The 71,597-nt window shown below is 47.7% G+C and overlaps 1 protein-coding gene across 2 annotated transcripts; it reads right to left on the reverse strand.

Moving 5' to 3' along the window:
• Positions 1 to 32,351: 32,351 nt before the first annotated feature.
• On the reverse strand, positions 32,352 to 55,116 carry TGFBI (transforming growth factor beta induced). 2 transcript variants are annotated; one of them, XM_080398469.1, is made up of 17 exons: positions 54,933 to 55,116; positions 50,413 to 50,511; positions 43,599 to 43,663; positions 42,568 to 42,725; positions 41,312 to 41,476; positions 40,673 to 40,819; positions 39,834 to 39,975; positions 39,016 to 39,228; positions 38,743 to 38,880; positions 38,350 to 38,495; positions 38,045 to 38,181; positions 37,402 to 37,532; positions 35,356 to 35,480; positions 34,302 to 34,404; positions 34,025 to 34,104; positions 33,625 to 33,649; positions 32,352 to 33,458 (listed from the first exon to the last, which is right to left on the reverse strand). In XM_080398469.1, the coding sequence occupies exons 1-17, from the start codon at positions 55,058 to 55,060 to the stop codon at positions 33,400 to 33,402; spliced, it is 2,061 nt and encodes a 686-aa protein (XP_080254595.1). In that variant the 5' UTR covers positions 55,061 to 55,116; the 3' UTR covers positions 32,352 to 33,399. The 2 variants fall into 2 exon arrangements, with proteins under 2 accessions (XP_080254595.1, XP_080254596.1); XM_080398470.1 differs by having other exon boundaries at positions 32,352 to 33,455; positions 54,933 to 55,115.
• Between the last annotated feature and the right edge of the window lie 16,481 nt (positions 55,117 to 71,597).

The following is a 71,597-nucleotide window of genomic DNA, read 5'->3' on the forward strand; positions in this document are numbered from 1 at the left end:
GTACAAACCTGTGCAAGTTGCATGGAAGTTACTGGCATTGTTTCTAAGGACTGATACATCTTAATTCTTTCAGTTATTCCCAGTTCACAGTAACAGGCATGGAGAATTTTCACTATGTTTATGGCTGATTTAGAACTGACTCAACTTCCGGCTCAGCCATGAAAAAGTGGCAGATAAATGTCATTAAATGGACAAATATTGATGGTGTTTGAGTGGACTGGGTATCTCCAGAGGAATGCTCTCCTTGAGTAGTCCTGGAAGCGGGTGTGGGGCTTCCCCTGCGTGCATGGTTGGGCATTCCCTGTTTTCCACACACACAGCTCACAGACCGGAGGGAAAGAAACCCCCGTACACAGCTACAGCTGCCTGTGTGAATAGGAAAGGTCTGTTCCCCACATTTCAGGTCCTCTGTTCTCTTTCTACACCAGAGTTTTGTCATCAAATCTTGATGTGCTAAGGCAGCAGAAAAGACCAAAGCTTTCCTCCTCTGTCATTATAGAGCATGAATAGGTGATGCTCAGCATCCCAGCAAGGAGGTGGAGGTGTTGCTGCATCCATGATTCTCACCACTGCCTTGCTCCCAACCCCCATGGATCTCCTGTGGGATCTTGCAGAGGAGCTGCAGTGCCATGGGAACAGGGTCAGGTGAACGGCAAAGTTCAGGCCAAAAGTGACATGGGAAACAGCTGGGTCCTGCGAAAGGGAGGTGGCTGCAGCGCTGGTATTGCTGTTGGCCGCCTGCCCTGCCCGGCCCCGGGGCGGCCGCGGTGCCGAGCGGGGAGCACAGAGGCTGCAGCCGATGTGCAGAATGGAGCCAGCTGCAGCTGCCCCGTGTTTAGGATGTAAACCAAGCCTGTCAGGATGAAGGAAAAGCAGCTTGTGTCCTGAGGGTGTTCTTCCTCTTCCTTTCTAAAAAACAACTTACCCCAAAAGCCGAAAGATTATTAAGGGCATGGGGCTGACACCTGGGTTTTTTAAAACTTTTTAGAGTGTTACCTTCGGGAGAGTTATCCCATCAGCATCACGTGAGGCTGAAACTCCCCTCCTCATCAGGAGCGACAAACGTTGCTTGCTCAGTGAATGCGGCTCTGGCACTGGTGTGCAAGCTGCCAGCCAGAGAAACATGCAAAGCAGCCACTTGAAAAACAAAATTCCCCACTTTCTCGTACATGTGGAATGAGCATGATTTATCTGGGAAGGAATTTGCCCTCAGTGTTGATCTCCTTAAAAGAAATGCTAACTAAAATAGCTACAGGCTGCTCGAAAATTAACCAGTTGTCATGTGCAGTGACTTCCTGATCTTTTCCCCTCATCCTAAACCCAGGCTGTTATCCCAGCATCCGTGTCAGTACTTTGTTAGCCCCTGTCCCACAGCAGGTCATGGCAACGTCTCTGCACGGGGCAGAGGTTGGCATCACTGCTGGGTGATTGCTAACGCAGCCCCGGCACGGGCTGCTGGGGCAGGAGAGCCGTTCCCGGCATGGCCCAGGCAGGGAGCTTCCCAAGAGTGGGAAAGAAGAGTTATTTGGTAGGCAGGGGAGAAGCCAGCTGACACAAATTGCTCACCCAGCCAAACAACCAGGATTGCAAATATCAGGAAGCAGGATTAGAATCACAATTTGTTGGCACAGATGTTATTGGCTTAATATTGTTTGTGAAACCTGAAGTGAATTGGTTGGGGGGAGGGAGGGGAACCAACCAACCACCAAAAACCCTCCCAAACAAAACAGTCTGTCTTTTGTAGGGTCGTGTACAAACTCTCCCACACAGCCTGGACCAAGTTTTGGATCAAGGCCTCAGCTTGGCTTTCATTTACCAGCCAAAAACAACGGGGCGGATTTACGGAGGGGGCAGGGCTGGACAATGCGAGGGAGGTTGTCATCTCCTTGGGTTGCCTAGGCTGGTTTATGTTTCCCTGTCTGCATCCCAGTAGTAGCTGCCTTTGCATCCCCGTGCAAGGAGGAGGGAGATGAATCCTACTCGCTTTGAAGAGCTCCTCACCCCTGATGGGTGCCCAGGGCTGGGCAGGATCTCACCCGACACCTACAGCTGTCTGTCACCAAGAAGTGAAATAAAATCTGAAACACCCAAGGTGGAAGGGGCACAGCTTGGGCAGGAGAGCTGCTGAAGGCAGCATATTCGTGGGGAAGCTCCACACCATTAGATGCTGCCCCACATCGAGACATCATAAGGATGTTCGTACTGTCATCATAAGGATGAGGAGGTACCACACGATGTAACAGAGTTTTTATCAAGTCTTTTTACTCGGATTATTATTCACAAAAATATTTGGTTTAGTCTTTTGCTTAGAAAAAACAAGAGTTCATTGAAGGGTTTAATGAACCTTTAAAGACATTACTGCAAGGACTGCTAAATTAACCTGCCAAAACAGCATTATTGAGCTCCTGGAAATTCACGACAAGGAAATATGTGTTTAATGTACCTCATTTAATTCCTATTATTCAGAGGAATCAGCAGGTGTGTTTCTCTGAAGCACACGAGATACTAATGGAGACAGCGAGCAGTCATTCAGCCCGTGCCTTCCTAGAACTGAAGAAAAACAGTCAGAAAGAAAAATATTCTTTCTCCTCTCCCCAGAGCCCTCCAGAGGCAAAGGGTGGTGGGTTTTTTTCCCAGTCTCTCTTGAAAGATCCAGCATTTTATTCTTTTCCAGTGCTTCAACCAGCTTTTATCCCCATTTTCTGTGTGCATCACCGCAGTTCAAATGCCCCGTTCCAGCAAACTGCCCTTCATGCACCAATGCCTAAATCTGAAGGCACTGAGCTCTGTACTGCCCTTGCAGTGTCAAAGTAAATACTGAGTTCCTGGAGCACAGCTCAAATATCTGCCCAAACCAGCTGATTAGTGCTGTTGTGGCCTCTTGTAGCAAAGCAGCACAGACTGGCTCGATTGAAAGGATGTCCCCAGAAACCAGGGCAATGTCACAGGTGGGACAGAGCAGGTCCACGTTTGAAGCATGGGGCAGGAGACCTGGCCGAGTCTCCCAACATGCCAGAGGCATCCCCAGATCCATCTGACCTGTACTCTGCTCTCCTTTTGTGCGCTTCAGACCAGCCTGCGACCCTGCAAACCCTTACTGCCCCTCTCAATGCCTCACCTAAAATATCACCCAGCACTTCATGTCTGCACGTGCCCCAGACATTTGCAGTTCCCGTGGCCCCAGCACGGCCCCCCCTCAGTTTCCCTTCTGCAGACCCAGCGTCTCGCAGGTGCAGTCACATCCAGCCCCACAGCCGTCAGCGCTCCAGGCTCAATTCCTATTTTTAGTGGGAAGAAACAGAAAGCTGCGTCTTACGATTCCCAGGAGAGTGCCAGGGCTACTAAACTATTCGCAGAGTTATTTGTGAACGTGTTATTTTACCAGGCAGATAAAGACGCACAGGCAAATGATTGAAGAGTCACTGTTGTCGAGAGCAGGGAGCTATAGCACGCTGCCCAGATCCTGAGCTCGGGCAAGGTGGAAGGGGAACAATTCTGGTCTTTGCTTCCAAAACTGCTCCATCTGATGGCGAATTAATGTAAAACATATCCGTAACCCTGGGAGTGAGAACCCGGGTCCGGCCCAGCAGCTGGCCCTTTGCTCCCAGCTTCCACCTCGAGCACCAGCTCCTTTGGTAGCATTGCAGCGGGGTGCGAGCCCTCACACCCAGAAATAACCCCACCAAGATGCTCTTATCACAGCGGCTCAAGTGCTTAGGAAGGGGATTGTGTAAAACTGCCCATCACAGCTTCATCTGGAAAGGGCCTCCCAGTCCGACATTCCCAGAGCAGCAGCCCAGAACCTGTGCAAGACATTCAAAGCTGGGGTCTCTCTGTGCCCCCCACCCCAAGCCTGGCAGCACTCCCGGGTGCAGCTCATCCTCCCCTCAGAAATGCTGCTGGTGAGTCTGCAAATAACAGTACTATCCCCGGGCTTTGCCAAAGGGACATCCTCAGCGTCTGGGCGCGTAACAGCAAAGGAGAGATGACAGGAGAGTAAGACACAGATCTTTATGGCTCGGCTTCATGCTCCCTATGGAAAACAGCACTGGGGAGCTCTCCCAGCTGGCCAGTGCTCACTCTCCCACTCACTGCTGGTGCCAAGTGTGTGGCAGCAAAGGTCAGGAATGCAAACAGAGCCTGGCTATTGGGCTGGGTGCATCCTGACATAAGACAACAGAGACAGAAGAGAAAAAAGGAGGTTATTTCCCATAATGTGGCTCTAGATTGTGCTAATGAGAGACAAGGACACCTTCTGTAAATAGAGCAGTTTGAAGCAATAATGCCATTTCCCTTGTTTCATTAGACCTTGCTGTTTGACACTGAAGAGGACGATCCTTCCTGATACTCTCTATCTGCATTGCTCAGTGTCCATGTCCCTTTTCCCCCCACTTATCGCCATTTCCATGCAGGTATTTGCAGAGCGGTGCAACCAGCAGCAGAGGGGTGCAAGCTGCCCACTGTGCCCTCCATGTCCCTCAGTGCCATGGGTTTCTGGAAACAATGTTGGATTGCTCCGGCTTACTAAATCAGTCCTGGTTTTTACAGCACCATTTAAACTACTTCCTCAGGAAATTTCACAGGCATACTGGCAGGCATTGATTTCAAGCAGAAAATATCCCAGCAGGAAACTTAAAAAGGAAAGATGTGCTGTAATTATCTGTAATATGCTGTAATCTCTCCTGGGCTTGCAAGACGGAGGAAGACAAGATATAAACTAACACATGCACTGAAGCTATAATGTGCAGTAGTGCTGTAATTAATACAATCAAAGCACTTCAGAGCACAATTCAGAGCACTTTTCTTGAAATCAGGTTCGAAGCCTAAGTGCACAGCTTTCCATTCAGTCACACACATGACCACAACAGTGTCATCGTTAAATGGTACGGACCATCTCATCTCATCTCTCCACAATCCAGTTAAACAAGCACAAGCAATTAAATACCTGTGATAGCTCCTGGTTCACAAAGAGGGCCTGAGATGCAAGTCCAGGTTTTTGGCTGATTTCTAAAAATAATAAATCTTTAATAGAAGAAAAACAACACCACAATGAATGTGGATAAAGGCTCTGAGAAGGTCTAAAACTACTTTACACTGTCACAACAATAGACATGAATTTTATGCAGCTTCTCTAAACTGGCTGAGAAAAGGTAGTTTCAGGATCTGCACATACATTCTGCCCTTTTTCCTAAATGAAAATTAATCTGTGGTGTCTTTTTGCTTCAAAGCATACACGATTTACAAATGCGGTTGGGTTTTAGGGTGGTAATTATTTTCAAGTGAAATTCCCAGGTGAAGAAGTGAGGGCTGGAGCAGGGCGGATTAAATTCACAAATTTTTTTTGTTTGTTTCAGTGACATTAATTTCAGGATGTGTGTGCCAACGAGACCAAGCGTAAGTCCCACGATAAACCTGCAAATGAACCCAGGTTTCTCATAGTCCAGACAGCATCCTACCTGTTGGATCGTGCCTACTCTCTATAGCACTGCTAAAAGGCTGATGTCCTCTGGCTGCAAAGCAGACATAACACAGATTGAAAGTTGCTCGGTATTAGCTTACTACCTGCCCCTCTTTGAAAGGGGAACCCTACTAATAAAAAGAATTATCCTGCTCCTCCGGTGTCCCCAAGCCACCCCATCACATCAGGCAGCAATGTGGGAATTCCTGAGTCAGACAATATCATGCAACGATTTAGCAAGGGATTAACCTTTTTAGGCAGGATCAGTCAGAATGAGATCGCAACCACAGCCCACATTGAACCGCTGCACGTCAGCACCAGGAGCCGCTGCACAAGAACTGTTTTCACTTTTAGTGTCCTTGAACTTGCACTGCAAAAGTCAGTCACCCTGCAGAGCACTCCCAGCCCTGACACCGCCAGTCCCCCTCTGAAGCGACAAAACCACTATTTCCACCCAAGGGATGAATATGACGAGGATTTGGGTTTTGCTAGGTTTTGGCTGTGTTATTGAAAAAACCCACAAACTTTAAAAAATCACTACCCAGTTCTTGCTCCTGAAGAGCTGTCAAGATGAAACTTGATTTATTTTTCTGAACCTGATTTTGCAGGAGCATTTCATGACAAGTAGTTTTGCATCTCCCACTTCTATAATTTAAAGCCTATTTTGACTGCGCCACATCTACTCAGGTACAAATGTCACATTTGTTTACAACAGAGGAAAACATGCTTGTTATTTTACATGTCTCCTCAGAGCAGATTTACCTGTTATCATTTGGGGGGGGGGGGGGGGGGGGAAATAATCTCATTATTGGCACAAGCAGGAAATTCAGGCATAACTTTATAACCATGTTTTATAGATCTGATCTGTGGGTGGGGCGTTCCTGGAGACACTCCTTTCTTGCCCTGCTGCTGCCTTGTAACTTGTTCCACTTTCCTCACCTCAGAGCTAAAGAAGAAACGAAGCTTTTATTTCAAGGCTCAGTTTTGCGTTATTACCAGCGCAGCTATTTATAATCCCTGGAACAATAGCTGACCTTGGCCCAGCCGAGCACTTGCATACCCTGTGCCTGCATTGTCCCGCAGCATTCCCACCCCGCTGCCTTCGGCTGCCTTCCCTCTCCAAGGCTGCCAAGCCCTTGGACGCAGGGTGGGGACATCACAGAAATCATAAACAAAGCCAGGCAAGCCACGACACTCCAGGCTCCACCGACAACGCATCTGAAGCCGGGAAGAGGCGATTTCTCCCTCCTGCAGCAAGCGCAAAGAAAACTTTCCCCGCTGACCTCTGTAATGAGATAGAAGCGAGTGCTGATACCACAGCAAACTTCCAAGCATAAAGCAAACTCATCTCCCTGGCAGTTTTCTTCCTGGAAAATAAGCCAGGTGTCCTGGTTTTGCTCTGGGGTTATTTTTGCAGTAAGGAAACTGCAATTAGAGAGGAGCAGGGCATGCATTGCTGCCTTGACCCGCAGCCTTGCACAGCCTGGCTGCCAGCCCGATCCTGGGGCAGCCCTGGTACGGGTCAGTGGGGCGAGCCTGCCAAGCTGCCAGGGAGGGAGATGCTACCAGACCCTCCGCCCTCCTACACACGAGCAAAGCCTGGGTCCTCTCGCTTGGTGCTGAGCTGTCAGCCCTGCCTAGGCAGCCCTGGGCAAGTTGCACACTGGGTGAATCCCCCGTCATCGTGCTTGCAAAGCAGAGCGATACGGTGTGATAAAGCCAGGGCTGCCGGGCAGCGTGCAGCGAAAGGGCCTGGCAAGGAAGGGGTAGTGAGGAGGGGCAGCGAGGGCAGCGTCAGGACTCAGTCCCAGAGCAGGGGCATCCCCTGCTTGCTATGGGGGCAGGTGGACAAACCTGGTGGTTTCCAACACTGCCCACGAGGAGCAGGACCAGGGGTTCCAGGAGCTGCTGGTCAGACCGGCCAGAAGTCCAGGTGCTGCTGTGGCCTTGCTTTTCAGCAGAGATCCCCACCAGAGGGACCTCTCGCTCAGAGCTGGGGAAGCCGGGCTCCAGCCATCCTCCTGGGCAGGCTGCATTGCCCATCTGCTTCTCCCTGGGTCAAGCCTGGCATTAGCGCTTTGAACAGAATTGGGCTGGATTTGCTGGGGAGGGGGCAGGAGGCGTACGCGGACAGCACCCCATCTCCCACCAGCACGGGGGGAGGAACGAGGGCAACCCCACGCTTGGCTGTGCCCCCTCGGCACAGGGCCACCACGGCCGGCCAGGAGCAGCAGCCTTGCTGCGAGCGCAGGATGAGGATCTCGGGATACAACTACACTGCCAGGAGAGCGAAGCCCCGTTCTCAAGGGACCGAGAACCCTGTTCTCCTTTTCAAGGAAGCAGCGCATCCCCCGTGTTCCAGCAGCAGCTGCCGCCGGTGCCTGTGAGGAAGGAGATGCAGTAATGACGAGGGGGTTTTGGCCTCACTGCCCAGGGGAGCTGCCAAGGGGCCACCAGGTACCCACCACTGCAGCACAGGGACTTCAGCGTGTCAACAATTTCTGCCTTTCTCCACCCATCCCAAATCAAACCTCAGCTGACAAGAGCACACATGGGCAGTCCTTGTGCCACACCATCAGATGGCCCGAGATCCGATAACCATTTACTGGGATTCACGTTCCTTTTCTACCTGATTTAAACCAGCCACTTGAATTTGCAGCTTAAATCCAAAGATGGAGGGAACCTTTCATCCCCCATGCTAATGTTTGTCTAGGAATTTCATTTAATTCCTTCTGATTTGGGGATTTCCCAATCAGAGTGAAATAATATCGGTACATTTGCATAAAAGCATTTGAGAAATCAGATTCCCTGCCTCCTATCCAAAACCACTTCACTGTGGGACCTCCCCACCCACACCTGGGAGGAGAGGCTGAGCACCCCTCCGCACCCAGAGCCAAGGAGCCACGCACCATTAACCCCTTCGAGGTAGGTGTGAGGCTGCACAGACCAAGTGGACATTATCAGAGCAGCTATTTAAGGCTGAACGATTTCCTCCTCCCTCTCCTAATAGCATCCTCAGCTGGCACGGGGCCCGTGGGCAGGAGGAACCTGCCAAGGAAGCAGTTCTGAGCCCCGGCTGCTCTGCTGGGAGATTTTTATTTCTCTCTAGCATGACTCTGAGTATAATTAAGCTCGCCCAACGATTGGACTAGAGGTTAGATTTCCTCCCCAGATCCCCAGGAGAGCAGCAAAAACAACGAGGGGATACGGAGCTGCCTGCGAGGCCGTTTGTGCCAGCACCGCACCTGCAGCGAGCCCAACCAGCCTCACAAACACCCCCAGCAGGTCACGTAACGCTGGCAGGACGGGTGGCCCGGCAGTGCCCGCAGCCGCCACTGGCACCCGTTGCTATTGCATTGCTCTGCCACCTCTGCCAGGGCTAGCCAGAGCAGCTTGGGAGCAGAAGTGCTGGGATGGAGTTTTAACTGGTGATACTATTTGGAGAAAGAGGTTTAGGGGCAAGTAAACCAGCAGCAGCCTGCCATTAACCCCAGGTTCCAGGTGGCTTCCTTGGAAGTGCTCTGGAACCACTGCTCTATGGCAGCGTGGGCGATGCTGTCAGGCACACCAGAGTTGAGTAGAACCTTGAGCCCTTTCGTCTGGAGCCATCAAAGCGCAGCGGTGTCCTCCCAGCCCCGCTTCCCCAGCACCACCCCGTGCCTCCATCCAGGCTGCACCTCCAACCTGCACCACCCGTTTTAAACCAAATTCAGGAGAGGGCTTTTTTCCATTTGGATTTTGGGTTGTTCTGGCAGGAGTTTTTGGGTTTGGTTTTTTTAGACCAAATTTCAGCATCTCTGGGTGCTGCCAGGCCAGGCTGTTGGCACTTTACCTGTGGGCTGGCAGAAGCACCTCTGCTGCAGCCCAGGGACAACGGCCTCCCAGGCCAGAGCACCACGGCTGCTCAGTTATCTCCCATCTAGCCACCTGGCTCTGCACCGATTCAGAGCAACTATCCTTATTAAGTATAATCTGGGATAAATACCCTTATAAAAAAGGCCTGAAGGTTTTATGCCCATTAGCTATATTCTATGGCAGCATCAGATGTTTTATTGTCATTGCAGGGAGCATCCTTTTCCCTGCTGCCACCAAGACTGCCCACAGGCAGCAAGCCAAGGGCTGCTCCTTCCCCTTTCCAAAAATTTCTTTTTCCTGGGAGAGGAGTACAAAAAAGAACCCCCCCCAAAAAAAGAAACAACCCCCCCCCAAAAAAAAAACCCAGGCTATTTCTCGGGTCATCTTCCAAGAGCAATGCTGGGTGTAAGGGAAATGGGGAACTTTCCCACCTATAGGAAAACCTCCGAGATCGCAGCATCACTGCCGGACAGGGATGCTGCTCTCCAGCCTCTCCCAAGGCACATCAGGTGCAAACACCTGGCCTGCTTAGCCAACAGCTTGCTGGGCAGAGAGAGCTTAAGCCCTGAGCACAATACTCATTTATAGTTTAATAATAAAAGTGTGGGCATAATTTATTTTTTTAAATATTTTTGGGCTTTGTGGTTTATGCTTTCATATCAAAGAAACTAAAACCTTGGGAATAAAAACACATGAAGAGCAAGAACTTTCCTGTTGCCCAGGTACTGGAAGCAGATGGACTCTGCTCTTGACGTGGGTTTTGAGGGTTCTTTTTGAACCACAAAGCCATAGTTATGTCTGTGAGAATTTTGGACACTAAGATACTGCTTGTTTAAAGAATTTTAAGGATGGTCAGTGCAGTTTGGCTGTCTCAAAGTTTCATTCTGTTGTTAAAGCAATTTCATCCCTCGTGCCCACTGGCCCCTGTTCTGTAGCCATGCCCCGCCACATCTCCAGGCATGCTTGGGGAGGGGAAGACTCCTACTGCACGTGGCTCCATATCAACCTCTTCGCTTCCCACCTTTTTTCTATTCCTGTTTTAAATTTTAATTCTTCTCCGTAACGTGGAGTCGGATCTCTGTGCCTCCAGAGGTGCCCCCTGCCACCCCACCCCCTGCTACTCCTTTCCTCTGCTCACCTCACTGCATGCCGCAGCACGGGCTGTTGTGGGCCAGCACTGTCTGGACCCCCCCGCCGCCCCCCCCCCCCCCCCAGCTGACCCTGACAGCTACATTTTCCTTCTCATCCTTCATCGCATGAGCACCATCCTGCCCTGACAGCTCCGCTGGAGAACCCAACCAAAATGCAGTTCACAACTCACCAGGTGGCACATCCATATATTGTTATTTACTTTGGTGGGGAAAGATATTCCTGAGAACAAAACCAAACATCCAGAGCCACCATAAATACTTCGCCCCATCACCATGCAGGCACACTGAGCTACTCTGCTGTTGTATTCACATTCTCTCCTACTTGCTGTGTCTTCAGTGCCCGCTCCTCTCCTAAGCCTCCAGCGTAGGTGGCTTGCTTGTACTTGGGAAATTATTCCCATCTGTTTTATACTAGATCCCATCAGTTGTTGGGTTTTTTTGCCCACACCTGATTGCACCACACTTCAAACATGCTCCAAATGCACCACAAATCAGCTAGCAATTCTTTTTCTAAAAAAAATTAAGTTTTGCTGCAGAGCAATTTTTCAGTGACAATAAATACAGTAGTCTTAAATGGTACCTCAAAAAAATGGTAGTCACCCACATGCACGACTCCACCTAGTTATTAATAAAATTTGTGCTGACAACTGAAGCGCTTAATAATTATATGGTAAAATTCCAACCTCAGAATTGTCCCACAGCCTTTGCACACAGTTTGTGCTTCCTTACATAAGCGGCAAGGTCCAAAGCGCACAGCCTTTCCACAGGTGAGAAACAATGTCTGCAAGCAGTGAGCCTCAAGTGCCCTGAATTATGTGCAGATTAATTCTCCTGATGTTAAGGGGGTTTCCTCTCTCGGTAGGATCATGTCCTGTATCGGCCAGCGTGGGAAGGGAGCCGTCCCGGTGCCACTGCTGGCGCTTCTGCTCCCGGGGAGCTGCCCTGCCCCCAGGTTTCATGGCATGGTGGTGGCATGGGGACTTGTTCTGCAAACCTCAGCAGCGAGGTGGCCCTGACAGAGGAGGAGAGTCCCCGAGGTCCCCTTTGTTTTTGCTGCTCACACAGATGTGACACCCTTGCCAACTCCCTGCCCTTCCATTAGGAAACCCAAGTCTCATGCTGTTTAGTCTTAGTTTTCTCCTTTCGGAGAAAGGGCAGCTCCTCCCTACCACTGCCTGGTGTCCTTGAAACACCCCATCCTTTCCTGACCCATCACTTGTTGCCTGTTCCAGCCTTCTACCCCTCCTCCCCGGCACCATCAGGTCTCTCTCCAGCCCCACAGCTTTTGCTCTGCAGCACACGTGTGCAGATGCTGTTTTGACACGTGATTAAGTAACATCTCCCTGCAGGACCTCCGGGCAGTGCTGCACCAACATCTGCTTCAAACCCTGTTTTCCCAGTGCCCCAGACATGACTTCAGCACAAAGTGGTGTTTCATCATTAGCAGAAGCAGCGATGCTTTAGGAATTACATCCCTGCCTCATCACACTGCTGCCGATTAGCGCTCCGCAGTCTTGGAAGAAACAATTAAAAAAAACCACCAAAGGGCTACAAAGGGAAAAATATTCCCTACAGCCAAGCTGAACTCCCACTGCAATCCCCGTAAGTGTTTCCACTGACTCCACAGGGAATTGGACCAGTCACTACCCAGGAGACAACCTATAAATGGATGATATTTCTGTGTGAGTCATCTATACATGCAGCCAAATTTGGCTCCTTCCTCCAGTGGGTCTTCTGTCTTGTCAGTGGTGTTTATGTGAGGAGCTCTGTCCGTCTGTCACCTCAATACATTAACGGCCAGACACCTGGCATCGCGCACAGGGTGGTGACTGCAGGCTGCAGAGCCTGAGGCATCACCTCCTGACTTTCTGCTTCAATGCAAATTCGTTTATTCCTTCACGTCAGCATTTGCTTATGAGCATCGCCTTCCACAATAAAAATCTGGTCCCTCCATTTTGCAATAGCACGTTGCCATGAAAAAGGAGGACTTGGCAACGCTAGCTTAACAGTTGGACTCTATGGTCTTAAAGGTCTTTTCCAACCTAAATGATTCTGTGCTTCTAAGACTATGTTAGTTTTTAAAGGCTTTTGCTTTTTTTTTCCAAGATAGCAATAAAATACAAATCTACCCAGACTCACTGCCCAGGGAGCTCACCCAGGAGGAATACTGCTCCCCTGGGATCTCTGCGCAATAGCTATCAGTGAGGAAGGATAGCAAAGGCTGGCTGACAACTTTGTCTAACCATCAGCAGAAGAGCATGGAGTCTGGAAAAAGATGTCTGGAATAATACTGGAAATGGCTTTCAAAGCTGTAACACAGCACCCAGTCATTCCCTGACATCTGAACGAGCAGCAACAGAACAGGAGCTGCACCACCACCTTTGTAGATCCAGACACCTGAAAGTCATTAACCAGTAAATTCTATAGCTGGAGATCTTCAAAGTGCTTAAAAAAAAAAAAAACCACCCCAAAAACAAACGAGCAGCTTTATCTGTCAAAAAGGTTTAAGCAAATTGAGGCCAGGACAGCTCTTCAAGAACACCCATAAAAACAAGCCAACACGGGAAGTGAGTCTTCCAGATCCAAACCCATCCTTATCTGCTCCACCAAACTACCACTCAAGTCAATTTAAGGGGATTGAGGAGCACCTGATGTGTTTTAAGAGGTGATTGCTGAAGCCTCTGGCAGGGAGAAGTGGTGCAGTAATGAGAGAGAAACTCTTAAGAAGCAATGAAGCCTCCCTCGCACCATGTGTCTGAGACAGGGGAACAAACAAAAGCTGTAATTACTAGAAGGAAATGTTTCCAGAGTCAACAATTATCCAATTAAAATAAAGACAGATATATACAGGACAGGCCTGAGGACAAGCAGCAAGTCCATGTCCCCAGACTGGCCCTCTAAAAACATTTTCTGCCAGAACCTGGGCTTTCTGGTGAGACGCAGCCAGTCCCCACCCTGAGGGATTCTCCTGGGCAGACAATTTGTGTTTGTAGTTGTCACTGAAATACCGTCATCTCATTTGCCTACCCCTGAACTGCCCACCTCTACCCCAAACACATCACATCAAAGCCGGGCTTTTACCAGCCACATCTCTTCTCTCTTCAGGGCTCCAGAAGGACCTGCAACCTCAAAGACTCACAGATCCAAGGCAAAATGGGATGCTATCAGGTAGTGACCAGTGATACCTTTAGACAGTGTAACATTCAGAAGATGAAAGAAAAAAATATCTTCATCTGCTTAGTGGATGTTTTTCCTTTAGAAGACAGGAGGGAGGGGTTTGGTTGGCTGCCTCCCATGCTTGAAATACACACACTGTCCGTTTGGACCTGTCCAGACTTCATTGACTTCATTACACTCCCACATTACTTGACATGATTGACCAAGTGTGGTCCTGGAAGGTGTTTAATAACTCTCACTTTTTCACAGGCTGCAGCCAGAGGCTCAGCATTAACATCAGAGGTGGTCACAGAGCCATTGCTTCACACTGTGGAGGCTGGGTGGGTAATGGCTCACTGTCACCTGCTGGGATCATCTTCCCAGACATCCCAGTGCCTTTGCTCTGCCTCTCTTTTCTTGGTAATAGAAATTAAGTTGTCCTTACTCTGAAAGATGAGACAGCATATTTTATGGTCTCTGCAGTTAGGAGGAAAACATACTAAAATACAAACATTAATGCTTTTTTCCTCTAAGTGTAATTTTCTACTTTTCAAAATTCCATTTAATTAAATTCATTTGTAGCAACAAAATTAGACTCTAGATAACTAGGGAAATTTCCTTTCATTTACAAATTTTCCACTTTTTTAATTGCTTGGCTCAAAAGCAAGCAGGGCTTTTATCAGTCTTCAATGCTCATTGTTAATTTTCTTCTATAAACTAAACTCCAGACGTCTTCCCTGTAAAAGCATGCCAGAAATTACAGTGGCACCAAACTAAAGCAGTAATTCCTGCAGAAACTAAGCAGATTTCATTACTGTCAGCATGTTTTTCACATCAAAGGAAAAGGTTGGACAATTCAAATGTCACATAAAAGGTGGAATCGTTTTACTGGGAGTGAGGGCTGGAGGATCTCAGTCCCCTTGGTATTCTAGCAGCTATAATTCCTCCTAAAAGGCAGAGGACTAAACTGCAGAAATCTAGAGACAAAATACCGAAACAAAAGATTTTTCTTAATTTCAGCAGTATTTGGACCGGCACAGGTATGCAGAAATAAGCTTGTTTTGCATCTCCTTCAGCTCTTATAGAAGGTTTTGGCATCACTTCTAGCTAAAGCAGACTATTGCTGTGTAAGACAGGTCTGCAGGGAGGTTTGCCAAACTGAGAAGTGCTAGTAGACCTTCAAAAGAGAAATCTGTCCCGGAGGCCATCATCTAATTTCTTTGTTAATTCCCTAGTCACCTTGTGTAGCCCCCCAGAATTCATCCAAGAGCTCTGGGGCAATGGGCATTTCTCTAAGTCCTCTCAGCACCCCATTCATTCCAAGTTAATTTTTAAGGAAGGTTCCTTTGTCTCTCTCTCTCCTCACTTTCTCCTCCTATAAACTCCCTTGAATGTCTGGGAAGAACAAGACCAGGTCCTGCTAATGGGCAGTGTCTCGGCCTGTGTGGAAGATTACAGTAAAGGAATAGCAGATGTCAGGAGTCCTTTCTTTAGCCTTGAAATACATTATGATTTGGAGGAGCTGCAGGAAAAAAAACAAGAGGATACAGGAGAAACCCAGCACAGAGAGGAACGCAGAAATAAGTCTTTTATCCTCACACAGGATTAGAGACACTTTCGATCTGCAGTCATTCATGTGGACAGGCAAATTCAAGAAGACCCCTTAAAGCTATTGTTAAAAAGGTGGAAGGATTTCTTGCCTCAGGTAAGACCCAGAGAAAAGGCAGGAAAACCACACAAAAAGTGACACATTGATCCTCTGGAAAAGACTTGAGGAGCTTCATACCTTGGGGCTGTTTTCCTGCAAGAACAGCCAGAGAGTGATGCCCAGAGACCTACATCTGTCCACGCTGCAGCTGGATTTGTTCCCTACAGTTTATGTACGTGGTGCTGCTGAACTAGTGGTGGAGGAAGGACTTGAGAAGATTTTGTTCCATTTACCAGCCCACACCCACGTTCTTCCACTTTCCAACAGAGTAACATGAAGCCTACCAAGCCCTGACACTTATATAAATGAAATCTTAATTACATGGCAACGGACACATATTTATGTTGATGTTTAACAGCTGATGGAGAAATAATTGAAACTTGAGATTAATAGTTGATTTTTGAAGGAATTCATGACTAGATCATCAATGCTGACCCCAGAGGAGGTTGCGTCCCGGAAAAACTAAGGCTCCAGCGCGCCTTAACATCACTACCAGCGATTGTTAGAAATGTTAAATTAGGAGCCAACTGGTGCATGCGCAGCCCATGCCTGGCTCTTGGTCTGCATAGCGTTCCAGATTGCACAACCGATGGTGGAATAACAAAACCACACAGAGAGCCACAGCCTTTGGAAACCACAGGACCCAACCAGAGGCCTGGGCTTTTTGGTTGCAATAGAAACAGCATATTTTCCTGAGTAAAAGCAGAGACAAATGCTTTCTTCAAGATCTTAGGGTCACACTTTGAGTTTATGTTGACTACAACTAAGAAAAAAAAAAAAAAGGCACACGGTAGGGCAACAGACAAGAATCCTAATGATGGTACTACACTGGTTTTGACCATGATATCATTCCTTATCACAACATAAAGTAGTTCTCTGTCTTTTTTTTTTTTTTTTAAATTTAGAATTAGCTGGAAAAATGTCAAGTTAATATGCAAACCATCAGCCACATCTCCCCCCCCTCCCCCAGTAACACCACATCCAAAAGCTTTTGTCTGACATCACTCCAATGACCTCATTGTTTCACCATCTATTTCTGTTCAGCATCCAGATGCATTAGACTCCAATCCCTCCAGCTTTTAACAGCCAGCAAGAAATAGAGGGGCTGTTGCTAGAAGAGGGGAATCTAGGACTCTTTCCAGGAGGCTGGGGAATGCTGTGCCAGTGCGGAGATCCATAGGGAGCCAAGGGAATGGGAGCAGGAAGAAAGACAGTGCTGACAGACCCATGCTTGCAAGGTGCAGTGCTCCATTTAGAACCTTCCCGAAAGGACGTGGGAAAGGGAACCTCCAGCCATCGTCTGCCCTCTGAGCCAGCCCTGCAGCCACCATCTCTGCAAGGCCAGGTGAGAGGCTCTGGATGTCACCTCACAGCCCAAACCTGGCCCAGGCTGGTCTCTTCCCTTCTGAAAGGTGATCCTGTTCGGGTCACCAGCACCTCTGCAGAAAGGTGTCCTGGGACTGACAGGTCTTGGGTTGTGGCTCACTGAAAACCAGTCCTGGTTCTGCAGGGCAAAGTGAAGGCACTTTGTAGGAAAACATCGGTTATTGAGGAACCAGATCAAGATACAGTAGCACATTCAAAATAACTTTGCAGATGGTGAGTAGGCTGCAAAGGAAAACCCAGAACGCACAGTATTATAGACACAACAAAAGCCTGAAATGGCAATAAATTTAAGGAAATGATTTCTGAAATCCCTAGACCGCCTGCATACAGTCTGACCATATTAAAACGACTGCTCTTTCCACAACTAAAATAGTTGACATGCCTGAACAAACCTTATGTAAACAGGCAAATAAACGTGCTTCCACTTCATTTAGCAAAACCGCCATTTCTTGTGGCACTGTGCTGTGAGCTTTGGGCCATGTTCATTTTCAAAATGGAACAGGAAAGAGGAACAGGTAGTGGGAGAGGTAGTCCCAGGAAAACCACACAAAAACGTGGAAAATACCCTGACAAGCAGTGCTCTGCAACACCTGCCTTCCCTGCTCTGCTTCTACAGGAGAAACCTTGATGCCTGGAAAGACCAGCCGGTGCAAAGCCATAGGCATCCAAAGAAGAATTCTAGTTTCTTTATCTGTGATTAAAACTTGTAGTTGTGTGTGAAGCACCCTCATAAACTCTCTTTCCAAGTGATTCAAACTGATACTTTTTCCATTAGCTGCTTACCATTTGCAGGAGACAGTCACTTTGGAGAAACTAGCAGTATGTCAGAAGCTTATCCAAAAGGCTACAGTTTGGACATGAATGCAAGAACAAAATAGCTTCCAGTATTAAAAAGACATTTTCCATTAATATTTGGACGTCAAGTAAGTAATTGCAGCATGTGGAAGCTACTGCTGGGAAGGGATGTTCATGTGTTAGCTAATGAGCAAAGCTTGTCTAGCCCATGCAGCCTCTCTGGGACGGATTGCCTGCTGGAGATAGGACAAGTGGAGCTCGACTCAAAATAACATGGCCCCAGCCCAGCCTCTGCTGATGAGTCATTTTGATCTGGGAACATTTCTTCAGTACAGCTGCCTTCAGATCTGGTTGTTGACATGCATGATTGAAGACTTCAGAGATGTAGAAGAGTCAGATGCTCTTTCCTACACCCCCTTCAAGAACAGGGAGTTCAACTGCTCCAGCACCAGGCTCCATGTGCAGAGCCTTCTTACCCAAGTGGCACGAGTGCTGGCAACAGCCAAGTCTTCTCTACAGTTTTTTTTCTCCTCAAAAATACCCACATCCAAGGATGTTTCCCACACAGAAGTTAGAAGAAAGTGACTGTGAACATCCAGTGACTTAGATAACTTGACTCTGTGAAGCTGAGGATTTAGCCACCTATCTGCAGGCAGAGGAGAGGTGTTCAAACAGTGGCAGCTCAGCTACACTCCGCACTTCCCTGCTGGCCCCTGGCTGTGTTGGACAAAAGCAGTGCTCAGGCAGCGACCGCGTTGGAACTGCACCTCAGCTGGAGATGTTTGACACCATCCTCCGAGGAAGGAGACCTCCTACAAACTGGGAAGCCACCTTCAGTGTGAAGCCTCTGCTTCCTGGCTTTGCTCATAACCCGAGTGGTGTCTCCAGAGAGCTGGGGTTCCGCTGGTACGGAGCCACTCCCTGGAGAAGGAGCTTTGCTTGGAAAGGCTGATGGAAGAGCACAGAAGCTGGATGTTTTCCAGAACCTATACGCAACAAGAAGGATATTGGTATGATCACAAGTGAAAGAGGGAGGGACTGGAACAGAGAAGTATGAAAAATATGGAAGGAGGGACAACAAGTTGTGCCAAGAGGAAAAAAAATGGAGGCTTTCGAGGTGAACAGAAGAGGAAAGGAATGGATCTTACAAAAAAGCAGAATGAGGGAAGAGGTACATTGGTAGGTGTTTCTCTGAAGGCAAAGCTGCTCTGACAACCCAGCAGGGAGGGTGCTCTTCTGAAGATGGTTTGCCAAGCTAGCTTAAGGCAATGGTCAATGTTGTAGCCTAGTCAGGCAAGAGGAGACAGAGCAGATGGAGAGAAGGCAAAGGGCCAACATTTTTAAGTCACAGGTGAGGAAGCCAAAGCCAAACAACACAGACTCAGCAGCAACAGGAGGAAGAAAGCAGCAGAGATCTTTCATGGGCTCCCGAAGTTTGAATATTTCGGCTGAAAGCTACTGGTACCTGCATTCTGTGTACTGGGAGCAGCAGAACAACTTGAGGGAAGACACAGGATCCTAGTGAAGCCACCTTGGGACAGCAAGTTTGTAGGATCTCTGGAAAGAGAGGAATCCCACAGACACTTTTACTAGAGCCAGTTCTTTGCAGCAGTGACAGAAAGGAGGTCGAAGATCTGCTTACTAGCAGGAAGACATGCCCAGAGACCAGAATTACTCATTTTAAGAAAGTTTTGTAGCTGTAGAATAGTTCACAGCTGCCCTGTGGCAGACCAAGGACTGCTCTATGACGTGTGACTTAATCAAATAGTTTTACCTTTGTTCCCATGATTTAGTGAATGTAGGAGGAAAACATCCCAAGTACCTCCTACATGCATCCAAGCCTTACATTTACCTCTGACTTTCCTTCTTTCCCTTATCCCCTTGGCCTCCCAGGTCCATTAACATTTCCATAGCATAAGCTGGAAACAATTAATGCAGAGACAACAGAAAAACATCCCTTAAAGATTAGTTCACATAAGTAATTGCATTAGCGTTCTCAGCAAAACCGTGTTGAAGCCAAAAGGCTCCTGGCTTCAGTGACTTCAGGTGGTTCTAATTATAGTCACCCTCTCACAAGTAAAAAGACAGGCTTGCTGCAAGTGACAGCAATTCCACTCCTACAGTAATTGCGTGACACAGTCATGATGCATTTGACTGCCAACGACATAGCTATCTAGTCTCCAGAAACAGATTACTAGAACCAGAAGAACATGGATGGAGTTTATAGTAACCATAATTATACTACTACCTTATAGTGGTGGTACATTTTCTACATAAAGCTCATAAAATGCAAGGCATCTCTGTATGTGCAAAATGTGGAGTGATGGAGGGGAAAAAATCATTAAAGTCCAATAGATGAAACACAGAACAAATTCCAGAGTTTTTGCCAGCATTAAGCTAGCAGCAATTACAGCCACTGGAGACTGTAACTTTACGGATGCCTGCATCCCATCGGCACAGTTGCAAAAGACGGTAATCGTTCACAAATAGACTGTGTGCCATGGTACGAAAGGCCACACTAATGTGAATGTGCACTTATTACCTGGGTGGAGCTGCTGCTATAGGTACAACAATAGTATTACAGGACTGTATTATATATTTAAGTATGTCTATTAGGTACATTAAAGTATGTGTCTATTTAAACAGTTTACTTAAATGGAGAAGATCTGCATGGCTCACAGCACTAGCCAAAACACTTGCAGCTGAGCTTCAGCATCATCCCAAGCACGATGCTGACGTCTTCAAAGCGGAGATGGGATTAGGGAAGGACCAAGACAGGAGCCGTCTCACACCCGCTGTAGGCAGGCAGGGCCAGGACCATCGCTGGAAGGGCTGTGAGCCGGTGCTGCTCACCATCTCACATTTGCATACCCTTGTTCTGGCCCTGGTTAAAAATAATGAGGGAAACAGAAGGTAAAGACAGCTTTCCACAAAGAAGTGGGCTGGAAGTAGAGAACTCAAGGGTACATCTATGAATAGACCCCTGGTGGGTGGAGCTCTTTTGGAACAGCAACACTCATACATGTCTTTGCATTTGGACCAACGTGTGGCACATACAAGTCACCAAAGGCACAACTGTCAGGGCTAAGTCAGCCCAGCAAGGTATATGCGCCACAATCCATACAATTAACAAGCCCAGAATTACTAGGACATGGGTGTTCAGGCTGCTGACTTGGGCTGATGGGCACTGCCCTCTTGTCTCCAAGCCCACCACCCTGTGCTACAGCCCCAACTGCATGTTGTCGCATGGATGTGAGTAGGTTCAACCGCAGCCTCCAGCTGCGGCAAAGCCTCATTCCTTCTAGTAGGTCCAGCTTCAAGAGTTTAATGGGAACTTTGATCAATCAATAGGGTAAACTTTTTCTACAAGCTGTCCTCCTTTCAGCTGGACAGCCTTGCTCAGCTAAGCTCCCAGCATGGAGCAGAAAAGCCATCCTTTGCAGAGCAGCCAAAAAGCAGGAGCTGTGTTTCTTCCTCTTTTACATCCCTCTCTAATGAGCTGCCATCCCTGGTGAGCATCTGGTACAGTCCCAGAAGTCATGGAAGAAAATAATTTTGAGGTAAAAATCATGCTTTGGGGATGAAGTATTAGAGGCAGGGCGCAAACAGGAATGGCATGTTTTAATGCATGAGGGAATTTGATCAGCTTAATTTCCTCTTCCACTGTTGTAGCTAGGAGTCGTCTGTGGGACTGTAAGAGATGTCAAATGCTTAAACCTGACAAGTTAATTCCTTGCATGGTGGAGACAAGAACAGACGTGAACCCATTGACCTCCACCTGCTGTAAATCTCCAGCAAGTTCTGTATGCTCAAGGGATGCTTTGTCACCAGCCCATCAAGCATTGCATGGTTAATCAGGGGAGAACCTCTCTTCCAGTCTCCAAGAACCATCTTGGGCTTGGTAAGGAACCAGCCAGCTGAGATACTCCCCAACATTCAGCTCACAGCACTGCCTGCATCTGTACAAGGCACTGGGAGACCTCCTGGGTCCCTCAGCAGGAGAAAAGCACTAAGCTGCACCTAAGGTATGGGTGAGCTCCTCCCTAGCCTAAATCCAGCCTGAGATAACCAGCCTCAGCTTCTTAAGCTCAAGTGTGAGCTATGCTGTGGTGGTCTCCATCTCTCTTACCAAGAATCCCACTCAGAAATCTTTCTCATTATCACTATACTGTCAAAGCTTTGGGTTCAGTGAATTAGTACACCCCAGCAAAGAAGAGTTCTGCTCGAAAATTTCTGAACTGGATTCATTTGCTCCTGAACGTAATAAAAATTCCAGGCCAGATCCTCAAGTGCTGCAGTTCCCGTGCCCGAGGCAAGGTGGAGAGATGCCACCTCAGCAGGGACCTGGCGCACAGCGCTTTGGCCAGCTACTTTCGCTCTTTATGGACATTCCAGTTTGCCTTTACCTTAAACAACCCGATCTGCAGTGGGTAGCTGTAATTAGATCTGTAACTTGCTCCTTTTTTTATGTCTTGCTGTTCAAGCTGTCACGGTGATCTCTTGCTCTGAGCTGCGTGTGATCCTCTGTTTGGCACTGGAAGGTACAGGCGGTTCGGTGTTTGCTCTGGGGTGAGTCAGCTTTGCTTTTCAGGACGTGGTTATCTGCTCGCATGTGGAGTCCTCCCCCAAGCCCTGCAAAAGAGGCTCTCAGGATTGCTCTGTTCCTGTCATTCCCCATGAATCACATGGAGGTTGACAGAAAAATAACATAAGTACGTACTAAGGTGCTATTCTGATAAGATAAAATTTTAAAGAATTGGGTAGGAGTCAGGCAATGCCCATCCAAGCTGACGGGCAGAGACTCAAAAGTAATGTGCAGCCCAAACCCATACAGCACCACATTCTGGGAAGAGTAAAGTTCCTTCTAAACCACGTTCTTAGTCAGAGCATAGTGCTAGGCAGCCAGAATTTTCTCATCAGTTATGCAGAAAATGGATTTAATTGCTGGCCTTTCAAAACTAAACTTGTAAACAGACCTCCTTGTAATAGCGGTGGTGTCTGACCGCAGCTAGTTCGCTTTCTCTTGCATCTGCGTGTTTAAGATGTCACTGAATCCCTGTGGTCAGAGGAAGACATTGACCACGGAGACAGCTGAATCTAAACAAGAGTCATGGGATGGCAGACAGTGAAGAGCTGAGGCTGTTCCACCGGTGCCAATGCACAAAGGCAGGGAAACACGGACCTTAAGTCATCTCCTTGTCCATGCATGCAAGGTCCACATCAAGGCTTTGACCAGCTGTTGGGTAAAGCCATCACTAAGGCTTTTGAAAAGCCGTACCTCTGGAGGGAAGAGCAACCAGCTGAGTACCCCAGCCTCACGCTATGAGACCTGTATCTAAGAGTGCATCAAAGAGCTCAGAGACTTGTCCAGTGGTAGTGAACTGCCTTAACTGTTTTTTCAAGCCTCACTTGGTGACACTTAGGGCTCTTAAGCATTAACTAGGAGTGAGACAAAACATTTGTCTCTGCTAAGACGTGCCCCTCCTGACGGCCTAAACATCTGCAGAGGCTCAGAGGCACATTTCTTTCCCACTAAATGTCTGGTTTAAATTAGACTCAGAAACTCATTCCAGATACCAGAACATGGAGAACTCGTGACTCATGCTCCGTCATGCCTATTCTGGCCCAAGGGAGCCTGGTGCCTCCTATCAAGCAGAGAAAGGAAAACCCAGTGATGCTTTAAAGGGGACAGGGTGCTGCAGCAACAGGGAGCTGCCTAGGGGTCTGCACATCATGCAGGTACTCAGCCAGGATTTGCAAGCAGAGGCCAAGCCTACGATGCAGGTGATTTAAGGTCCAGAACAGATACTTACTTTCCACAACAGGACAAACACACGCTTCTGAGCAATTCCTAAGGGAAAAGTCGCTCAAGCATGGCAGACTGTACCTCAGCAAACCTGTGCGCTGAGGGAGATTCAGCATTAAAGGCAGCTGGAGGATGGATTATGTGGTGACAAACAACTAGCAAGATATCCTGTTCAAAACCCTTGTGATCAAGAACATCTACGTGGATACTGTCCAAAGGCCCCCACCTTTCTTTTCAGTTGCTGTGGTGTCTTTCCAGCTGCTGAAAAATTCAGCTTGGTTTTCCATGTACTGTCTGTAGTGAAAGCATGAAAGAAGAAAAAGTAATTGCAAAGGAACATTTTCTCTTATGCCTGGGGAAGCCCAAGCAGGATTACCGCCGGTACCACCTGCCTGTAACAGATGGAGGCTGAACTCTCCTCTCGCCCCACATGCATCCTTCCAGGGTGCCTGGGGTCACAACTGAGAAAGACCAAACCTAAAAGCAGAGAGTTTAGCAGCAACCTACAGAGGCAACAGCAGAGTGGAAAAGAGGATTTTAGAGATGAGACTCCTGCAGCTTTCTCATGTAATTAATTTCCGGATAGTGAGCTGGCAGTATAGCGTACCACACACCCAAGGAAGCTGGCAGGGATCTCTGAGCATCACAGATGTCTCTGACCATCCAGCCAGAAACACTCCCCTTCATCCCACAGTAGGTTGAGACTTTCCTTCATCACAGTCTCATAATAAAATCAAGCATTCACAGGGCTGCCTGGGTGCTTTATTTCCCACCCAGAATTAAACCAGATAGAACCCATTCAAGTATAAAAGCTATTAATAAATTTGCTGATGAACTGCACATTTTTATACTGTAATAAAGCTTTCCTGAGATCCTACTACTATCAGCTGCTAGAATTTACAGGAATCCTTAAAACTTCATTTCCTCATACAATCTTTTTGCCTCTTAAAATGCATGCTGCTCCCCCATCCCACCCAGACGCGAAGTGCAGCTCAGCCTACGTGCTCTATAGCCAAGCTCACCACGCACCGGTGACTCGTTTCAAAGAGGATTAACACACGTAAAAGCAGTGGATAAGGATTTGCTACAAAAAGCCAGAAATGAAAAACAAACAAAAAATAGCCTCAGCATCAAAAAGCTCTTCTCTTTCCATTAAGGTGCATAGTAAACAGAGTTTAATAAAAAAAAAACAAACTCAAAAATATCTGCATATGGAAGCAATAGTGGGGATGGCAGAAACTGTATTATTTTGATAATTCGTTCTTCAAAAGACGGGAGGTTTTAGCTCTGTACTTCTCCCCTTCATTTTGAAGATGCTTGAGCTGAAGAATACAATTTCAAAATGAATATGCACACCGAGGACATTTGCTTTATTTCACCTCTTATTTCAATACCACTATGAAGTGACATGAATTAGTTTTTAAAAAGCCTAGTAACACCTTTTGCCTGAAGGGGAATTTAGCGAATACATAAATGGCAGAAGTTGTTTAAAACTAGCAATTCCACAAAAATTTAGTGTTACATTTTTTCCATGTTTCCAAGGTAGCACTCCATACCAAGTAATGAATAAGCAGAAATGAGAAAATCCTAGAAGAGAGCTTGAGAGGGGAAGAAAGCCCAAAACATGAAGTGCAAGACAAACCAGGGCTCCTTTCCCTCAGGCAGCCACTGCTCCCACCAGCCTCACCCCCAACTCATTTCTTTCCATTTAAGTTCAGCATTTTTTATTTTTTCCCTTAAAGTTTCATTAACCAACAGCTTAAAATGCTAGCCCTGCAAGACCGACAGCTGCCACTAAGCAGGTACAACATATATACCATTACCGAAAGCTTCTTGACGGCCCTTTCCCTAACGTAAAGGCTGTTCCATGACGCAGCACTGCAGGTCACACAGCACCACTGCCTGCGGCGAGCTATCACCCAATTTTCTTTTCTAAAGCCACCTTCTGTATCACTGTGCAGACATACTGCTTATAGAAAATGGCCTAGCTGGGAGGGACCGAGACTTCAAGAAATCATGAACCTCTCTCAGGATATGGAACAGTGGAAGCCTGTTGCTATTTAGACTTTTTTTTTTTTTTTAATACTGGTCTTAGCTACAGTTTACTTTTCCCACTTAGAAACGTGGAAAAGTTTGTTCAACTTAAAATTTCCTGTTTGGCATTAGCAGCTGCTGGCTATAATATTTATAAATATTTCAGCAGACATTTCTAGGGCAATCTGGTTACAATTAAACGGCGGGCCGTGAGGCTCCACAGCCCCTCGCTCCCAGGCAGGATTCGTGCCGCCCGAGGTGACCCGCGGGAGGAGAGGGGCTGCTGCTGGGCCAGCCGCCTATGCTGCAAGGCGAGTGTTAGCAGCCAGGAACCCAGCTTCAGGGGGGCTGGTTTTAAACAGGAAAGTGAAATCACTTGCTTGCGGTATCCAAATATAGTAGCTCGGGAGGAACATTTGGTCAGCAGGCCTGGGACCACCTACCCTGAGCATTACTCATTGCGCTTCCCTCGCTCCCCAGTGCCCTCCAGTATCCCCAGGTTATGCAGTGCAGAAGCTTCTCCCTGCCCATCAGCCCCACACATCCCAGCATTTCATGCTCTCCCCAGGGACACCCAGCCTCATTTTCTCCCAATTCTTCTTAATATGGTATAAAACTAAGCAAGTCAGAGTGGAAAGTAGAAGGAAGAGCCCAGATGAAGACAACCTTGCAATTTCCTAGGCAGGTCTGCCCACAGCTTTCTAAAGCATTCACCTCTGCTGAGGCAGGTTATTTTTCCCCAGACAGCCACCACCTCGCTTCAGGGCTTCCCAGGGCCGATGTCTTCCCATCTTTTTATGTAACCTCCAATATGATCTGGACTGCTCTTGTCCTTAAACAAAAAAACCAAACAAACAAAGGCTCCAAACATCTCAGCATTTCCCTGGGCTCAGGGATATTGTTGTGCAGCTGATGCATGGCATCCTGCATGGATGTGCTTTCCACACTTGATGCCATCACCCAGCGACAGGCAGAGGAGAAGGAGAAGGTGGCTTCCCAATGAGCCAGCTCACTCCGAGGAGTCTGGAAACCCGATAAACATCGGGGCACTGGTATTGCCTTGGAAACCACTAACGGGAAACAGCAGCCGCCCTTTTTACTGTAAGGGTACTTAGCAGGGGAAAGATTACTCAGAGGAACGGCAGGTGGAGAAGACATACGTGCCAGTGAGTTGCTCTCCCCCAGACTGTCTGCTTCTTATGGCCTCGATACTACATCTTGCCCTCTCACTATGTAAAGCCAGGGGCAGCCCCAGAGCCTCTCCACTGTGCCCCAGTGACACCAGTCACATAGGAGGGGGGCAACTGGGACCTCATGGCAAGCATCATTCCCATGCCCAAGCCTGGGTAGTCAGATGTGAATGAGCATCGTTCCTGCTCTGCCTGCAGACCTGGTGGAGGGCATCCCCCACATCTGCACCAGGAGCTCCTTGGGCACACCACAGGACTGTGTCTGAGCCTGCACAGCTCCGCCCGTCCTGCTATGGCTCACAGCTCAGGGCTGATCCAGCTCAGTGTCCCAGCTTTTGGGATCTCAACTCAGAGATCACTTGTAGCTTCATATGCATTAAGGAACAGCTTGGAGTGCAGGTCATTTTATTACTGTTTCTTTACATTTCAAGCTAAAAGCAGCAAGAACATAAGGTAGAAGCAGCCCCAAAGAAGAAAGCCCATGAACAATTCTGCAGTCAAAGGCTTTTATGGGAGAAGTGACTTCAAGTTCCTCATTTGCCGGTTTTACATTAAAAAAAAAAAAAAAAAAAAAAAAAGGCTAAATATGCTGAGCAAATAAAAGGCATAATTGCACAGCCTCACCCCCAGCCTGTTTCCGGCACCACAAACTTCTTAAAGAGCAGCATTTCCTGAGCCTCAAGTGCTCGCAGATGGTGTTGTCCTGGAGCACTTTCTGCTGATGCTCCTTGGTTCCCTTTGCCTCGCGTGACTACTCTGCAGCTTTGGTTTATTTATTTCACTTTTTCCTGCTCTTCAGTTACGAGCCAAGGAAGGGAACCAGCCACTTTTGCTAGTTTAATCACTTGCTGGTGCCAGTGCCCGTCAGTGGGGGTGATTAACGGGGTGTGCCACTACCATTCATGTGAGCAGAGATTGCAAAATCAGGTCCCTTTAGCCTGAGCGCAGGGATGGTTGTACCATCATCAGGGAGGAGTCTGAAAATACTCTTGTGTAAGCATTTTGGCTTCTGCATGATGAGAAGGGTGAGGATCCGTTATCCGTCTGGCAGTAGGACCAGACACAGCCAGACGTGGTAGGGCACCCTATCCAGCCAGTCCCACACAGCCTGAACCCTGACATGCCAGCTCCAAGCTGGAAGCTGTGCTACCACACAAGCCTGCCCAGTGTCCACAGTCACCAATGCCATTGACAGCATTGCCAGGAGAACACACACCATGCTGGGTACAGGGATTAGGGTGCCTACAGCTTACAGCAAATGGATGTGTCTTCAAATTAGCGTTAATTATAAAGTCATAGCTGCTGTCATGATCATCATGATGCTTCACCTTTCTTCAGAGCCATCCTGTGGCTCTTCGTGGAGGTTAGTAACTCCACAAGTGCTGCATGTGCAGAGATAGTAGTGTAATACTTGGGGGTTATTTGGGTTTTCCACCTAACAGTTGCTGAAAAAGGTCACTTATCCCAATTGTAAACTTTGAAACAAAGGCGGAGAGCTACACAGAAGCACTGGTAGAAACCCCAAAATCTATGAATTCATCCTCCTGCCTCTACAAACCCAGAAATTTAATAGAAGCCCTCAGAAGGCCTCCAGCTTCTGCACAATTATTTTTCCAAACAGGAGCTCTTAATTCTTTTCCCAGAAGTAACTGTTAGAATGTAACCCATTTTGCATTCATCAGATAATAGGTCTTGATGCACAAGCTGCACATGAATCAACAGGAAGGTGTGACTTCAGATGTCAGATGAAGTCCTGTTGGAAAGACAGGCTGGACAAAGGCGAGACAGGTGACAAGTCAAAAGCCTAAGAGGCAGCCAAGCTCTCTGAAAAGCTTCAGAAAAGTCAAGGGTAAGTGTACCAGGCAGGCAATGTGCCAGGGCCAACTCATGACAATTCTACAAGGAATTTTTCAGTGCATCACAAACGGCAGCATCCAACCAACAAACCCTTCCCATCACCTTTCTGTTCCAGGATGGGATAACTGATCCTTAGGAAACTTATTCTACCTTAGCAGGAGGAGGCCTTCCTGCAGCAGCGTGCTGCATGACCCACTGGACACTTGATACCCCTCTGCTCTCGCACCAAACAACCTCGCCTAGGAAAAGTGCTGAGCTTTTGCCAAGTATTCAATCATAAAAATATTACAAAACAGTAAGGCATCATTCACTGCTGGAAAGAAAGTCCCTTAAATATTTTTCTTTGGGGAATTTACAGATTCTGTAAAATCTCTTAAACATGTCACCAAAGAGGACTCTGAAAAAAAAAAAATAAATGCAAGAGTTGCCTGAGCCACAGCTGGATGCATCCGATGCCAATTGCTCCTTTGAGCCTATCTCTCACCAGCGCTAATATTACCCTTAGTTTTTCTTTTCAGTCCTCCCGAGACAACAGCTAACAGGTGCAACAACTTTCCGATAAATCACATGTGGAAACAAGGATTTGTGTACAGCAGAAAAGCAGGGAGTGCAAGTTCTTCCAGCGATGGCACGTGGGTGGCTTCACCCCTACCTTCGGGTTTGACTTTCAGGGGTCATCCTGCTGCAGCACATCTGGCTGCGATGCCTTGGCTTCATTCAAGCTTCTGCCTGGCCTTTGCCACATGCAGAGGCTGTGGCCTTTCCACCTTTCACGGAATGAGGTGCAGGGCGCTGCCGTCACCCACCTCACACACCCCCCAGCCCGGTCCCCCCAAGCCCCAGCACTTGGCGCAGGTCAACTCCAAACCTCTTCGATAAGCCAAGCAAACAGCGCTCTGAGATTTCCACGATGCTGGAAGAGCACATGTTTTCCACTACAGTGCTGCATGTGAGAGCTCTCCCGGGACAAAGCACAGTGCTGCTTTTTCTCTTGCTTTAAATATATTTGCAGAAGGCCACCAGAAAGTCAAGGAGTTTTCTAGAAGAAAAGCATCTCTGGCTTTTGTCTAAAGCTGTAAATGAGCAAACCCACCACATTAAGCTCCCCGAAACACAGCATTTCACACTCAGCATTTGCTTTCCCAGCCGGTCAGAGGCACTGCTTTGTTTTCACTGCTCCAACCCAGGAGAGTGTTGGTGCTCAGCCGGCACAGGAGCTACACACCAGCATCAGCAGGATTTCAGGACTTAAGCCACACACTTGAAAGCTGTATTTTTCCTAAATGGATTTCTGCATACATTTAATTATTTTGTTGAACTGGAGCCACTGCAAGTGAAGGAATCCTTATTCTAGAAGAGTAAACAAGAGTGTCTGCACATTCCTGCAAATTTTCAATAGAAAAATGCTCTTGACTCCAATGGAGGAAAAAAGCAAGATTATCCTCCAAAAAGCTCTTATTTGCTCTCAGTTTGGCTCTTTTTGCCCCAGCGCCGAAGGGAGCTCCTGCAGAGGACAGCCCCTGTTCGAGCTCATGGTGGCACACACCCACACATTCTGGGTTTCAGGTGGAAAAACTCTGACAACGAAACCAAAACCCACAGGTACAATACGGTTCTGTGCTGAACACCTTGTGCTGCCCCCAAGAAGGCTGATCCTAAACCCTGCTCACCCCAAGGCTGCCCCAGGGACCCCACAGTGCAGCAGCCTGGACCCTCACCCTGCAGTGCCTTGATCAGGCTTTGCTCCTTCCCCCCAGAGTGCTGCTGGGTGAGATTATGAGCGAGATGGGATGGAGATGCTGGCAGGGTGGGATGGGTACAGGGGGGAGCTCCAGCTCCTCCATCCCACCACAGCCCTCGGCTGGAACATCCCTCAGGTTCCCATACCCAGCTGGGCTCGTGGGAGCTCTCTGCCCCTTGGCCAGCACTTCCCCAGGGGAGTTCTCTTTCTCCTCAGCACCAGCAACTTCCTTCTTCCTTTCACTTCCACCTTTTGTCACATTAAAAAAAAAATAAAAAAATATTTATTTAGAAAATGACGGTTAAATTTTTTATTCCCATCGTATCAGCACTCCTCATTTCCCCATCTTTCAGCTGCTCTCCTCTTGCTTCCTCCCTTTGCTCCCCCCAAAGGCTGAAGCAGTGACATCTTGCTCCCCTGCCAGCACCCACCCTCACTTCACAGGGGTAAGGCACAGGGATGAACATCCAAGGGGGAAACCATCCCGAAGTGTCACTGAATCAAAGCAAGGGATGCTGATCAATGCAAGCAGCTCAACCATCGCCGTTGATCTAAGCCATCTGGGTAACCCTCCCTGAGCACAGTGGGGTGAGAAAACAACTTGGAGCAGGGAAAGGGAGGGAATTCAGTCATCTCAAGAGCTTCCACCAATATGAACTGTCATCTGGAGACACCAAAGCCCTAGGGGGCTTCCCAGCAGAGACCCTGTGGGAAGGCATCCTGGGATGGCTTCCCAGGATGTGTGATCCCAGGGAAATTACAGAGGCAACACAGCAGGGGCACACACCTTGCATCCATAGCGCTGCAGGGAGCTGCTGCTGGAACCCCACAGCAGCTCAGAGAACGGAGCAGACATCAGAAGGAGAAAAGGAGGGAGCACTTCAGGGGACCAGGGAGAATAAGCAACAGGAGAAAGGAAAAAAAAAAAAAAGGAATCTACTGTCATGCTACTGGGACTCATAAGCCTGGCGTGCCCCTCCAAGCGAGGCAAGCAAAGTCAGGCCGTATGAAAAACACGAAGATCATCGCTGCGTCACCACCAGCCCCAACACCACTCATGAACCACCCATTGGAAAGCCAGGGCTGTTCCCAGGAGATGAAAGCTGCTCTCCCAGCAGATGGCACTTCTTCTAGTTACTGAGCATGCCTAAGCAAAATTTCCCCTACTGCCATCTACTCAAGTGGTTTCATTTCAGAAAGAAACACTTTGTCACCAGGCCAGACACCAAGAAGGTACAAGCAAGGAGCACTCACCTAGATGAGAATCACACCTGCTTTCCAAGTTCTGAAAGACTTTATATCACTTAGTCACGAAGCATCAAGGAAAGGGAGGAAAAAATAAAACAAAACAAAAGAAACCTCAAACAAACAAACAAGCAAGACTCTATCCTTACAATTGCATGTGCTACTACTGAGCAAGATGCAAAGTGCTTTTCCCTCTCTCAGGCTTTTGTAGGAGTTAGTAATTAATTATTCTAATTACAAAAAGCTGAGCTTCCCCCAGGAGCTAGTCCCCTGATACAACTCTTATTTCTTGAGCTGCTGGGAATAGGTAGCTCAAAGGGTTTTCTGTCACCACTCTAGCCTTAAATAACAGGATTATATCATGCCAAAAAATAAAAAGATGAGATGGGAGACTGGGAAAGGGAAATAAAAGAAGAGCTTCATTATTTTTCACACATTGGAGTTATGCAGATGGCTTACAGCATATGGGAATTTGATTTGGGCTTTTAAAAGAAGGAAAACTACCAGCGTGTGTCTCAGACAGAGCAACCAAAACAATCTGGGTTTTCTGTATTCTGCACTTGATAACTTTTTTTTTTTTTTTTTTTTTTTGCCTTGTAATCCTGGGTTTCACCAAGGTAATAACTGGCTGGGGAGTGAGTATAGAGCCCTGACGAGGTAAGTAAGTGTGTGGGCATCAAGGCATGGAGCACTGGGCTCCAGCAGTGGGTAAGGGGGGCTGAGCATCCAGCAGGAGGGATGTGCTCAGCTGCTCTGCGCTCCTTGAAGCGTGTGACACTGACTGCTCGTGGAAGTACTGCCAAAAAAATGATGACAGGCCGGGATAAGAGGGGAGAAATGCTTTGCCTTTCCACTCCAGTCACTATCCGACCTGTTAATACTGATCCAGGCAAATCTGACACCCCTCCTTCCCAGCCAGTCAAACTGTGCCACCAGGCAATTCAGACCAAACAAAAAACCAAACAAGCATTATTGTTACTTGTCATATTTATATTTTTGATTTTATTTTTAATTTTTATTAAAAAACAACCATTATTAAAAATGAATCATCTGCTGGAAGGCTTCAGCCGGGGAGAACTCTCATTTCAATCTCATGAACAAAACACAGCACAGTTAAAACCCATAGGCATAAACAAAACCAAATTAATAAAAAAAAAGAGAACAGTTCAAACCATAGCTTATAATTATGCAGTTTCCTCAATGTCAATAGAGAGGCTTTTGTTAAAAGCCTTCAATTCAGAATTTCATGGAAGACTTAAAACACAAGGGAAGAAGGAAACACATGCTTGTTTGAAAAAAAAACCAACAAAAAAACACAACTAAAAAAACCCCAAAACACAGGAAAAAAATTTGCTTGGGTAATGGTTAATTAATTCAACAAATTTACTTCCTCCAAAGCAATCGCTGTTTGCCCAGCCATACAGTTGGCCCCAGGTGATGTATTTGCTCAGAAATCTGAACATACACAATTCCTGCATTCTGACCAAAATATCCCAGTTCTGGCACTGGTTTGGAGTGGGGGTTCAATGAGAACATGCCTGGCCTCCTGCTTGGGGAGCCTAGGGTTTGCAGTGCCAGCAGGCACCACTGGGAGCCTGGAAAAGGGGCTTGAATTCAGCCCCTTTCGCTCTGCCCCAGTGAGACAGCACCAAGGTGAGCTCTGAGCATCTCGCTGAGCTCCTGAACCAGGGCAGAATTAAGCACCTGCCCTTGTATGTATGCATCAAGCCCAAAACTGGCTATGTTAAAAACCTGCAGATTAGGGACTACGTTAACAAAAAAAACCAAACACAAAACCTATCTTCAGTCTGGGAACTTTAAGGTCAAAACCAAATAAAAATGGTCATAAAATATATACATATATATATGGCTTTTCATTTTTCCTATCCATTTCATTGGAAACAAAAATAAATTTAAGGGTGATATTTGGTTTTGAAAAATGATTCCATCCTTCTCTTTAGCTGTCAGCCGGAGTGGATGAGACCGAGGCGCTGACTGCGGTTGCTCACGACGCGGCTCAGAACCCACCCGAGTTCTCCTTCATTCTCGCCAGTAACCGGGAGTAGACGGGTGCTGCTGAGGAGAAGAATGAGTTGCGTGGGACAGACACACGGCATCCCCCCGTCCCCTCCCCTCCTGGTTATGCTACACCTTGTTTGGAGCAAGACAACAGAATAAACCTTTATTGAAGGGACAGGGACGTGCGATGGGAATTAGAAACAAGATCGAGAAGTTCTCTTACCTAGTCGAGGATTCCTCTGAGAAACCTGCACGGAAAGAAAATATAACGTTTGCATAAAAGCCACAAATGTCTGACAGCTCTAAGAACTGTGTGCACGTCAATACATTTATCCCTAGTCTCCAAAACCTATGGATGAATTTCAACTTCATTACTGGAAGTTGATATGTATTGTACCGTGCCAAGGTTACATTCACAGTGTGCTGCAAAGTGTAGGCTTCATGTTGCAAAATCTATTATTTCTTATATAATTAAATCATGCAAGAAGAGAGGATTGGTCATTCCATGAAACACATATGCTCACTCTGTGGAAGTCAAAGTCTGAATGTGACATTATCTTCCAATCTTTATTACCAAAATGTAATTTCAGTACTTCTACAGTGAGAGATTTTTTGTCTTTTACCTTGGATAACGCAGATGCCTGTTTGAAGATTTCTAATGCAGGATCTGCAGGCTCGTCACCTCTTTCTTGGGGCCTTGAAGCTAAGGGAAGGACACAGGTAGCACTGAAATACTCTTCAAAGCACACAGGCTGCTTCCTGCCACTATTATCTGCTGAAAATCCCATAACCGAGTAATCCTCCTCAATAAACTGAAGCAATTGCCATGTGTCACTACTCCCTCCCGAAGCAGCTTTGCTGTCATGGTGTGGCTCAAGATATTTCTAACCACGGACCTACCCTGTGGCTGTAAGACGGAGTTCACAGCATAAATCACACCATTTGTGGCCATGATATCGCTTTCAGCAACAGGCTCCTTGTTGATATGTATTACGTTGTTTTTCTGTTCAGGAAAAGAAAAAAATATTAAAAAATAGTAAATAAAAAGTAGTAAATGAGAAAATTTTGTCATCAGTGGTTTCCAGTTTTATTTAGAAAAGCCCTCACTTTGCATTCATTCATTTACTTGATGGCTGTAGGCACTTTCATTCCTCTTGCCAATTAAGGAGAACATAAAACCAAATTATAGCCTGAGCAGTTTGTCCTGGAGTGGCTGGCAGGCTTTGGAGCACGGACTTTCTCAGTGCGCTGGCTGGGAGCGCTGTCCCATGGCAGCAGAGCACATCCACCAGCTCCCTGGTGACACCAGGCACTGCTGCTTGCCCCAGGAGGGATGGTGGAGGTGGCATCGGGAGAGGGCAGATCCAGCCTGGACACAAGAAGAGTCTAGCGTGCAAGTTGGCCAACTCAATGTGCCTGGAAACACCGGCCTTTCCCTTTTTGTCCTGCATTTTCTTCCTTATGCACAGAGTGGATCATGGTTATTTATTTTCTGAAATATATTTTCTTCTTCAATAAAGGATCCTACATTCTCTTACTGTAGTCCAGAATTTGTGAAATGAAATTGTATATGTAAATAAATCCTGCTGCGCTAAGGGAGCCCATGCAGAGATCGTTTTTGTTACACTAAAAAAGATGTGTTAGCTGAACAAGCTATTTGTTTAATTTATTTATGCTTTTCCCCTTGTGACTTAGGGTTAAATTTATAACAGCTCCTGGAAATCATTTACAATCGGTCTTCTGGGGAGAAAGCTGAAGCAAACCACATTTCAAGACTGCCAGCTTGTTGGATTGAACACATGGCAACAGTCCCTCCACTACAGGCAGAAAAGACTGTTTGGGGGGGCTGTGCACACATTTGGAAGAGGTTCCCACACCACCCAGATGAGCACAGACATACTTTGGTCCTCGGCATGGAAGCTGAACACATGAGAACCCATCCCAGGCGACTCACCACGCTGACTTCCAATTTATCCCCCTGCATGGACTTCAGCCTCACCAGGGCACCGACCGCGCCGCTCACCAGGATCTCATCAGCCACATGGAACTTGAGGATGTTGGCAAGCTCCTTGGCATTACCTGGGGGAAGAAAAAACATTTACATTTGCAAAACAGCATCAGTGCTTGCTTCCCATACTTCATGTGGGGGAATGAAACTACATGGAAAATACTGTGGTTTCCTGAAAGTGCAAGGGAACAATGTAAAATTGAAAAAAAAACCCGGCAGCAGGACCTTGGTTGGAGCTGGTTAGGGCACTGAGGCCATTCCTGCCCAGGCAGGTGAGGATCCCAGCAAGTCCAGAAGGACATTCCTCTGATGTCCCACCTAGGTGTGTACCAAAGCTGCCCTATACATGAAACCCCTCTCTCTTGGGTTTTCAGTCCCTCGTTCTCACTGTGCACAGCAGGAACCCGTTTCTGTTGCTGCTTTCACTTCCCAAGGAAGTCTAGGGGTGGGGGGGAGACCCATGTGAAATAAGGAAGCAGCTAGAGCGCTCTGGTATTTGCAAATGTCGATACTGTCACCAACACCAGTGTCACTTGGCAATAATGTTCACGGCTGAAACTGCAGGATTCCTGAGTAGGAAGGGGAAAAGTGCAGGAGAAATGTCACTAAGAGATCACAGACTGCTGGCCTGATCCCCACCCCACTGAGTCTCTACCCATCTAGCTGTGCTTTGAAACAGATTTTAGGAAGATAAGATGCTTCCCCTTTGCCATCTATTTTCCAGAAGAGGCAGTGACGTGCACAGCATGGGCCAGCAGCTCCCCTCCATTTACCCATTTAGAGGACGCAGTGTCACTGATAACACCCACAGACAGACAACGGGGACCAGCTAGTGCAAAAGGTGGCCTCCATCTACAAACCCATAGCAGCTCCCTCAGCAAAGGGGATTTTTTCTTTCAGTGCCCCCATATGAATACACTGTGAGCTTTTTTCCCATTTAAGAGTTTTTCTAGGGTGGCCACAGGTCACACTGCACGTCCTCACCAGCATGATTCACTTCTTCGTCAGGGGCGTAAGCTAAATATTTGTGTGAAAAAAGAACATCCGAAGTGTCCACATCTGGGATACTTCACTCCTGCAGCCATTTACAATAGCTGCAAAAAAGTTCTGAAATATTTATATGTTAAGCACTAGACTGGACGTGCAGTCTAATAGTACCAGTTCCTCATCCCTGCACTTAAAAGGACAGCCAGCTACCGTGGGCAGATGCTTCCCAAATTATGATGTCAATGTTTGGTTGGGCTTTAATGCCAAGAAGACATTACAGTCAAATACCTGACATTGTTTCCAACCACAGACAGTTTTCAACATGAACAAAATAAAAGATCGTGCTGCTTACCCAGAAGAGTGTTATTAAACATTCCCGTGCTTTTTTCCACACCCAGCCTGCACGCCTGTGCTTTTCAGGATATTGGTCTTTGCCTGTGCTAACTGGAATATTTGCTGTCTTCTAAGGATCAGGCTGGACATCCTGCTTTGTCCACGTACACATAGATGGAGCAACAGCTCCATCCTTTTACTACTTAAATTTCATACAGTGTAACTGGAGGCTGAACGTGGACCGTGTTTTCCATTTGCAAAACTTACTTGAGACACCCTGATCCTACGTGGTTGACAGCCACATTCTCACTTCATTCATCCCTGAGAAAGGCAGAGACTTGATCGGTTTCTCTAGAAACACCTTAGAGTTATCTTCTTTACACCAGCCAGCACAGCCAAATTAAAGTCATGGTAAGTTTATAGCAAGCATGTCTTCCAAGCACAAGGGAAATAGAAACCTGCATTCACACTTTGTCTGAGGGTTCAGTGCCACTCTATGCATCCTCGGCTTTCTGCTGGATAGGGCTTATCCAAATCAGTTGTGTAGGAAGCCCATGCTTCCAACAGAGAAGGTCAAAGAATGAGATACAGGAGGGAAACGTAGCCAGTTCTCCTCGTATCACGCCAACAACACATGGCAGCTGTTCATCTAAATGCTCTAAAAACGCTCACCCATTAGTTTGTTCAGTTCCCCTTGGGGCATGGCTCGGAAAGCTTCGTTTGTTGGAGCAAACACTGTGAAGGTACCTGGCCTGTTCAAGTTCTCCGTTAGACCAGCAGACTGGATTGCAGCCACCAGCGTACTGCAAAACACATGTCAAATGCGTCACTAGAAACAACTTTGGTTGGTCTTTGAGCAATTGCACATTGCGTTCAAAAGAGAGCTGTGAAGTGAGAATTGCAAAATCCTGCTGTGGTTCAGCAAATCAATTAACCAAAAAGTTGATTAGGTAGGAAATGAGCCTGTGAGGTCCAACCAGAATGTGGCAAATCAACCTGGGAATGCTGACTCCTTGGGCACCAAATGGTAGTGAGGAGACAGACCGGTCAGGCCACAGTGGCTGTGATGGGCACAGATGGCTTTGGAGCCAGCTTCTTACTGTACAGAGGGGGACCACACGCTCTTGGCTCACAATTCATTGAAGGGTTATTTGAAGTCTCATTCCCTATAATTTAGGGATAAGACCATGGTTTTGGATGCTCTTTCTATGTAAAAAAACCCAAATATAGTCATGACTACGACCCATAATAAACAGAAATTGCTTTGGCAGCTCTTCCAGTCCTGACTAGCACTGAGGAAGAGCAGAAAGGTCACCTGAAGCGATGGTCTGCCTTGAGAACATCCATCACTGAGCCAGACGGTGGAGTCAACATTTTGTCCACACTAAAGAGGGTCCCAAACCTTCCTCTCTTGTCATGGGCAGCAATGCATGCATTTTCAATGCACAGGTTCTGCAAAAACAGAATTGCAGACAAAAATATTTTATTAGTATATGCTTCAAAAGAGAGATTTTTATACTTTCCACAAAGCTCAGTTACACTTTTTACATGACAGCCAAAACACTGCAGACATCAAGCATCATTCAGCCACAGAGAGCACCACACACTGCAAGAACTTACATTGCGGTACACAAAAACTCTCAGTTCCTTGTCACCCAGCGTCTGTAGTTTCTGTCCATGGTAAAGATATTTAGAGGAGAGCTGGTCTCTAACAATGTGGTTCAGAAGCAAATTTTTCATGTTACTGTCAACAACGGGGAGTCCATCTGCAGCGAAAGGTATGGAAAGAACTTAAGTGATTGACTTAAAATGACCACTGAGACACTAAAAAAAGCCCAGATACAGAGTATTACCCACACCAGTTCGTCACTGTAAAGCTAGGTGCCACTGCCTATAGCTGAGGCATCTGAGGGAGCACATGCATACGTGTGCACTGAAACTTGGCTGAGGGCTGTCTGAGGGAGATCTGCGGCCCAAACCGATGGCAGGAAGAGATTTACTCTCCCAGTTTACCTTTGAACACATCGTTCACTGGGGCAAGGAGGGTCACTCGCTCACTGCCAGTTAGATGGGAACTGAGACCAGCTTGTCTGAAAAAGTCCATAGACTTGGAAACTTCAGATTCTTGTGCCAACTCAAACAGGGTCTTAGCTGAAAAGAAAAGCAACACATAGTAGCCTTGCATTAAAGGCAATCCAGCCGTCACTACACCCTCTAAATCCAATATTTCCTTGACAAAATAGACAGAACAAAGGCAACAGAACGGATGCAGAGAGGCACCAGTACCCGAGTCTGGGATCAGCAGCTCATTAACAAAATGTACGACGCCGTTGGTTGCCAGGACATCCTTGTTGGCAATGATGGGCTTCCCATTGAGGGTCAGCTCTTCCCCGCTGCAGCCCACGTCCAAGGTGGTTCCTTCCAGAGTCTCCATCGTCAGGCCAGCAATGATGGCCTCAGCACACATGGCTGACTTCAGGATGTGATGGTTCAGCAGGTCTGGAAGAGAGGTGAGTGTCTTGGGGAGCTGCAAAAATCAACTATGAAATTATTGCAGCTTTTAGGGATCCTGTTCAGTGGCAAGGGCCGCCTGTACTGTATTGTACGGGGCTCTACTCCAAAAGATGTGCAGTCATTTTAAATTGTGCAATTGTGCTGATTTTAATTCAGCTGCCTGTGAAATCAAGTGCCTAAAAAGAATAACTTTTACACACCTTTGTCAACTTCAAAAGGTTTTGTGTGGTTATGCGACACATTTTTCAGGGGTAGTTGCATTGATTAGTTATTAGTTTTCTTGCGGCTTGCTGGATTGATAGCAATCACCATCACATACAGGAGCGCTAAAGGAAAACTTGGAAAAGGGACTGCTTCAGCTCCCCTCTCCATATCTGGATACGACTCTTGGCCATGTCTACACATCTACCATATCTACATCCAAAGAAGTTTGGGCTGTCCAGTTTAAAAAGCTGGAGTCTGTCAAATCTGTTTACTGCAGCTGTTGTCAGAGTGTATTGAGGAGCCATTCAGATGTCCTCGAGAAGGAATATAGAAGAACTGAAAAATACTCTTCAGTCTCTCAAGGGGCTCAGTAAACAAGCACTTACCCCTCAGGGCTTCTGGGTCCCCCAGGATCCTGTTCAGTGTTTCTCGTGGGATCTTCTCAAAGGCTTCGTTGGTTGGAGCCAAGAGCGTGTACTGCCCTTCGCTTTCCAGTAAGCTGTTGAGGTCAGAAGCAGCCACAGCAGCCTTCAGAGGAATGAGGAGAGAGGGCAAAACGTTCAGCCATTACACAGAGGTCAGCAGCTTTGTCCAGGCATACACTAAAGGCCAGATTTATTAAGGCTTTTATAATTTCAGAGGACTTACAAAAAATTCTGAATAGCTTCTTTCAGCAGTTTGGTCCCTTTATAAATTTGACCCAGCCCCATGGTTCTCTTGTGTTCCAGAAATGTGAGTACAAGAGCCCTTTTTTGGCAAGACTGACAGCTAGTTTGAATACCCTGATGTGCCTGGAAAGGGTCACAGTACTCCCTGTCAATAATTCAGAGCAGAACCCACAGCTGGCTCACTGCAAAACCCCTGTGGTTTTTAAGTTGTTCCTTAACTTGGCAAATATCAAGGCAAATAAACTGGTACTCATCAGATCTGAGCAGTTAGCATCTCCTTAGGCTGACTCCCACAGAAGAGTGAGGAGACAGACTCAGTGGATGCCTCTTTACTGACAGCAATAGCAGGGTGACAATTATTCTCGTAAAACCCTACCTGTGCTGATAGCAAACACTTCTCTTCTTAAAGCAAAATCAGCTACATTGGCGTGAGGATTTTATCAGCAGCTTTAGAGCCACGGCACCTACAGGCTGGCAGGCTCCTCCTGACAATTCACTGGGAGTGGGATGATTGAACATCTTTAAGGAGCCCGGGAGCACACACGGGCTGGACTCACCCGAAGAGTTTCCAGGCTTTCCTCGGTCTCAATGATCTGCTGAATGCTGTTAGTAGTGGTAGCGATGACTTTGTCGATGACGTGAACCACTCCGTTGGTGGCGTGGTGGTCAGCTTTCAACAGCCGGGCACAGTTCACTGTCACAATCTGCAGAGGGAAAGAGCCACGGGGCGTTATGTGCACTAAAACAAGAAGGTAAAGCAGCCTCTGCTGGTTTTCTATTTCAAACGCAGCCAGTGCTATAATATGGAATCAGCAGGAGCAGAAATGTGGTTTCCTCGGAAAGCAGCACAAAGAGTGAGAATTTTCTATCAAGAATGTTTGAATCATTTCATGTTTAAAGAGCTTTGAAGATAATCAGTGGGGTTTTTCTGAATCATCAAGACTAAGAAAATATGCAAGAACCAACGCTTGGGCAAGCATACTGTTATAGGGCAACGGGGGCAACTTCCCTGCAACAGCAGCAATGGAACTGCCTGCTTGTAAATATTCTTTTCAAGCTCCTTCTAAATATGTATCCTACATCAGCAGTTGTCAGCTTAGGTGCTACAGAGTCCCGGAGCTCCAAGGACAGTGTAGAAAGTGCAAGGCAGCAGCAAAGCAAGCGTGCTGTGGGCAGGTTTAATGCGAATGTCTTACCCCATTGGGATAGTGGTGAATCTGGATAGGCAGGCCCTGGTACATTGAGTTAAGCGTTGTCCCATGTTTCAGATCGTCTGTGAGGACCCGTTTGTTCACCATGTGGTAGCGGAGGGCGTTGAGCAGCTCAATGTTAACGTTACTGACTAAGGAATCTAGAGTTTCCTGAAAATCAGAAAAATTAATTTTTCAGTGCTGAGTGCAATTAGGCAAGTTGTTAGAGAGAGCCAGGAGGTCTGGCTGCATCCGGGGGGGGGGGGTGTGTGCATGCATATTAAGTGATGTATTCCGCTTTATGCCATCTGTGCAAATTAAGAGCTCTTAACTTTCATAAATCTTTGTCTTTTGCCTTACAACAGCAGCCCCCCATCCTTGGCAGATGAAGGGATGATGGCAGCAAGCTCCAGTGTGGGGTCACTGCCTCGAAATGAGCAGTAAGGCAACAAAAGGCATCGCTCATGGCCAAGGACAAACGCACCAGCAGACCTTCCCCAACAGCGTCATCCCTGCAAGGGGCTCTTCTGGTGCGGGTTTGGGGTAGAGGCTTGGCAGTGGGGTTAGCCAAAAAAAAAAAAAAAAAAAAAAAAAATTCCCCCTCCCTGCCCCAGTAGCTGTTCTTCCATATTTATGGACAAGTGATTTAAATATGGGATGTAACTGGGTAGGGGTTGTACAGTCAGGACTCTCCCCTGTTCACAGCGATGCCCCACTAGGATGGCAGCACCAGCAGGACAGCAGTGGCAATTCCAGGAGTGGAAATTTCACAAGACACAGAGTGAGAAAATCAAAACCAATGTAAAGGAAATGTGTATGTGATTGAGCATAGAACACATTGATGCACAAGGCTGAAGGTTTTCCAAGGCTCCAGCTGGGACTGGCTACTTGTAAAAATTATTAAGAACAACCAGAGTGGTAAAGTCATGGTCAACTAGAAAAAGTGAAATGGTTGGAAAGTCTCTTGTTACAGGTCTTAATGCAATCTCTAATGGTAAGGAGGCAGGGAGAACTGACTGAGGTGATTTCCAAATCTACCTGCTGGAGAGCATCCACATCTCTCTAGTGTTGGGCTCTTTCAGAAACAAAGCCCTGGACCTGGTGGACCAGTACAGTGGTTCCCATCTTGGAAATTCACAGTCCTTCCTATATCAGGACTGTGTCTCTTCTGCTGGATAGGGCTAGATCCAGACCCCTGCAGTGCTGGATCTCCACTACAGAAAGCCAGAGAAAGAGATGAAAGAAGAGGAATTCTATCTTACAGCAGGTAAGGACGCCCAGGCCTCATTACTCGGGGCAAAAATTGTAAAACTTCCAGGTCCTTCGATTTCTGGCCTTAGGTTAGACCGGTCAGAGTAGAGCTGCGTGGTGGCAGACCCGACAACTCCCAGGGTTTCATAGATGTTTGAAAGCGGCAGCGCTGAAAGAAGAGAAGGTTATGTTCCCAACACATTCATCCTGCCCACACTGCGCTGAATTACAGCAGAGCTGCTGTTGAGAACGCTCGTGGAAATGAAGCATGTCAAGGAACTTGTATCTGTTCATTAATTAGATAATAAATAATCATAGCCAGACAGCTCTAGCCTCAACTATAGCAGTGTAATCCAGGGTCTCCCGCATCACTGCAGGTTTCAATGGTGTTACTCTGGATTTATATGGATGTGAATTTAGGCAAGCAAAGATGTTCACGGCTTTCACCCAATCCTTGTTTATACTCAGGCTTTTGGTGTTCGGAGCTGGCAGCTCACTGCTGGTCTCAGTCTCCATGGCCCATCTACTCCAGCCCAGGTGGTTAACTGGGTGGCATCAAGCTTTTGTGGAAGGAAGCATTCAGAAAGCAAAAGCAAAATACGTCTTCCTTCAATAAACCCAGTTAATTCCCTCCCAACTCCCACCAGTGGCTGAACTGTATTTTCTCCTAAACGCAATTTTTTCTAACCTCATGCTTGCCAAAATAAAAATGAGCAGAGATTGGCAGTGCTGTCTGCCACTCTATCGTTCCTTTGTATTGCATTTCCAACAACTATATTACTTGTTGGAATAAGTAGTTCCCTATGGCCCTCCCATGCTTGATTAAGCTTTAATTATATCCAAGGTTTTAAGTTGTCTGGAACATTTTGCATGCTTTGGAGCTGATCTGGCACTCAGCTGGTGCTCTGCATTTGCCATTGACTTTTTCATGGCAATAGTACGCACAAATTGCAAAAAATCAAATCCACTTTGAGTAATTTTCTAACGTTTCCCTTTACTAGGCAGCTGTATAATTTTAAGAAGTCTAAAAACATATTTTTACCAGCTGGGCAGCCTTTTTCTCCAGGAACTTTTTCATATCCAGGACAGCACTCGTAACTGATTACTCTGGAATAAGAGATGGATACGGCAGATTAACTGACGGTGTCTCACTGCTTTTTCTCTATTTGCTATAGTTCTGCATCCATCCACATTTGGTGACATTTCTAAGCAGATGCTTCATCACACATATAGACTTGAACAAAAGACAAACTACAATTTTTATCTCCTTCAGGGCTGCATGTTGCCAGTTTCCCCACAGAACAAAAGCAGACATGATTTCTTTTCAAAACCACTTCCCAGGAGACTTCGTAGAAACAGTGGATGGAAACCAATGCCATGGTCCCAACAGACAACCTATGCAAGACACTGCAAGTGCTGGTTCATTTGTGGGATCTGGGGATCTCCCTGGCTGACTGCTGCTGTCGCGCCTGATCGCTTTTTGGGCAACACACTGCGATGCCAGCATGGCTGCTTCACCTAACCGGCCAGTTTTCCCTTCATTTCACCCCATTCTTGTCCACCACCAGAAATTATTTGCATACTTATGGCAAAATCCACAAGACAGACCTGGAGGGGAAGGAGCATCCCTGGTGTTGGATGCACTGGCACAAGGGCATGGGATGAGCCCTGCAAGGACAAACTTCCCTAGCGGTGGCACGTGCATCCATGGGCACCCTGGGCAGCACCGCAGCACAACCGTCTCTGCTGATGCCGGGTACATCCCCGCAAGCATCCTGCTGCTTCTGGCTGGCAGCAAACTGCTGCTCTGACTAAGCACTGTCCCCCAGCAAAACCAAAGGGGCCAGAGACCCCATCCTGGGGAAACGGGGCCATCCTGCAGATTTGCAGACCCCAGATAAGTAAGAGCTGCCTGCACATTGTGTCTGTCACCTGCAGCTCAATGGGAAACAAAAGCCATCTGATTCTCAAAGCTGGCCGCTTGAGGGAACACAGTTTGATATTAACAGGGGGAAAAACAAAAAAAGGGAAAGGAAACAAAAAAAATCCAGAAGTTGCCTGTTTATTTTTCATGGGGGACTCTTTCACCTATTGCTCATATGCTTGGTGTGGAAGGAGCAAGAACATCTGATCGATGGGGAAGCCAGCAAGGGAATAGGTGTTCCTCCCAAAGCCGAGGGTTTCCTCTGTGCTCCCGGCTGGATTCAAGACAAGCAGGATGCTGTATCGCTGAGCCTCAGCACACTCACTCAAAGAGAAAGGAAAATCCTTGAGCTTCAGATATTTGTCATAATTTTAACACTGTTAACAAACAGTGGAAATGCCTGGGGTTTAAGAGGGAATTCTTCAGGGTAATTAAGAGCCAGTAAGTGAAACAAATACCTGCTTTTCTGTGACAGAAGCAAATAAATTCTGTGTCACGATTTCCTAAGAGAATTACAAAGCAAACCCAGACTGATTGTCTAGACATTATATATTCCATGTGGGAATGAGTTTGCCTAAAGCAATCCCTTTCTTTGACTACTGGAGATCTTAACACCCTGCTGCTCCGCTTTCCCCAGCCCCTCCATCTCATGTTCATTAGAAACATACACTTTCTCCCACTGCCACTTCCCTCCCCTACCTCCAATTTTTCTTTTTTTCACCCTAGAAACTAAATCCAGTCTAGACGGTTCCCTTGGTTCAGACCCGTAATCAAAGACGAAGAGCTGATTAAAGAGAAATCATTCCAAAGTTCAGCATAAATAATTCCCGAGTGCTGATGTAGGCTTTAAAAAGCTTATTTATAGATCGATGGGAGATTAATGAGCTGTGACGAAGGGGCAGGCCGCTGATGCACACAGCCTGCAGCACACAGGGCTCGCCAGCTCAGGGCTGCCCCAGCAGCCAGGCGCCTGCCGGGAAGGGAGGGCATCGGCAGGGGATGGAGGGACCACACGGCCTGCTTCTCGGTGGGTTCGTGGGCATCTCCAGCACCACCACATGAGGGAAGCTAATGGCAAAAAGCACCGAGGCCAGTAATGGGGCTAGCTCCACCCGGGCAGGGGCTCCTTCAAGCTCCCAATCTCACTCACCCACTGAAGGTGACCTACCAGCACCATCTGGTATGCATTTTGCATGCCAGCATTTTGAGTTGAGTACCAGAAAATTTCTGCAAAAGGCCAGGTGAACACAGAGGTGCTCAGCAAAGTGTTTGTACCTACAAGGAGCCAGAGATGAGGATTGTAAAAAACAGCTTCAGCTTCAGCCATTTGCCCTGCCATGGTTGGTGGACTTGGAGGAAGCACAAGAGACCCCAGCCCCTCCAAAGGCACGTAGGCACCATTCAAGGGGTGGCTCAGGGCTGGGCATCCTCCCAGCTGGTCCTGCAGCCACCTCCAGCCCTCAGGGAAGAGCAGCACAGCCGTGGCTGAAGGCTGCTCTCCCTCATTTGCAGGACTCTGCATCTTGATGCTATGGTACCCTACACATCCATGTGGGAGGAAGGCTCCTCCTTTGACATGTCCTTCTCCAGCTGGGTCAGAGCCACAGCCTGCTGCCCGGGGAGGAGTATCTCTCTTACACAGCCGGGGGCAAACAGCTCACAGGAGAAAACACTGAACACCTCCCAGGCACCGCACCACACGGTGGGCTCTGCACAAAAGCCCTTGGAGATGCCAAGTCCATCCCTGTTCCCGGTGTCTGCTCAGCAGCTACAGACCACTACACCAGGACGCAGCGGATTCCAGTGATGTGGGTTAAATAAGCAATACCCTCACACAAAAAGCATTTGTCATCCACTCTGCAACACCTCTGACCACAATTTCCTGACCTCCTCATTGAGTAATTTCGAGTCAAATCTATAATTTTTCAGCCGCTGCTTTTGAAACACTGTATTTCTTAAATTCTATCTGTATCTGAGTGCAGAAGCAAGCTCCCTGGCTTTTATTAGTCATTGTTTCGCTGCTGTTGCATTCTTAGGATCTGAAATTAAATTTTAAGTGCATTTCTCAAGGTAATAAAAATAAGCTTAGGCATATATTAGTGAATAAAGATCCATTTGTAATAATTTCCTGTAATAAAACCCATATGTTTTGTTTTTGTAAAATAACTGCCAGAGAGTAATTTTTTTTTTTCCTGAACTGAGGAAAGTACATCAGACAAGAAAAGGAAAGTTAATTTAAATGCAAAAAAAAAAAGGAACATATTAAGAGACAACTTATTGCCACTAGTTATTCCTCAAAAAATAATCAAATCCCAGATTTATATAAGCTGTCTTTTCATTCTCAAGACAAACAAGGATGTGGGGATGTGTTCAAGAATGAGTCCTGTGCATAAGGGAAGTAGAAAAATATAAAAAACACAGGCACAACAATGAGAATATATTCTAAGTAAACTATATCTTTGGCTTTGGAACAACCAACAGTGGAAAATTACTTAATTACCAAAACAATCTTGTTTCAGTGCTCATTAAAATCAAAGCAGTGTCAGATTTCTTGCCAACTGCCTTATCTCACCTCATCAGCAACGATAAAAAATGTACATAAATCCTCTATCTAATTTCTCCCTAACCGTGTGAGCCAATACTTCAGCAAAAAGAAAAACAAATTAAAAAAAAAAAACAGATAAAGAGGTAAGAGTCCTCTTCTGATGCATGAGTTGAAATTTCCATCGCGCACATCCAGCCCCAGCCCACCACTCCACCCCTGGGGAGCAGCAGATGCTGCTGATGAAGCCTGCAAAGCCTCAGCACCAAGCCTCTGCCTTACGGCCATAACCTATTTGTTGGTGGTAACAGCTACGGAGCAACTCAGCACAGCGCCTGCTGCACCCCGGGGTGCCCATGAGAGCTCTCGGCTGTGAGCCCAGAGCAGCGCCCGAAAGGTGATGCACCTGGACACAAAACTAAAGACCAGGCACATCCGCGTTTTCCGAGCCGGCTTTCCTTGCTGTTCCAGTCGCTCTGTGTCTCCTGATGCAGGATGCAACCATCCAAGAAGGACTGAAGTTATGCTGCAGGCTTGTGGCAACTCTTCTGCCTTCCTCACTAGTGGTTGAACCTCTCCGCTCTGAGTCAACCCTGCAGGAGCTCAACTTTGCTTCTCCACAGTACCTGGCTCTCACTGACCAACCTGCCTCCCTCCCACCTGTTTGAAACAGTGCTCAGAGCAGGAAAAAAGAAGAAATCAAAGCAGCCAAAACTATCTTTCACAGGCCAGGTATCTGCACCTGCAACACACATCCAACTTGTGGCACCGCTGACCCTTTAGGCTAATCAGGAGAATAACAGCCAGGTCAAACATGAAGTAGGTGAGATGGGTCAAGCGTCTTCTATCCCAGAACTGCTCTTCTCACAGGTGGGGAAAACCTTTTAGGAGGAGGAAATGGCCATGCCTATCCAGCTCCACTGACCCCTCGGGCTGATGGAGTGGATCCCCTTGCCAACAAGAGGACCAAGCACACCACTTCAGGAGAGGACATCTGACTACAGATCCCAAGCACAGGCTGGATCCACCCAGTTATGCTGATGAACGTGCCAAATCCTGACTCTTTCTGGGATTTAAAGGCATCTGGTATTCTCAAAACCTCTCATGGACCAGCTCAGTCCCACACACCAGGTCAGTTTTGAGGGTTTGTGCTGTGCAGCATTAACTGTGCCCACATCCTCTCTTGGGAACTGATGCACTGAGCACAGCACAGCATCAGGCCCCTGACACTGGTTTAAGAATTTGACTGCTGCAGCGTAATGCATCACGTCCTTCGTGGCCCAAATGACTCCTGATTGCTTCCATATGCAGGAACACCACGTCCAGTGGGGGCCACCACCAACAAACATTTGTAATCAGAGCTGTCCCAGGGTCCTCCAGAAAATCTGAGTCAAGGCATGTGTCTTTTGTTCTGCATAAGCACTGCTAAAGGGCAAAGTAGGGCCCAGGCTCAAAAATTACTAAGGAGAGAGAAGAAGACAATAACACCCATTGTGGAGATGATGCAAAGTAAAGAATAGTGAGCAAATTCCATTTATAATGGGAACATTATCTCATAGGTTAACAGGCAGGTTAACGCTCTGTGTGCTTTTCTCTCAGCAATGTATCATTGGATTAGACACTTGGGTAAAAGTAGAGAAAAAGAGGTTAGAAGAGATCACCCCATCTCCTCAAATGAAATAATTAAATACTGCCAGATGCCAGTTGTTCCACCTTTTTCTGGAGATAAGCAGATGAGCTTGTCTCTGCCAAATGCAGCTGCACATTTGGGTTACATGAGGTTAGCTTCTCACTCGTTTCAGAGCTGAAGAAATCTGTGGCCGGATCACTTTGCCCTTCCGTGACCATAACAGCAAAGCTGTCCCACAGCCACAGCTGAGTCATGTTTTCTTTGGAGACCTAACGTGCTACTCCGTTATCAGAAGAGGCAATGATGATACCATATTGCCATGCCATAATCTTACCCATTTTATGTCAAAAAAGACACCATTGGGCCAAGATGAGAGCCTGAACTCTAATCACCCAAATTAAGTCTTTCCAGATTTGGTGGTTCTGTAGAATTAAGGAGAGGGGGCTGGTTTGTTTTTACAATCTTGCCTCTCCATTTTTTATTTATTTTTTTCTTTCTGTAAAGACAACTGTATGTAAGGGAAACCGCTATACATGCTCACTGTATGGTACATCCTGAAACACATCCTCCTGAAGTACAGAATTTCCCTCTTCTAAACGAATTCATGGGTAGCACGATGAAAGGCCAAAAGCCACGCACGGTGATGGCTCCTGCTTTGCCTCCCTCCTCACCATACCAACACCAGACATGCAAAACGAATCCCAGCGGCCAGCCACCCCAGCTAAACCAACGAAGGCAACCAAAATAAAAACAATAGTTTACCACCATTCAAGATCTCAAAGTCTGCTGTTGACTACGGAAACAGAATTTATTTAACCTGCAGTAAAGAACAGCATGTTCCTATAGATCTATATAAAATTTACATTGGACCATGTCAGAAACTCCTGAGATGATCGTCTGCTGTTTGTTCTTGACCCTGCGGAGCCAGGATCAGACCTGGCCCACAGCTCTGCTCCCCAGGGCCAGCAGTGTTCAGGGCATCTTTGGTGGTGCATGTGAACGTGTCTGAAAGCCCAGTTTGGCCTTACACCAAAGGAAAAGATTCTCCACTCCTGATCTACAGCCTGGCAGATAGTCAAGCATGCATATCCTTAATTATCCGCTGACTACATCTTTCAAAAGAATGTCCTGAGGCTGCTTACACAGATACTTTATGCAACAGCTACTTGAATATTATTGTTTGCAATCTTAGACGTGGAATGGGACTGCAAGTCTAATTAACTTTCCTGGTGGAGTCATCAGAGAGTGTTGGCTAAAACTGACACCTCTTTCCCCTTATTTCTGTTTTCCCTTCCAAAGCAAACATATGTAGATGAGTTTTATGTTCTCTCCAATATCCGTCAGCTCTGGGTTGCCTTTCTGCACTCCCCCTTTTAGTTTTAATCTAGGCAGCATTGAGTCTAGCATGGAGAGAGACACAGTTAAGTACTAGAAAACATCTGGTACGTGCTTCATTATAGCACTGAGAGCTGTATAAGTATATATTGAAATGCAATTAGAATAAACCATCAGGGTTTGTATTTACACGGTGCTTTCCATTATTAACATCTAAGTGTTTTAGGATCATGTTTCTATTTGAGAAAAACACCAATATTTCTTAGGGAGAAAAAGGCTAGAACAATTCTTAACACATATGCATGTTAAACCCACACCATGGGCTGTAGCATCCCGTGTCTGTCACACCGTCTGCTTTTCCCACCCAGCACCCACCTCTGCAATGGGGTTTTTGGGGAGACCCTCGCTGGCGCTCAGGTACTTACGTCGACTTGCCACAGATCTTCCTCTGGTACCACTGCTTGCAGTTGGTGAAGTATTTCCTGTTTGTGCCGATCAGCTTCTGCACCGCACACACGTTGGGGCTACGGGTAACGACAAAGCACAAGAGGGTCCTGTAAGCTTCCCTCCTTTCGGTGCTGGCCCCCAAGATGGAGCCAGACCCCACCTGACAGTGCCTGAAAAGCCCTGCTGGGTGGCAAGGGAGGAAACTTTGATAGCTCTAAGTCAGCTCGCTCGGTCTGAGTGTATAATGACTGTCATGAAGTGGAGGAAGCAGTGAAAGACAGCTCTCTTCACTCTGCCAGGGCATCTTTTTCTTCACTGAGTGCAAATTCTTGGCCCTGCTCCATGTTCCACCTCTCACCAAAATACAAAGAAATTAAGTTTAAAATAATACTTTTTACAATAATACTGTTCGCATTTCCATGGTGAACAGCTACTTGAAATTTGGGATCCCAATTAAAACCTGAAAAAGTTTTGCAGTAATTCAAATCCTTCCCAAAACCCCCCATTATGTCATCATTTAGGACATAAAGAAGAACAGGTATTTATCACCTATGGATGGACTTGCACCAAAACCAGAACGGGTACTTCTGCACGATAGACTCAGCTGATTCTGGGCATGGATGCTGACGGGGAAAATGAGCAGTGGCACTTCCCACTCCGGTTTCAACACACCAGGTATGACAGCACAGATCAAGAGCCCAGAGGGCACCAAGAGCTCCTTCTCAACCAGAAAAGCAGACGGCTGGCATTACGTGTGTGACTAACCCCACGGAGAGCTGACTGCAGCCTTTCAGCTTTCTAAGAAGCGGTATCACTGCGAGCAAAGATATGGTCAAAGAGGAGTTGGGAGTTTCCTAGCTGCTGGTTTGGCCAGCAAAGCATTTCCCCGCTCAGCCTGGCTCACCCCCCCTGTGGTTTGTGGCCAGCAGCCCTGGCCACAGATGTGGGCAATGCACGTTCAGCACATGAGATATGATTTAGGGATCTGGATTGCGAGGCTGCTGCCTGCCACTGGGCTTAAGCCAGAGGTGTAGCAAATGCCCCAGCAAGCTGAGGATGCTCAGCCCAACTGAGGCTGGATTCCCAACAGCCACACCATGCCCCAGTCGCGACAGCAACACTGAAAGTATGCGCAGTATTGGCTGCCAGGCAGATGAGGGAAAACAAATAATTAAACAAAATACATAAATCACCACTTCAGCCCATTAGGAGTGCTCTGCACTGTCCAGGGCAGAGCTTTCATTTGCACAAATGGAGCTCCGGATGGGGCCTGGAGATGCTGTTGTAAAGGTCTTGTTGATCTGTTTAGGAAAACAGACAGCAGCCTGTTTCATGCTGAGTTTGACCGAGACACTGCCCTGTTCCCTACCAAAATTAACAAAAGCAGAGTTTGCAGCTTGACCACCAAGTCTTCCTGTGGCCCTACTTGCTTTTCACCAGTGTCCCAAATTTGGCTTTCTCCAAAACGGGCCAGCCTGCTCATCATTAGCATGAATTAACGTGAGGGTCTCCTATATGTTGGCTAACTCCAGCGCCAGTCTCAGCAGGAGCTTGGCTTGCCTTCAATGAGCCTTTGTTGATGTGGCTGCCACAGGGCCCTGTGGAGGCAGGATCCGACCCCGCGTGGCCCTGGCACCTTCGTCCTGCCCTGGGGGGAAAGTGAGGGCCCGTGGGACCTGGTGGAATTAGGTTACTGCCATATCCACTAATGGTAGTTTTGTTTCTGCATGAAAGCATTTCATTCCCTTTCTACACACAAGGCAAGGGACAAGGAGAAAGAATCTACTAATAAAAGTTAGAAATCACAAAGCCAAACTTTCAGCTGATGCAGACTGGCCCGGGCTCAGTAATTTCCACGCCAAATCATCGCTCAGAGAGACGTCTGTGCTCTCTGACTCAGCCCACCTCGGCTACCCAGCCCCGCCGCGCCAAAGTATGGTTCCAATTACATCGAAATTCCAAACCTTGCCTCGATTTCAGCGTCTGGCTGACGGCAGTGGACAATCCCTCTAATATTCATCTTGACAAGCCTGGCTACTGAAGGACTTGTTTGATCACTTCCCCCATATCCCCGGGAGCAGCCTGCCAAGAAAACCCTTGTGCCTTCAGGACAGCGTCAAACCCACGCTGCTGTGTTCCCCTCCTCCCTGCTCGGGGCTGCGGCTCCCTCCCTGACTTATGAGGGAAAACTTCTTCCCAGTTTTTCCTTAATGTGGAAAAATCCCCCCCCAGGGCCGTGTTATCAATGATTCCCGCAGGCAGGCTGTAGTAGCGGCTCCCCGTGGTGCGTGTTCTGGTCCTTTGCCCAGTCGGGCTTAAAATGAATTTGTCAACACTCTCCCCTCTCCTCTTTGGAGTTCACCACCTCTGCCATGCCGTTCCCAGCCAGCCACGCTGACTCGAGAATAAAACTGTCTATTGTTCCCCTTCAGCTGAAACCTTCCACTTGGCAGGCTGCATCTGGGAGCTGCTGGGGCAGGGGCTGCCCTTCGGGAAGGGGCAGAGGCGAGCAGGACTCACCATCTGGCCCCAGCTACCTGCCATGACTGCATCCATGGAGCTCCCCCACATCACACCGTGCCAACACAAGCAGGTGGGTTTGGGGACAGAGCTCCTAGGCTTTCATCCTCAGATATTCATGTTCCTTATACACTTTTATCTCCTCTCCTGGACCTGAATTGATTCACTTAAAAAAAAAAGTCAATTAAGGTGTACAAGTTTTGCTGCAGAGCCAAGCGCTGCCACCCAACTCGCTCTCGACTCAATAGGAGCATTGATGGTGTGGGGGGATGCTCACAGCAGAAAGGGTGGCAATCCTGGTTGCACATCCCTCCTGAGCTCCCTCTTGCAACTGAAACGTCACATCTCACATCCAAGATCTTTTTGGCTGGTTTTGTCCTGCTGTATCTCTCTGGCATGTCACTGATCAACATTCAAAATTCAGTTAATGTTTGAAAATCAGCTTGGTGTGAATGGATCTCTCCATCAGAAAGGGATCAGCGAGCACAGCGCTGTGGTCAGCTACGCTGGGTTTATCTCAGCATAACTTCATCTGGAAACCCTGGCGTACTAATTCCTTGCATCTTCCACAGATCTCAGGAACCAGCATGGACCACAGCCACATCTTAGCCTGTTCGTCTATGGATTGTACAGGGAGTAACAGGCTTCTCGCCGCAGAGGTGAGCGCACCGATTTACACCAGGACTGCACTAACTTACCATGCCTGAGCAAACTTCAGTCTCGGGGCTATCGGCAGAACTGGGTATTTACTTAGTTTCAGATAATGCAGAGATTAGTAACAAGACTCACTGTGTGTGTACGTGAATCACTGTAATTCTTTTGTCACTGAGATTTTACAAATAACACCAGCTCAGAATTTGCCTGTTGCATTCTGTACCTGGTTAGACATACGAACAGCATACCCCTTCTCACAAATACTGACCTGGATCCCTGCCAGATAACTTAGCAAACCACAAGATTTAGGGTCCATTTAAAGCATTTCATGACCCTGCCTGCAGCAATCCATTTAAATGGAAGCTACAGCTCCATCAATGTCACCACCCTGAGAGCTGGAAGCCAGCTGGAAAGTCTATCGTCCCTTCACCCCTCCTAATTCCCAGTAAGTTTTAAAAAACAGTGGGAAGAAGATTCACATTGGGTTAGTTTTCTACCTGCCAAAGAAGACTCAAACTACTCAGTCCATAATACAGCATCCATCTAGCCAGAGAGGTCTACGTGCATTCCTTATCTCAGAACGTTTATGAGTAGGTAAGTGATCACTTTTGTCACAAAAAACTTGCAAGACTTACTGAGGGTTCCACTCAAAGAGTAAGTTGGTCCTTACTCCACAGAGACACTCCTCTGCTGTTGAGCCAATTTTCTTTCTTTTTCTATAAATTCATGAAAATGAGAATTCCTTCCACAAAATGTTTAACTGTTTAGAATCTGGGGATTTTTCCCTCCCCTTTTTCCTTAAGAGGGAAAGACTGATTGGGGTCTAAAAGGACATATGCAATATTAAGCATCTCAAAAGAAAGGAGGAAAGTTAACCAGAGAGGAAAGGGAAACGTTACTGGGGATGAAAGAAGAAGTGCTTATCCGAGGGGGGAAGGAGGGAGAAGCCGGCAGCGGAGCCGCCAGCACTGGGGCAGGCCCCCGCGGCAGGGCCGAGCTGCGCTGCCCCGCACCGAGCCGCGCTGCCCCGCACCGAGCCGCGCTGCCCCGCACCGAGCTGTGCTGCCCCACACCGAGCTGTGCTGCCCCACACCGAGCCGCGCTGCTCCGCACCGAGCTGTGCTGCCCCGCACCGAGCGCCCTGCCCCGCACCGAGCCGCGCTGCCCCGCACCGCCCGGGGCCCGCCGGCGCTCCGCACCCGCACAACGGGCCCGCCGGCCAGGGCGCAGGGACCGCGGGGCCGCCCCTTCCCGCCGGGATCTGTGCAGGTCTCGGGGGAGAAAAGCCGTCCTCCCCCCCGGGGCGGCCGCTGCCCGCGCTTACCCGTGCTGCCGGCCGCGGAGCCGGCTGTGCTGCAGGACCTGCTGGTACGGGGACTTGGCGGCGGCGGCGGGGCCCAGCGCCAGCAGCAGCGGCAGCGCCAGCAGCAGCGGCAGCGGCGGGCGCGCCATGGCCGGGAGGCGGCGGGACGGGACGGGACGCGACGGGACGGGCCGGCGGCGGCCGCGCGCCCCGTTAAATGCGGCGGCGGGGCGGGGGCGGGGAGCGGCCCCGCGGGGGGGAGCGGAGCCACCGCCCGGCCCGGCGGGAGGGGAGGGGAGAGGGGGCCGCCCCCCGGGAAGGGCATCCCTCCATCCCTCCATCCATCCCTCCATCCATCCGCCCACCCATCCGGCCGGCGGTCCCGTGCCCGCCGCTGCGGGAACAGCAGGCAGCCGGCGGTGGCCCGCCATCCTTCCTGCCCTGCCCGCTCAGCCTTTCATCCACAGTTGCTTTTCCTTCTTCTGGAGTTTTTTCTTCTCCCCCACTCCGAGTCGGGACTCGGAGTGGGTGGTTGGACCGACACGCTCCGGGGGTCCCATTGCTCTCAGCCGCCCTGTGAGCCCCCCACCCCAGGGAGCTTTCCTGGCTGCCCCCCAGCCAGCCCAGCCCTGTCCCACTATGTTTGAAAGTCACCCCATGCAGCCTCACCCAGCACCCTCTCGGTGCCTGCGGGTGTCACCCACCCACCCCGCCCCAGCATCCCCCAGCGCTCACGGGTGCCGTGGGTTTTTGGTTTCTGTTAAGCCCAAGCAGAAGCGATGAGGCTGCCATCAGCATGTCCCTTTGCCCAGGTTGCTTGTGTTACACACGGCTTCAGGGTGAAGCCGCAGTTCTGCAGCGGGCCACATACCCCCCCATTGCTCTGAAGGTCACAGGCACAAAGGTGCCGGCCCACTGTGGCCACTGGGACAAGCCCCTAGGAGCAGCCCTGGGCACTCCAGCCATCCTAACAGCTGACGTGGGACACCCCCCTTCCAGCCAAGGGCAGAGTGTTGCTTGTGAAGGTAATGGCAGCAAAGTCAAACCCTCGCTTGGGGCTGTCACTGTGCTCATCGCCACGAGCTTTGAGGAGAGAGCCCTTGGAGAAGTCCTGAAGGGGCCAAAATGCGAGCGAAGCACAAACTGATGTTCCTTCTGCAATGCCAGGCACAAAGGGGCAGGAAAGGCTCAGGTCACCTGGCACCCAGTTTATCCAGCCTGACTCACTGCAGCATCCCAGTGTCTGTAACGGATTTGCTCTGACCGGACTCACACCAGAGTTGAAGGGCTTTTTCCTCCCTAAATCCTCCTGGGAAGCAGATGGGGTTCTTTGTGGCCACTTGCCCTTAGGGACAGACTTTTGCAAAACCCTCATATAGCTTTGCAGGCGGGGCAGTGGGCAGAAACGGCAGCTGCTCAGCAAAGGACAGGAATTGAAATGTATCCAGTGAGCAGCCACCGAGCCAAACAGAAGAAGTCTTTAGCAATAATAAACACTTCGAATTTACAAAGATTTTTTTCCCCACAGTAAATAAATCTGATAGTGTAAACAGCATTAATGCTTCTCGGATAAAATACACAAAACCATTCCTCGGGAGTTTCCTCTCCCTGGGGAGTGCCTCATTGCTGCCTCCATTTAAGTAGGTAAATCACGAAGCCTTACCTACAAAGGCTCGTGACTCCAGCCTAAAAGGCAAGAAATACAGGTTTCAGGTCTTCCTGAGAAAAAGGTGAGGTTTGAACCCTCTTAGGTGTTGCCTAACCCAAGCCTTTCTCTGCCGCACTTCTGTAAAGTTGAGGTACCTTCCGAGTGCCTCCAGTGCTCTGTTTGAAAGGGAGGAGTGATCTACAGTCTCCCAGAAGGGGTGACTTGGTTCCCCAGCTCTGGGAAAAGATTTAGGACTGCGAAGCCTGATCTGATGGATGTGCATTTTCCTTGGCCCCAGAAGGGAACAAGCCTTGAAATTCTCTCCTCCTCTACCAGCTATTGTAATTTATTGCCAGGGAAAGGCTTAAAGCTCCTAAAAAGTGAAACGAAAAGAGGAGGGAGATCACAGCAAAGGCATTGCCAGCTGCTGAGTCCTCTGAAAACAGCAGCCGGTTGCAATTTCTCTGCGAGTAAGAGCAGCGAAGATCCCACGTGGTGGCAGGGCCAAGCACCTGGACATAGGCTCCTGCCTTGCCTCCCCCGTGCTAAACTGCCGTTTCAGGAACGGCAAGGTCCCTCTCATTCACACAGCTGGCTTATAGACTGTCAGCTTCTCTCCTGAACACCCCCAAGGAGCAGCAGCCCCAGATCCTCAGAAGAGCATCTTCCCCCAGGAGCACAGGGCTGCCTGTCCTAGGATGAGCTCGCCGGGATCACCATGTTCCTGTTCCGACCCTTCAAAGTGAGGGTTAACGTCCCCAAGACACCAAACCCCGCACTGTAGTCAGCAGGAGTTTGTTGAACCCATAATATTGGAAATGAACTTGACAAAGATTTTTCCCAGTGTTCTCCTGGAGACTGAGCAAGCTGTGGGCAAGCAGGGACAAGAGACTGTGAGGGGGTCAGGGCTGAGCATGGGGAGGGATGGGGTGGCACCACCACCTTCCTGCACCCAGCGCTGGCACACAGCCTGGGTGCCCTGAGCCACACTCGGCTTTTCCTGCCCCCCCCAAAATTCTGGATTGGTTGTGCTGGGATACACAGAGCAAGGCAAAGGCAGGACGGGAAACCACTGGGTGCACAGGCTGGTGGGCAGGGGCGGTGCGTTTGCTGTTTGGGCAGCAGAGAGCTCACATGGGAGATGATCTCCTGCAGACCCCACGGGCAAACTCGCTGGTTTTATCTCCGGCTGCTGGATTCCTTCCTCCTCACCCTCCCTCCCCATCCCGCCGCCTCCTTGTTCTTCTCCAGTGCATCGTTATTCATTATTCCTCTCCAGCAGGACTCTCTGTACTGGCTAAGCCCTCAGCTTCTGTGAATCTGTTTGAGAGCGGCTCAACTGTTGCAAAGAAATATCCAAATACACTAGGCTATCAGACTGTGACAAACCCATTTGTGAATGACCATGGCTTCGGTTTGCACTTGTTTTAACCTCTGCTTTCAGACGGATGTTTAGTTTGAAATGAAATCCATGGGCAGTGGACTCCCTGCACACTCATCATACAAATACTCCAAAATCAATCACGTAGAAAATTGCACTTACACAAATAGACACTTCCATACACATTTCAGAGAAAAGCAATGAGCAGAAATAACAGCTGCTCCACCAAAAGAGAGGAATTGCAAGACCTACACTAAGTCAAATGAAGAAATCTTCAGCAATAATATACATCCATTATTTAAAAATATTTTTCCTGTATAAACAAATCTGAAGGCTGAATTTACTAAATCATTAAGACCATAAATATTTTTTACTTTGTTCTGTGAGCTGCACAGAAAGGCCAGAAGGAGAGCTTCCAGAGAAAAAACACCTTTCCATCTCTTTAGTAATAGTTTCAGGAGAAATAATCAAAACATAGAATGGATTTTTATACTTGCCTGCCACATGAAATTTCTACCATCTTCATAATAATATAAGCAGTAAATCCCATAATAAAAAGTTATAGTGATATTTGGTAAAACCTGCATCCCTGCAACATGTTGAATCTCCATTTCATTTTAAGCTCTAGTTAACGGTGTTTTCAGGTTGGATTTTTTTTTCCCCCAGGCTAGCCTCCGTTCTCGTTCTCACAGACTGAGCAAAAGCACTGAAAATAGCTCTGAGCATCTTTGTTGTGCTCTTGTTTTGAACTCAGAAGATTTAATTCAGAAGGACAAATAGATGATGTTTCATTTATTTTACTGTCAAGACACTGGCGAACTGCCGGGCGGACAGATCGCTGCTGTGGCTGGAGGCACAGCCTGGCACGGGATGCGGCAGGACCTGAGCGGCTCCGGCACAGAAGGGACTGAAACAAACAATAAATGATCCAGAGAGATGCAATCAGGGTATCGCAAAAAAATATTCCTTGGCAACAGCAGTGCTGACAGCCAGCGAGTCGTGCCTGGCTTGTGTTGGGAGTTCAGTTAACTGGTGGGAAATGACCTTAACCATGAGCTTGTCAATATATTGGTACAAAATACATCCCACCTCATCCCACACTCTCACCTGTTTTCACTATCGGTACTAATATAGAGGGAAAAGATTTCCCTTCTTGTGTCTTTTTAGGTCTCTTTTGAACCACTCCCCCTCCCCACATGCTCCTACACGTGCCTTTTCTGTGTCCTGTGTGTTAATGATGTGGCAGATCCTTCTTCACACCACGCTCTTGCTTTCACACATCAGTCTCGTAAAAAGATCCTGATAAAGATCACATAATCCTCTTCGTTTCCCTTTGTAGACAGCTCCATTTGATGTGTCCAGAGCCTGCTGGAAAAGGAAGAGGACTAATCCTGCTTGCCTCTGCTGCACACAGCAGGGAATTTGTAGGATTTATATTCCAGCTCTGCTCAAAACTGTGTCCAAAAAGGCCCTCTGCATGTGTAAAGTGTTGTTATTATGTACAGTAACACACGTCTAGGTCAGCAGCTGGAATAGCGGCAGGCAGCATGTCTTTGAAACCTCAGCAGAGCCTGTCCAGCCCTTTAGAGAGGTGACATACAGTGGAAATTCAGATTAAAATAAAAATCAGGGTAGGGTTTGGGGGAGAAAGAGTGGGGAAGAACAGAAAGAAGCAAAAGCGAAAGGGGCTTTGGCTATCACATTTACAGCAAGGGACCCAGTGCTTCGTTAGAGCCTGAGAAAGTGCCAGCCTCTGCTCACTGCAGCGGTGGCACCACCAACTCAGCCCTGTCAAAAGGCACGAAAACCTGCCAGTTCCTCAGTCTATAGCATCCCTACGGGGCCTTCAGGGCGAGCTGCAGGCAGCCTGGGTACCCAGCAGTTCCCAGGGCGGGGTTTGCCTGGGGGAGCCGCGATGCTCCACGGCAGAGGCAGCGCCAGCCCACTCCCAACATCCCCCCCCCCCCCCCCCCAAGCTGCTTGAAGAAAACCGGGTACAGTTCCTGCTTGGCCTCTCCTTTCTGATTAAGGGTGAAGTTATTGCTGATGTCTTGTTAGGTCTGGCCAAATGAAATGACTCTGAGCGATGCTAAACTGCCTCCCCACAAGCATTTAAGCAGGGCAGCTGCCCTGGGTTAGCTCAGGAGACGTATGGCACCGTGTCGTCCTGTCCTTAGGGGCCTCGGGGAGCGCTAGCCAAAAAGGCAATTACACACAATATTCTGCTTCCTTTTAATCTATCATTGTGATGGAAGAAATATGTGCTTTATCTTGTCTGGTATAAACAAAACAATTCTCTTACCTCATCGTACAAGCTTGTAATTATCTTCCCACATTAGATATTTCAAGATAAATCTTTTTAAGAACACCTCTCCCTTGCTGCTTCTCTCTCATACGCCGACAGGCACACACAGAAAATAAACCCGTTGAAGCTCACAAGTAGTGCTATGGGGCCAAGCTGATATCCCCTCATCTGTTTCCTATTTTCCCCTCCTTCCCCCTGTCCCATATTGCAGATATATGATACAGTAAAATTATAGCGCAGGAAGTCACAAGAAGTAGCAATTCAACTTTCAGAGAATAATTCAGTGTCACTTAGTCATATCATCCATATAAGAAAAAGAAAAAAGAGATAGAAAACAGCTCCCACAAGGCATTTCTAGCTCTCACATGTTCTCATTTTATTCCTTATCCTGCAATTTATCTTCCTGTTTTCAGCAAGCCAGCAATGAAGTAGGAAAACCCTCAGAAATCTTATTCTGACATATCTTTCTGGGGAATATTCATTTCCACGCATAGCTGTGTAAGCCATGGAAAAGTCTGCGCCATCACTGGAGAGCAAACCACTTGACCAAGGGGAGTCTACAGACCTTAAAATGGATAAAAGCAAGTTTTTTCTGGCCTGCTTCAACTGATTTAAAGGTCTGATAGACGCCCAACGTCAGTGCAGTAATCTGCTGAGCTTGGCTGTAGGCCATTTTGTAATGCAGGAAGAGAGCAAACGTTTGAGCATCCTGAGCCAAATTACAACAGACTTATTTGACTTATTTTGGGATGCTAAGCTTTTAAATCTGAATTCATTTAGTTTATGACGATATATTGGAACTTCCAAAAAAAAAAAAAAAAAAAGCAAGCCAAAACCAAAAACCAAGATACCCATTAACTTCAGTTAAATGGAACAGGCAGAAGAAACCTGCCAAAAAGATACACAAACTACATGATGTCAACAGACTATCTTGCAACTGGAGATGCAGAGCCAGCAGGCTGCTTCTGTTAGCCTATAGAATTTGCATGAAATTCGGGTCACTGAAAGCTGAATGACAAACCTGACTTCAAGACCAACCTCAAAAAGTCCCTCTGTAGCTCAGCACAGTAATTTCTTCAGTAAGATTTTAACATGCTACACCCAAGACGACAAGGTGGTTATCACCTACTGATCACAGGGCCTCTGCACAATGGCCTCTCAATACATTTCACATGGTGTTTCTGAAGCAAAGGAAAAGAGACACGAGAGCACGAAGTGTGAGCACATTCCCTACTGTACTTTTTCCAACACACCGTCCATATTTCTGAAGGAAACCCGAGGGTTTATACAAACCCTGTGGGCTTTTGCAGTTAGGAGCATAGTAAAAACATTTAGAATCACAAAGTGCTGGGAAATCAAAAACTGGAGAACAGCAGAGTATGTTTGACGGCTGCAGTGCCTTGTTTGATTCACACACTCGGGAAGAGATGCAGCATCTAAGGGAAGAAAGAGAAAGAACCTTAAATAATAATAAAAAAATGATTGGTAGCTGTTTCACATAGCATTTGCACATCATTGACACCCCAGTTCTGCAAAGTTATACAAGTGCTGGTTTTTTTTTTCTGGTTGCTCCATTCTTCAGACAATGGCCTCAAGCACCAAGGTGAAGCAGGTACGTAACAAAGCGCAGGACAGAAGACCAAGTGAGCACTAATAAATATCAGGAAAACTAGGTCCTAATAAAGAAAAGTCTCCCTTTTTAATGAAGAGAGAACAAACGTCAATTGCACTAGAGGGACATCTTGCAACACGCCCAGTCGTGTCTCACACCAGGCCCCCACCGAGGAGGCACAGCCCTCTCCCACCGTCCATCGGACCGAGCGCTCGCACCCAGTGACCACCCTCCCTCCGTGTGATCGCAGACCTGGTGCCGGAGCGGACTGTACAGCTGGGAGGGGGGGAACTGAACAACCTCCCCCCTCGCTTTAGGTAGCAGCTCAGACAGATGTCTGCTGTGAGGGGAAAGCTAGTGCCGAGCCAGCCCTGCGATGGGGAGATGGACTAGATGACCTGAGCTGTCAGTGTGGGTTAGATCCACTTACACACTCCCGGACCAGTTGGACATTACAGCTGGCTTGCTCCAGAAAGGCTGCTCCTCCCTCTCCCATGCACCAGCTCTTCTCCTGCCTCCAGCAGCCCAGCGCAGTGCTCACCGATAGCTCCTTTCCCCCCAGCACAGCAGGACTCGCTTTGCAGGTCCAGCTTCCTGCGGGATCCATGGGCTGCACCAGCTCCCCAGCAGTAAGGCTGTTCCTGGAGGCAGCAGGCAGGATGGGCAGGAGCAGGGACTCCACCTGGAAGCGAGCGATGCCAGCAGCAGCAGGGACTCCTGCATGGGCTCTGCCTGTCCCAGCCTTCCCGTGCTGGCCACCTCCACCCCATCCCCACAGGACCGGACCGTGGGAGGTACGAGAGCAAAACAACCCCGCTTGACATGCTCTCCCGCACACATCACACCGGCAGCAGCCAAAGACCTTCTCAGGCTCTCCTTCAGCTCTGAGACTCTGCACGCTGAAGGTGATTATATACCTCATCAGCTCCTTCATGTTTAGGGTTTACCTTTTCCTTCTGCTTCCTCATGGCTAGAAAACTGAGATGGGGACATCCCGTTCACCACTGTCTGCTTTGGGGTGCTGGATGCCAAGCAGAGCTTCACCCGAGCCCGTGATTCTGCAGCATTTCTACCTGCATCCACACACACACCCCAACCAAAAACCATAGGGACACGTAATTCTTGATTAGGTATTGTCAGTTCATCATCACTGTGAGGAATCATAGGGGACATATGGCTTAATTCAGTTGCAGTGGTTTTGTAGTTACAGCTGAGTAGATAACATGACAAGGTTAGTGATCATTTCTAAGAGGGAATGATTTAGTAATATAATCTATAGCACTTGATGAAGGGCCAGGCAGAGCTGGAACAGTCTGGATCCGTTTCCTCACTGCTGCTGAGAACGAATGTTGCAATATGTGTTCGGAAGGTTGAATGGAAAATAATTGCCTTCATTATGCAAGTTCAATGTACAGACATATGTTCCTGGATAAACCACTTCTGCAACTAGCCAGGTCCACGTCACTTATTTTCCATAAAATATCAGGAGCAGCATTTTCTACAGGTTTCAGTCAAGTATTAGAAACAGGGCATACGCTGGTTTATCCAGCAAAGCATAAGCACATTTCTGAGGCTCACATGCACGTAGGTTTATTACTTTTTACAAGAGATGCAGGTGTGGGAATAGGCCTCGTAGAGGATGTCTGAACATGCACCAGGACTTTGGCATATCCAAAGCAGAAACTGGAGACGTGGATTTTTATAGGAGACATAGCACATTGTAAAGCAAGATATCTTGGGCCAAATCCAGTTCCTCTTGTTTAGGCAAGCTGACCTCTTGATTTCAGTGGTACTTCTCACTCAGGCAAGGTAAACAGAAACTCAGCTTTGGACATTTATGGGAAGAATAAGAGAAGTGATTTCTTTAGCGTGATACAATAGGACTTTGTATTAGCGTTAGCCCCAAGCGCCTGGAAATCTGAAATTCAAACGAAGCAAAACCTCACTACAAATAAAGAGCTTCTTAAAACCAAAGTTGTTTCCACCACTACTTTTAAAAAGCAGAGTTGCCAGCTACTGAGAAAGTGAATAAGTGATGCTCTGGCCTGGGAGGATTCCAGCAGGATTAGTCTGGCAGTTGTAGCACAATCAAGACTAATTTCTTCATTATTAGTTTTTAATTCTTCTAAGTCTGCTTTTTCACAATGGTTTGGCACCGTCCGCACCCATCACTCTCTGACTGAAGCTGGCAAGCGGACGCCTTCCCTTTCTTCTTTTATGATAGGGGAGGGCTGGGCTGGTTTGCACCAGCAGCCCGGTGTGCCTGCAAAGCCGGGGACGCGGGGAGGCAGCGCTCCCTGCCCCAGCTGCTGCACCAGAGATATTTCATCCATGAGCAGGAACAAATATTTATCAGACAGACTTTCCAGTCATATGGTCCTAATCCTCACAGCAATGTGAAACTCCCAGGATGAGGTCATGGCTGGTTAATCCCAAACTATACTTTTTTTTTTTTTTTTCTGGAGGCGGATCAGGTAGGTAGGCAATGGAGCACACTTCTCCCTGCCTGGGGCTCGCCAGGAGCGAACTGCAGGGTTTTAGGGACATGATGTGCAAATACCCAGCCACAAACAGGCACAAGGACTTGTTCTTGCTCCAGACCACAACAGGGCTGCCAGGGCGCTACGTTAACTTTCCAACACCGATGCCGGGCACCTGTTGCTCTGAGTTTTCAGAACTTGTCAAAATCCAATTCTCAAACTCCTTGAAAGCTCCTTTAAACAAAAACCCTTCTCAAATGTGGAAAAAAAAGAACAAGCTCAAATATGTTTTAAAGGTCATCAGAAGACCCGCCAAGCTGATTAAAGCTGGGAATACTTTTTTAGGTGGTTGAGGTATCTTTGGTTTGCTCATTAGCCTTTCACTGGCCGTTGGTGATTTATACTTAAACTGTAGAACCAGGGAATTCCCTGGCCATTTTTCTCTGGGGCCTGTTTGGATCAGGAATTGTCCAAATTAGGAATTGTAGCTGAATCCTACTGAGGTCTGATCTCACAGACTGGCTTATGGCTCGCAAACAGACCCTTATTATTTTAGCCCCGATGGTACTAAAAAAAGACCATCCCAAAAACATGAGCCATCCAATGGCATATTTTAGGGCTGCACGTTAAACACACACACCAGCTCTATTCCTTCAGTTTTCTCCTTACATAAAGAGAGGCATGCCATGCATTTGACAGCATTCCAAATATTGTGCAATCTCGAGACAAAATACATTGCTCATCAGTACACAATGTATAGCAGCACCACGTCTAGGGATGAGGTGATCTCCAGCAGGATTGAACCAAGGGAAAAAGCACGATGATACTGAGTGCTGCATTTTCAGCTTGAACATTTCCCAAACCTTGGACAAGATGAAATTTGGGTCACTCCCAGGAAACCTTGACAGCCAAGTAATCAGGGAGGCTGGAAAGTCAGGTCATGTCTCTTACTATGAACCAGCCTTTGGCTCGTTATGTAAGACTGAGTAATTTCTGAGTGTGACTAACCCAGAGCAGCCCATTTACATGTGGCCAAACACTTCCCGAGCGGGGAGCTCGGGTCTCCCACAGCCCAGGTGAGCCCCAACCACCAGATTCGGCTTTGGGAATTCTCTTTCTCTGCACAGTGTTTTCTGGGAGTCTTGTGTTTTATGTCACACCAATAACTAAAACATCTGGGTTTCCATGTCTCTCCCCCACATCTGCAGCAGCGGGAGGAGCCCCACATTTGTCTCAGGTCAGTGGTGGGCTCTGCTTGGGTCATGCCGTGGAGCAGATGCACAAGGTTGGGTCAAAAAGACAGGGTCACAGGCTGAGCCTCAGATGTACTCACAAAATCGGGGTGAGAGTTTGTACCAGGTGGTGGTTTGGGGTTAGTTAAAGCTCTGCTCACCACCTGCCCAGGACAAGCATCGCTGAGTCTCAGATATTCAGTCCAAGAGGGGAAGATGGCTGGGGAGCAGCGTGGGGCTGTCCCTGAGCCCCCCACTACCGGCAGAAACCCCAACTCTGCGGGACTGGGCACATTTTGCTTTCAGTGCGTTGTAGTAAACAACAGAAGGGAAGGGCAAGAGAAAGCGGTTGATGCTGCATAGTTAGGTCGTTTGCCCCCTTTCCTGAGCAGGTCCTTTGTTTATTTCACATGTGGCAAGAATCAGCCCTTGGATCTTCAGTTTTCTTTTCTCCTTCCACCTCATTCCCTTTGAATCCATCAGCCGGGGAGATTAGCGGTGTCACAGGAACCAGACCTTTCTGCTAAATCCCTTCCAGATGTCCAGAGCCACAAACATGTCAGTCACTGACAAGAGCCTAACGACAAGTTGCTCCCTGTTTGTTAGTGATGGCTACTGTTTCCTGGCAGAAAAGCTTTTTCCTTCCCCTCAGAAATTTCCAAAAGCAGGTTTTGCAGCGAGGCTTTCTTCTTCCCTCCCCAGGAAGAGGGCTGCTGGCTCACGAGGGGGCTCCCCATCCTGATGGCCGCTCAGAGCTGCTCTCTGCTCCCCCAGCGCTGCCACCAGAAAACCGGCCACAAGGCATCGCACCGCGGGGGCATTTTAGGAGCTGCAGAGAAGAAACAAGTGCCAGACCTGGATGCAGTCAGTGGGTTGGACAAATCCTGAACTGTGAGGTTCCCAAAAGCTTGGTGGCATTGGACAGTGTTTTTTCTGTGTTGACATTGCCAGCCCTGAGGAACCAGGTATGAACTCCAGCAGATGCTGAGGTCAGGATGGCTTTGGAGAAAACAAGCAGGAGGGCTTTCTGGGAGCAGTTCGGGATAGAAGAAGGGGAAATCATCTCACTATTTCTTTCTCCTAAGCAAGGAGAGCCACGTGGTGATGTTCTTGTCTTGCCAACGGAGAAGGCCAGGAGCTGTCTGTTAAGGGGCTCTCTCAAGCACAGGAGACAAGGGGATTTGAGCTCCAAGCCTGGAAGCCAGATCCTTTCTGCTTATCCAAAGACATGTCGTGGTTTTCTCACCCTGTTGCAATACACTAAATTTCACACCCTTCTTCTAGTGCATTTCGATCAGTCTGTGATTTCTATGTTGGATTTGTCCTGTACACCCAGCTCCTCACAAGCTCAGGAATTATTTTTCCAAGCTAAAAATATCCTCAGAAAAATCAGTGCTACCCATTGTGGAGATTCTTGATGTTTGTATTTTCCCCTCTTTTCATCTCAGTTAAAGGACAGAATTAAAACAGTGCAGCTGGCCACGGAAAGGCTGATTCTTCATGGAAAGTGCCAGTCTCCTTGCTGGGATGGACAGGCGGGATGGACTGATGCAACATCCTTTGCCGTGCTCCCAACCACGCCACCGCAAGAAAATGAAATTCAGCAGCTCGTCCCGCCTTGGCACAGACACCGCAGTGAGATGCCAAGCCAAAACTTGTGCTGAAGCCTCTGAGAAGTGCTCTTTTAATGTAGCTGCTTATTAACATGACCCTACTTGGGGAGATTTCTTCCTTTATCCTTTGAATTACGAAAACCATTTCAAAACTTGATCCCCATGAAGGCTGGGCATCGTGTCAGCTTTAAGAAGCTGAAAATAGCGATGGGTTCTTTGCAGCGAGCAGAAAAACCCACTCGGAGTCTGTCATTTGGATTTATGAATGTAAAGTCTGCTCTTTTGACATAATCTTCTTGATTTAAGCTTGTGGTTTCCACACACAGTTTCCATTAAAATTAATATAAGTCATCTGGGCAAATGTCTCCCAGGTTGACAGGATGAAAGGTTCAACTCCTGGAGCTTTATTCCCTGTTTATGGGTTCAACGCTGACCTGTGCAGGATCCAGCCCACAGCCTGAGTTGGAGTTTCCCATCCCTGCTCAGTGGGACCCTTGGTGATCAGGTACAAGGTGCCTGACCTGGACACCCACAGCACCAGGGAAGGTTAGCAAACACCTCTGGAAACCACTCCTGAGGTATTTGCTAGATAAACCAGAAAGTCAGACCTTGCTCACCTCTTCATGCTGCAAAGCTGTTGTGGGTTGAGATGTTCTGCCTGGTGTGAAACCAGCCTCAGCACCAGCACCACTTCCACAGCAACCTACCATAAAGGGGTGAAGTAGAAAAGAGAGCAACTCAGCAAAAATCCTGAGCAAGGAGGTTCGGTTGTAAAACACAAATGTGTGTTGTAAAAGAACATACAGCTATCTTCTCAAAGACATGAGTGCCTCTTTTTAAGTCAAACCCACCAGTTTTGCAGAAGACCATTCACATCACACCCATTTGATAAGCAGCTGGAGGCTGAATCCTTCCCCAGTTCAGGCCATCCATGTTAGCCCACCGTGGCCAGCCCAGAGGAGCATTGCTTGAGAACCAGTCCTCCAAATTCCCCCAGATAAAAATCACTAGCTCTGTTCCACAGCGAGCCCACAAGTGCTGACTCAGCTCGTTGCCTCTCACGCAGTTCCCAGTGATGATTTATTTCCTTTTTTCTCCACTACCGTCACATCCCTGACCATAGGAAAGGACCACTAGCTCTTTCCAAAACAAGACTTATCTCTCCTTCCCAACAAATGTTAACACACATTTGCTGAGCACTCAGAAATAGGGGTTTCCTTCATGTTTTCCCCAAGGAAATCTGGAGAAATCCATGTCCCAGAGCCCTTTTGCTCTTCTTCCCACCCGGGAGGCAGGGTCATTTCTCCATCCCCCAGCCTGCCCCATGCTCCCTGTTCCCTTCCCCAGAGCCCTGGGGGGATACATCTCATGGAAATTCTACCCTAAAGCAAAGGGACATAAAGAAAATCTCACCAACCCCCCACAAACCTGCAATATTGGGGTCCCCCTGTGCTAATATAACAGCACTTCTCCTTTCCCTTGAGCCCTGCGCAGCCCCAAGCCTGCACCCACCCAGATCTCCCACCAAAGGCCACGCAGTCCCTCCTGCACACCTCCGGCTGCCTCCTCCTCTTCCTCCCACAGCTCATCTCCCTGATGGAGAGCAAGTATCTCAGAGCCTGACTGCAACCCAGTTTTTTCCTGAGGTGCAGACAAGTATGGTGGGAAATACAAATGTAACCATATTCCTTCCCACGAGGGACAAAACCACGCGATTCTTTTCCCGTAAGTGATACAGTTGGTCCAGAAAGCACAGCACCCTCCAGGCATTGGCTCCAGTTTGAGGAGCGGGGTGGGATGGAAGGACAAAAAGCCAGACTGAAAAATGAGATAGGTGAAACCAGGGAGCAGAGCTCTCTGCAAATATTTTGCTTTGACACTTGTAACGGTGGTTATTCATTTTCCAGTAACTTTATACTGCTCTTAACCAAAATAGTCAGCGCAAAAAAATGGCATTATGAGCACTTGAGGATTTACATGAAGTGTTTCTATCAGGAGTCCTGCAGTGACTGTGAAGGCTCCATGGCTGGGGGACAGCCTGCAGACAGGGACCGCTCATCACGAGGAGTGATGGTCCTGGCCACAGCCCCCAGCCTTGCACCACACCTCAGCACATGGCCCAGGACTGAAAACAGGGCTAATAACCTCCACCGAGTACATGTTTTGGATTCCTTGGTCGTAGCAGCAAGAGCTTGATGTGCCTGTATATTCTGATTAATGGACTAATGAATTACTCTATTACATAATTGCCAATTATTATTTTTTAAGAATGATCAATAAGAACATTTTTTCCCCCTAACCATTGGAAGGCTCTAAGCAGCCTAAAGGAAGAAAGGAGGATGCATGTCAATACTGATTTTCCTAGGACAGTGAGTCTGATGCCATTTAAGAATTTAAACTAAAAATTAGACTGAATTTAAACTAAAAATTAGAAAAGGAAGCAGGGTCCATACCTACCATGGGCTACTTATTTCTTGTTGCTGTGGCTTCCCTGCTGTCCTTCAGCTCTCTTGCCTTTTACATAGCACACACTGCACTATTGTCTCACAAAAGCCTTAGTTCAGCAAATGAGAAACATATTGCAGAATCTGACATAATTGCAGACCATGATTCATCCGCACCCCGGTACCTACAGTAGACTCCTTGCTGCTGTCGAGGGCTGCTTCTCATTCCCAGCCGCTGGCGGAGGCGTGGAGGGGACCCGAGGCTGTGGCTCTGGGTATTACGTGTGGGAGGATGAAATCATCACGATTAGCATGAACGGTGAGAGGAGAGAGAGGGGAAAATCTCACATCTGCTTATTGCCACGCAACATCTGGAATAAACCTATTACCTCAAATTGTCACCTTCAAGCAGGCCAAGCCTGTGCTCTCCACCACGAGCAGGTTCACCAGACCAGAAATCCCAGCGTAACACCAACACTAACGAACCAGCAGCACCGTGAAATGGTGCTCGCCAACCCATACACACCGACTGCAGCTGAGAACCTGGCCCAAGCGCTACCTTAGGCCCTTGGGCATCTTCGCGGAGGATTTTTCAGTTTATACAGTTAGAATTTGACTTTCCCATTTTGTCTGCCCACTGGGAAAAGTCTGGCACTAACATTAGTCCCTGGTGCTATTGCCTCATGCTCTGCTTAGACTGTAAAAAGCAGAAACGGAAGAAGAAAAAGTCCTTCCCATTTAAAGGAAAAAAAGAAAAGAAAGGTAGAGTGGCAAGAAACCAACTCAAAAGCATAGAAGTTGTGAAATCTGGTCTGTGAGACACTCCTCAAGAAAACTTCCTGCTAAGTGATAGCTCAGATTTCTCTGTATCTACAAAAAACTTTGCCCTTTCTTTCAAGGGCTACCACATTTTTCAGAACCAACAGCAAATGAAGATCCTAATGTGAGGAATTTGAGCTAATGTTGTAAACCCTGTAAGCTCTTAAATAATTAGACTTTCGTTGGTATTACACAAAGATAAATTATTCCACAAAGAGAAATTATTCCACACAGTCCAAAGCTGATCTATACTCCTGCTAAGTACCTTACTCTTGGGTAACTGTAGGAATAAAGAAATAGCGTATATTTTTCTATATGGAAAGATTATGGGGAGATTTATAAAGTGCAGTTTGATTTGAAGATCTATAGAGTTGCTGTTTTCTTCTTATTATGCAAGTATGTCATGTAGGAATTTGAACAGCAATTCATTTGCAAAATGTAAGAAATAAGTTTGTTGGCATTAGAGTAATAAGCAGGATTTTTCATCAGCGCTAATGTATTATTCTTTCATATATATATATATATACACACACACATATGCATATATGTGTGCAACATGTTACCATAAATCACGTGAAAACGTAGAGCAGATGTTCTGTAGTAGCTAGGATTATCGTGCCTCGGTTGTGCTTTCATGGGAACCGACCCGCAGTGGGCTCAGCAGAACATGCCTTAGGTATATAGTAATGGGCTACTTGAAAAGAATTTTTTAAAAAAACATTAGCCCCGTGTATAAACATGAGAGGTGACTTGTCTTCTCGGTCTGCTTTTAGATGAGTCAGACTATATACAGACGGTTTCCTTAGAAGAATATTTTCCAGGAATTGGCCGTCTGTAATTGTCTGCACACCCAGAGGACAGGTTTTCCCAGCCATTTCCCCCGGCTGTGCAGGGGGATGCAGCGGGTGGAACCGCGGCTGCGTTTGCACCACTGCTGGACCCGACAGACCAAAAGCCAAAAGCCAGACCACAGGGAGTTAAAAACCACTGGTCAGAAAGGGGGTTGCAAAAGCTCCTGAGGTACATCCTTATTTCTGGTGAGGAGCTGCACACTAGGTGGAAACTGGTCCTGTTTATCCCCACTGCTCCCAAGCCGAGGGATTTGTGTATCTGTACGCCAAAAAGGCAGCCTGAGGGAAGACAGAAATAACT

Source organism: Falco punctatus (assembly GCF_963210335.1).
Source record: "Falco punctatus genome assembly, chromosome: 8".
Classification (NCBI taxonomy): domain Eukaryota; kingdom Metazoa; phylum Chordata; class Aves; order Falconiformes; family Falconidae; genus Falco; species Falco punctatus.

Bases quoted from the DNA above. Each gene is read 5' to 3' on its own strand.
- TGFBI (XM_080398469.1), bottom strand. From the start codon at position 55,060: ATGGCGCGCCCGCCGCTGCCGCTGCTGCTGGCGCTGCCGCTGCTGCTG. The intron at 39,976-40,672 runs GTGAGTCCAGCC...ATTCCTCTGAAG, and splicing joins AAAGCCTGGAAACTCTTCGG to GCTGCTGTGGCTGCTTCTGA. The intron at 33,650-34,024 runs GTAAAAGACAAA...CTTTCCGTGCAG, and splicing joins AGGCATCTGCGTTATCCAAG to GTTTCTCAGAGGAATCCTCG.